Raw genomic sequence first — 72089 nt, 5'->3', positions numbered from 1 at the left:
GTGAACAGTTTTGTTATGAACAGTAAATAATTGTTTTGATATGTTTAAGCCCTGATTATGGTTGTCTTGGTAGCTTAATTGTGCCATGTTAAGTGCCATTAAAAGTGTGTATATATGTGCAAATGAGGGTGGCAAATGGCTTGGTAAATAGCCATTTTCTTGGCCACACGAGCAGAGACACAGTTGTGTGTCTTAGCCGTGTGAAGGGCTCGACCCCGGGACATGGGCATGTGACTTGGCCGTGCAACCCCAAATTGTGCGTGACGTCATAAACAGAGAGTGACACAGGCTGAGGACACAGGCATGTGTGACCACACTACCTACCCACACGGGCATGTCCCAAGCCACACAGGCGTGTGACCCCTATTTTGATAAAAAATTATCTGAGTTTTCCAATGTTTTTGGTTTAGTCCCAAACCACTTCCAATGCATGCTTTGGGCCTCGTGGGCCCGTATAAGGGACGATATGTATGTTTATGAATGGTTTTAAATTGAATGAAATTTTATGGCCCGATTTTGTATGATTGGTTATGTTTAAGTTCGGTAATGCCTTGTACCCTGCCTATCGTCGGACACGAGTAAAGGGTGTTACATGGATTAGTTGACTAAACACGTGGAACAACGAAAAAGTGCATGTGTACACAATCGCAACAAGTAATAAAGTGACAAGTAAATGTCGAGTTATCGTACCCACAGGGACTGTGAAAAGAATTATTTATGAATGCTATTTAAAACACTTTGGTGAAGAAAAAAATATTTTATTTGAAGAGGGTGATTAAAAACTAAGATTTTAAACTAAGTAAATAAATCTCAAATGCATGATTTCAAAATACGAGTTTAATCAAGATGACATAATTATGTTAGATTAATTACATGTCTTAACTTAGAATTGTTAAACTCATGTTTATATTGTTACGAATAAATTTACAGTAACTCGGTTGTACAGTCTGATTTATACCCTAGTCGGAATAGTGGTTTTGGGACCACAAATTCGAGTCAAAAAATATTTTAATATTATTTTCTGTGCTTATTATATGTGAATTAGTATGTGTGAAAATTTCGTATGAAAACTTTATCATTTGTGTGCATAATTTGATAAAAGGACCTAATCGCATAAAATGTAAAGTTGTGTTCTATTTGCTAAAGTGCCTATTTGTTATGTCTTTATAATTGAGAGGTCCTTATGTTGTTATTTGACCATTGAACATATGAGTGGACATTTATGGCCTTATATATTAAAGTTTTATATGTTATTAATTAAGGGCAAAATTGGTATTTAGTAATTAAAGTTTTATTAATAAAACAAAACACTAAAATAGCCTTTATGTTCATCATTTTGCCGAAAATTTGAAATAAAAAGAAGAAGAATAAGCAAGCTAGGGTTTCGGCACTTACATTGGCTATTTAGGTATGTGTTTTTGTCCGATTTTTGATAATTTCTACGTTTTTGTAATCGTTACTTAGTAACCTATCAAGCCCATGCTTCAATTTCTGAAATTGTTGATGATTTTGAGTTGAGCTATTGATGATATATGAACTTTATGAAGTTTGATGTTAGAAAATGAAAGATATTTGTTAGATTACTAAGTTTTGTCTTTGAATTTTTGATGAATTTGAGTAAAATGGACTAAATTATGAAATTTGTTAATTGAGGGACTAAAATGTGAAATAAATGAAATATATGGGCTTATATGAGCGCTATGAATATTCGGTTATGCTTGGGTATATGAAAATTATGTGTATTTTGTGATTTTGTGAAATAGGGACTAAAGTGATAAAATGTGAAAATGTGAGCGCTAGTTTGTAAAGTTCCTTAAATATGTATTTTTGGATTGATTTGAATGAGAGTGGAAGTGAATAAGTTAAATTTGAATTTATATCGATCAAGAACCAAAGGAAAAGGAATTAGATTGGGGAAAGTCGAAAGTCGTCGAGTAGTCGGTTCTGTTTATTCGAGTCCGTACGAGGTAAGTCGATATAAAAATAAATGTGTTTAAATTGATTTATTCATGTATATATGTCACTGTATTGTGATAAATGAAAATACGAAAGATGAATATGAGATATCCGAGAAAGTATCGACAAAGTTTCAACGTCTGAAAAGCCCCATACGAACCTTAGGAATAGTTAGGATACATATGTCATGACATAGGATCCGATATGTATTATCATGTAAGACCACGTCTGGGACATTGGCATCGTACTTGATTTCGTGTAAGACCCTATCTAGGACAGTGGCATTGATATTTGATTACATGTAAGACCACGTTTGGGACGTTGGCATTGTATGACCTTTCCTAGTTATCCGCTATCCTTATGATTCCGAACGATTCAACGGGCATTCCAAGAAATGAATGACTATGTGAATATGTATCTGATTTAGGTACATTTGAAATGTACATTATGTTTGAAAATAAGGTAAGTACAAAGTATATGTATATATGTGAACTTATAGAATAAGTATGAGGTATGTGGTATAAGTGAATTATGCATATATGAGCAAATGATTATGAGCCTTTGAGCTAAATGGGAAATATGAACTTATCATTATGATATGCCATGATTCATATTATTGAATTAGACTATAATTGTATTTTGTGATAAGTTTATCTGTATATGGCTTACTAAGCTTTTGAAAGCTTGCTTTGTATGTGTTTGCATTGATTTATAGATATCATAGCTATCGGGAGCTCGGGGATCATCAAGGATCGTCACCACACTATTGAACCTTACTTTGGTATCTTTTGAAAGTGTACATATTAAAGTATGTCATGTATAGGCTAGAAGTAATTAGATTATGTTTTGTGATATGTAAATATTTAGCCATGTGATATTGCTTGGTTTAGTTGATCTTATGTTTGATTTTCGTATACAATATGTGATGTGCTTATGAATGACCAAATTAAATTGTCAATTTTGGTAAGTTTTGATATATGTTTATTTGAGAAAATGGTAAGTTTGGTTATGAGATTGTATGATGTAAATTTGAAGTATTGAAAAATATGCTTTGGTATGACTTTGGTTTAGATTTGGTATGATTTGGTTGATGAATTAAGAATGGAATTTGTTGATAATGTATTGGTATGAATGGTATATGTTTTGGTTGAGAAATGGCTGAGAATTTGGCATAAAATTTTGTGTTTTTGATGATTGTAGGGAGTACCCTTAATGGGTGGCAAATTGGCCTTGTAAATGGCCTATTTTTGCCCACACGGGCGTGTGTCTCAGCCATGTTACTCGAGGTCTATTTCGAAATGAGCCTAGGCAGACCACACGGTCACACACACGGGCGCGTCTAGGCCATTTGGCCAAGTCAGTTTCAACCATGGGCTAGACATACGGGCATGTGACCCAAGTCAGTAACCTCCCTAATTTTCACACGGCCTGACACACAGGCGTGTCATGTGGTCGTGTGGACAAGTCAGTAAATATGCCCTGTTTTGACACGGCCTAGAGACACAGGTGTGTCTAAAGCCGTGTGAGGCACACGACCTGTTCAGACAGGCGTGTAACTTGTGAAACTTTGAAAAATTGTTTAATTTATGAAAAATTTTGTATGAGCTTAGTTTAGTCCCGACCCATTTCTAATGCATGTTTAAGGTCTCAATGACCTATATAAGGGATTCTATAATGATGTTTGACTATGTTTGATGATGATGTTATTGAATTGTTCGTAAAATATTCTATTTTGTCTAGTAATGCCTTTCACCCTAGTCCAGCGACGGATGCGGGTTAGGGGTGTTACATTGGTAATTTGCTAACTTATGAACATACTCAGCTACCAAAATCCATTCATCTCTTGGACATATCCCTATGTCAATTCAATCGATTAAACAAATCTTAATAGGCAAATATGTTATAGCACATACATACTTATTAAATTGAAATAATCTCTTAAACATATCCCTATATCAATTCAAACAATTAACTCGATTTAATAAGCACATAAAAGACTATGTGAGGTAACAAAGTATCCTTACCTTGAAACAGTTTAACCACAATAATCTTGCAAGTTATGCAAGGCAATTGTATCATCAGATACCATTGCTAATTTAACCCTTAGCTACCTTAGATGATTAAACTGCATGATTACGTACTGTGTCAATTAATTACAATTTCAATCCGTTTAAATAATTAACTCATTAGTTACCTAACAATTGTAATGCAAGAATAACTTAGTCATGATTTTACTTAATCAAGCATCTTATCAAGGCCTATAACAACATAAACAAAATTTTAACAATTTAAGCAAACAAAATGCAATCAACCTAACACGAATTAAATTCAAGCTAAATTGATTAAATTAACCATTCCAACAACATAAATATTCATAGATATGTTCATCATAACAACAACAAAAATTAAAAAGATGGGGAACAAGAATCAAATCCGGTGTTTCTCCGTAGCTTGACTAGTTTGCTCCGTTCTTCGTTCTCTGTTTGTCCTCATCGACCAAAGCTGCTATGAACACTTCAATGTTGCTCCAAAACAGCTGATGAACACCCCTTTTCCAAGGGAAGAAATCAGCAAGAGAGCAAGAGAATTTGGAATGGCAAAGAAAAGAGAAAGTGGAGAGAAGAGAGAAAAGATGCTAATAAATGAGATGTCTTTCAATTGATTAGCTTAAAGGGGTTTTTATAGCTGAAAAGGGCTGCTAAAATTAGCATCCAAAGAGCCCTCTCTTTTTCGGCCACACATGTGGCAAGTTTGATGATTTCAAACTTGCTAAATTAAGCTTGGGGCAAATTTAGAAAGCCACCATTTGTGGAAGGGTTTGAATTCTATTTGAAAAAGTTTTCAAGGGCCTATTTGCAAGCTAAATAATCAGCCAATAATCTGATTTGGGTCAGCACATGGGGCGATTTTGGGCTGTCCATTACTTGGTTGGTTCGGTTCACTCGGTTCGGCTCAACTGGACCACTTTTCATAATTTATTAATAATAAATTATTAACCCAAATTAAATTGGATATAAATTAAAATTATTTATATTATGAATTAATACACATAATTTTGGATTGTCTTAGGCTGAAAATTAATTCGCCTTGATACTTCAAATTGATTCTCGGTTTTGTGCTTCTAGCAGTGTCTGCCGAGCCATTTTTTTTCCCTTTGTGCAAATCTGTAGAAATTAACCAAAATTCATCAAAATTAATTATAAAATTAATTAAAATTCAACATGTTCATATTTTAAGTACACTTTAATTGAACATTAAAACATAACATAAAACATTTCAAATGCATAAGTTAAAAATGAATAATGAAATGCAAATTATATATCATCTATGCTAAAGTCACATATTTCGTTATACAATATAACTGATCTTACTGTATGAATACATAGCAATTCACTTCACATATCATTGCTTAATTCACTTCACTAATAAACATTCCATTTCACATTTTCCATTCATTTCATATTCAATTGCCTTTTCAATATCTATAGTATACATTCAAGGATCATATATATATATATAGATATATAGATATATATATTTCAATCCATTCATATACTTTAATTCTAACTCGCATTTTTATTTCCCTATTAATGTGAGTCAAACTCGAACAAATACGTAGATCCAACCAACACACCAAATTTGTCACCCAGTGCCTAACGGATAAATCCATAATAATGAGTTGCGCCCTGCGCTGGCCGGTAAAATCGACAAATAGATATGCCCAGCACTAGTCAGTATAATCGACAAATGGGTTGCCTAGCACTTCCCAACACGTAGCCGCATAACCTTGAACGCTTCCTATCCTATGGCATGCCAATTATATTTGATCATGCCCGAATAATTAATAGGGTAACATGTTTCTTGATTCAATTCATAAACCAATTCTGTAACAGCCCGTTTTTAGTGAAATCGGAACAGTGGTATTGAGGCCACAAATTCGAAGTCAAAAAATTTATTTTATGATTATTTTATTGTTTACAGTATGATAGCATTACCATAAAAACCGTTTACATGTTCAATTTGATAAAAAGAACTAAATCGCTTCAAGTGCAAAAGTCGAGTTCTATTAGCTAAAGGTATTAGATAGTTATAGAACTTTAAAGTTGAAGTCCTTGCATGGTAATTAGACCATTAGAGTTGATAGTGGATTTTAATGGTTTGTCATTATTGAAATGAATTTTTAAGGTTAATTTTAGAAATTAGTAATTAAAGTTATAATTAATTAAAACAAAACAAACCATTATTTTCCATTATCATCATCAACCGAATATGAAGAGAAAAATATATTCATGGAAGCTTGAGATTTCGGCTAAGCTATTTACCTTGATTAGGTATGTATTTTTGTCCCTTTTTTATGATTTCTATGTTTTTGGGATCATTGTAGCTTAATCTAACTATCCCGGGACTAATTTGAAAAACAATTAAACTATTACGGTTTTTCCATTGTTGAATACATATGAGTTTTGATGTTTGATATTAGAAACTGAATGGTTGTTGTTAGATAAACAACTTTTGTAAAGTAATTTTTGGTAAAAATGTCAAATAATGATTAAATTGAAAAATGTGATAAATTCATGGTATAATTTGTGAATTTATGAAATATATGGGATGCTATAAGTTTTTATAATAATTGGCTAGGTTTGGGTAGGGGTAAAATTGTATGAATTTCATTTTCCAAGTCTAAGGACTAAATTGCAAAGAATTTAAAAGTATAATGGCAAAATGGTAAATTTTCTAAAATATGTTTTGGATTAAATTGAATGAATTATATGTTGAATTGAGTTAAATTTATCCACATAGATCCAGTAAGACCTCGTACAGAGTTAGATTGGGGCAAAGAGAAAGTGTCGGATTAATTGCCACTGTATCTATGTATACTCATCGAGGTAAGTTTTTGTAATTAAATCATGCTTATATGTTTTAAATTGAAATATATGTATGTTATGAATTGTTATACATAATTACTAATTGTATATCCAATGACGTACGATAATTACTGAGCCCTGTTTGAACCATAGGAATCCATAGGATACAAATGACATGTCATTAGGGTTTCATGATTTGATTGAGATCCTGCATGTGTTGTAGATACTCCACAAGTCGTGAGAGGATACTAATTTATAGCTCGTGAGAGCATAACAATTTATAGCTCGTGAGAGCATACCGATTTATAGCTCGTGAGAGCATACCGATTCACAGCTAGTATGAGCATACATGTATATGAATTGACGGATTACAGTTAATGAGCTAGCACTGTAATAGCTCGATTTTGGGCCTAGTCAGAACAGTGGTTTTAGAACCACTATTCTGGGGCCAGGTAAATTATTTCTAAAGTTATTTTATGTGTTATAGCATGATTATATGAGTGCATGAAAATTTTGGTGAAATAATTTTAGCGATTCCATACTTAATTGCGAAAAAGGACTAAATCGTATAAAGGGAAAAAGTTTTGTTTTTCTAGCTAAATATGTTAAATAGCTAGAGAACCAAAATTTGGGATGTTTGAAGTGAAAATATACCCTAAAAAAGGTGCTTGGCCGGCCATAGAGAGAAAGAAAGTAGAAAAGTCAAAATTTGGTGTGGTTGGTGACTTAATTTTGACTAGAAATAGAATAAAATAAAACAAAAGGTATCATCTTTTTATCTTTCTTCTTCCCCACCGAAAATGGAAGCCAACAAGCGGGTTTTAAGAGCTTAAGCTTTCAGCCACTTAGTTCTCTTGCAAGTAAGTGATTTTGATGACTTTTCTTGATGATTTTTACACTTTTGGGACCCTTGTAGCATGAGCTAGCTAATGGGGGGGACTATTTTACAAAATGGTTGAAAGTATAGGGTTTTTCCATGAGAGCATTTATGTTGTTTGCTGAATTTTTATTGAAGAAAATGAGTCTTGGTTGTGTAATAAACAACTTTTGTGAAAGAAGTTTGCATGAAACACCTAAAAAGGGCATTTTGTAAAGTTGTAAAATAAGTTGTAAATGTGTAAAATAATTGAAATTGTGAGTTGCTATAGTTATAAAAAGAATTAGGCTAGGCTTGGTAAAGGATAAAATTCGATAAAAATTGATTTACGAGCCTAAGGGTAAAATCATAATTTTAGTAAAGTCTGAGGGAAAAACGGGCATTTTGCCAAATTCTGAATTATAGAATTTTTTAATTAATGTAATGATTAAATGAGTGAATTTCATCATGTTAGATCAAGAAAATCGAGATTTGGGCTTAAATCGAAAAGTACGAGGTTGTAGACTAAAATGGAGTAATTAGCCAAAATTGCATTGAGGTAAGTATGTGTGACTAAATAAGCATGTTATCCATATTATTGTTAATATACTTGAAATCTATTTTGTTATAATTGTATTGAATTATATGTTGATGGAGTTATGTATGAGAAAGTGATGCCAAAAGTTAATAACACTCATGTGATGATAGAATACATTATAAATTTGATGGAGTATGATATTACATTGAAACGAGTAAGTTGTACGTAAATAATGCAAATATAATGTTACCATGTATTGTACGATTAGTATGGCCTAAATTGTTGACTTGCGTTGTGAATGTAAATTATGAGAATTTACGTAGCAATAACTCCCAGTTGAACCTTAGGAATAGATTGTGATATTCATGCCATGATATTGGGTGATATGTGTGCTAGTGTAAGACATGTCTGGGACATGCATCGGCCACATTATGAGAGCCAATGTAAGACATGTCTGGGACATGCATCGGCCTCGAGATATACAAGCCGGTGTAAGACATGCCTGGGACATGCATCGGCATTGAGACGAGAGCTAGTGTAAGACATGTCTAGGACATGCATTGGCCTTGAGATATACAAGCTAGTGTAAAACCTGTCTGGGACATGGCGTCAGCTTGTTGTGTGTTAGTGTAAGACTTGTCTAGGACATGGCATCGACACCGATAGATGAGAGCCAGTGTAAGACCTGTCTGGGACACAGCATCGACCTCTATATATAAAAGCCACTCAGTGTAAGACCTGTCTGGGACATGGCATCGACTTTGATGTGCTAGCTAGTGTAAGACCATGTCTGGGACATGGCGTCGTGTAACAGCCCGATTTAGACCCTATTCGGAACAGTGGTTTCGGGACCACGAATTCGAGTCAAAAAATATTTAAATAATTATTTTATGTTTTTATTATGTGTAAAATTATATGTGTGAAATTTTTGTGATTTAATTTTGTTGTTTGAGTGCCCGATTTAATAAAAAGGACTTAATTGCGTAAAATGTAAAAGTGACTAGTTAATTGTGTAAGTGCTTATTTGAATTTGTCTTTATAATATGAATCATTTAAGATGAAATTTGACCATAATTATAAAGGATGGACGGTAGTAGGCTTAGTATATAAAGTTTACAAATTAAATAATAAAGGTTAAAATTGTAAATGAATAAATTAATGTAATAAAACAACATAAAACAAAAGCTACATGCATTCATCTTTTTGATAGCTGAATATTAAAGAATGAAAACAAAGAATAAAAGATTTGAAGTTCCGATCAAGGGTTAACTTGATTAAGGTATGTAATTAGCTCAGTTTTTGATAATTTTTACGTTTTTAAGATCGTTGAAGTGTAATGTACAAAGCCCATGCTTGAATTTTTTATTTTGATGAATATTTTGAGTTATGCCATTGATGAATATTTGAATTTTATGCTGTTAGTTGATGAATTATGAAATATATGTTTTGGATTGATATGTTTTGTATTGGAATTTTTTATGATTTTGAGTAATTAGGTCTAATTTGTAAAAATAATAAATTGAGGGACTAAAATGTGAAATAAATGAAATTTATGGACTTGTATGAACATAAGGAAGATTTAGCCTAAGCATGGTGTGTGCAAATTTTGCATGTTTTGTGTTTTGTGCGATTTGGACTAAATTATAAGAAGTATGAAATATCAGGGGTAAAATGGTAATTTTATTTTGGATTAAAATAAGCAAAAATATGTTTGAATGAGTTTAATTTGAATATGTTTAGATCAAGAACCAAAGAAATTGATTTTGGATCGGGGGAAAACTAAAGTTGTCGATAAGCCGTCCCGTTCCGATTTTCATCGTCCGAGGTAAGTTTATAAGCAAATAAATACTGTAAGTTTTGAATATATGTGAATGTAAAATGCTGATTTAAATTTTATGAGCTTGTATATATAATAGTTGAATGTGTATATGCTTGGGAATTAAGCTTACGAGTTCGATTCGACTGAGTTACGATGTCCGAAAGCCCCGTTTGAACCTTAGGAATAGCTAGGATAAATATGTCATGACATAGGATTCCGATATGTAATGTGCGAGTAAGACCATGGCTTCGATATATGTGTGCGAGTAAGACCATGTTTAATACGTTGGCATCGATATATGGCTTCAATATATGTGTATGAGTAAGACCACGTTTAATACGTTGACATCGATTTGTGATTCTGATATATGTGTACAAGTAAGACCCTGTCTGGGACAGTGGCATCGATATGTGATTACGAGTAAGACCCTGTCTGGGACAGTGGCATCAATATGTGATTACATGTAAAACTACGTCAGGGACATTGGCATTGTACGATATGTGTGATTATCCGAGTATCCTATTCAATTCCGAATGGTTCAACGGGCAATAATAAGTTAAGATCAAATGAAAAATCAAGTTAAAAGGCTCAGGTATGTATTTATACTATGTTATGAAATTATGGTAAGTTGAATGCTTGAATTGATGATATAAATGTTACATGATAATGTGAACTATATGTATGCATATGTAGAAGTATACTTTCGGTCTACTTATGTATTTATGATGTGAATGAAAGTACATATGTATATGAAGATGTATAATTGGCTAAAGGTAAAGTATATGTGACAATGCAAATGAAATGTATGTGCCTTCATATTTGAGAATTGGTGAAGTATATTCGCCAAATATTACTATTATATAAATATGTAATATTAAGGTTTGATTTATGAAGATATGTATATAAGAGATTAAATATTAGGTTATATATATATATATACATTGATATTATAAATTTGAAAGTGTATGTTATTTTGATAATAGATGCATGTATATACGATCAAGGTAAAATTTGTATATGTTATATATGAGGTTGTAAGCTTGAAAATAAATGTGATTCATGATAGCATAAATTAATTGTTTGAGTTAAGTTAATAATAACATTGAGCTGTTTATTTGCTTATGACTTACTAAGCTATGATAGCTTACTGTATGTGTTTATGTTTGCCTCTGTTTTATAGATATTGGAGTCAAGCTACGAGCTTGGGGATCGTCAGCAAAGTCTATCACACTATCGACTGTTTTGGTACTTTTATAAGTTAAATTTTGAACATATGGCATGTATAGGCTATACTATATACGGTTATGTTAGAAGGTATGTGTATATATTAAGCCATGCGAAAATGGCTAATTTGATACCTAAATATTTGCTATCTTGTTCATAGTTCTTATGTGTGCTAAGCTCGGCATATATGCTTTTACCAAATGACGATATGTTTGCTTTTGGTTTTAGTGATTCGATCATGATATACTTGAATATGTGGTTGGTATAATTTAGTAAACCTTAAGTTGATTATTATTAGTTGTTATGGTATGATATGTGTGGCATATTTAATACGATGCATATGATAAATAGCTATGGTTTGAGGTATTGGTAATTGGTTGTAATGAAATAGATATGGATAATGAAAGTGAGTTGTTCATGATCGGTACATATATGTGAACCTTGTTGTTATGCATGTTTTATGCGTGAGATATGCTTGAAGCTAATAATGAATGTATTAGGCAATTGACATAGAAATGGAATTTACCATATGACATGTGGCAATTGATATTTGATTTATCACAGAGATTTGATTTACCTAATAGATTACATGTAAAATGAGTTATTAATTATTGATTTAGTTTTATGTAATGATACATCCGTATAATTTGGTTTAGTAAATAAAGTGGACATTGAATAAATAAATATGATCTATTAGTTATGCGCATGAATATTTAGATGAATTTGTAAGTATACTTGTTCATGTCTTAATTATTTAAAAGCGTGTATAGCAATGCACATTAGGCCATTATTGATTTGATTAGACTTTGAATAATTATATATTTTATAATGTGGTACCGAATGGATAAAGTCCATAATGATATATATTTTTAAATATGTTTGCTTTGTATAATTTATGTTGGTAATAATTGATTGATTGATTTGTATTATTTTGAGATGCGCATATGTTATGTGGTAAAATATTATAATCGGTATTATTTGCTTATGAATTATGTATTTGGTTATATGTTTGAAAAATGTTAAGATATGATTAGTAAAGAAATTAAATTAGTTATATATGTTAATATTTGATTGATTTATGAGTTTGAGCTAGAATATGTATATGATTATTCTGAATTTATTTCTTGTCTGGTAATACCTCGTAACCCCATTCCGATGATGAATACGGGTTAGGGGTGTTACATGTCGGCATCTTATCCCATGTTTGGGGCTATTGAATATCCTATAATATTCCAAATGGTTCAACGGGAGATTTATGGTATATATCAAACTAAGAGAACTTATGACCATGTTGTGAGTGGTACAGGTACTTACATGAAATTGATGAGATGTGAATTCAATTCATGTTGTATGATTAATAAGGAATAAATATGAGTAAGTATATGAGCATGTTGAGTAACTCAGGTATGTATGCCAAACTCATGAGAAATGATTTCGGTTTATGATGAACACTTGGTGAGGATGTAAATAGGTAAGTCATGCCTATAAGAATGATTTTGTGATGACCTTGTGATTATAGGTCTATACTTATGATGTATAATCATGTATTTTTACCAATGTGGTGAAAATGAATTAATAAGGTGTGGTAAACTTAGTATCATAAATTAACACTAAAGCAGTTTTGGACAGCAGCAGCAGTCCCACTTTGAAAATCCACCAAAATTATGGAAATTGAGTTAACGACTGAATAAAATATGAAATTAAAGCTTAATGAGTCTAGTTTCACATAGAAGAAACGGTATAAGAAAAGGAGTTTCATACTATGAAATATTTAAATTGTTGTGAGACAAAGTCAGAATGATTTCTAAATCCCCTGTTCTGATTTGAGAAAATCATTGGAAATTTTACAAAAATATTTATGGGTTATAATTTATATGCTTATAATTATTACAGAAATAGATTCTAGAAGCTAACTAGAAGCTAAACTAAAAAAGGGTATCTTGAGCAATTGCAATAATCGGGTTCATTGATATTCTTGGTATAGTAGATGCTATCACACATACAATCATACTCAATTCAATGGAATTGTTTGATCTTAAATGGAATCTTCTATAATTTCGCAGGTGAAGGGTTATTTCTTGGTTTCGTCCAGTCATTAATAACTTGATTATTTTTAGATAATAGTAGATAGAAACAACGCTCGTAAGGAGTCCTATTGAAACCAAGAAATATAGGCCTGTCTGCCATCCACACCAGAATAAATGGAGTTTTCCGAAAAATCCTGCTAGTGGAGGAAGACCTCCTAGAGATAAGAGACATAGAGCGGATCTTAATTTGGAGTTCCGTAGCTCCAGATATAAATAAGTTAGTAACTATGATTCGAGAAAACAGCTTGACTGGAACATAAGTAAAAATGCAAATAGGGTTGTATTACCTTGAGAAGCAAGTTGATAAATTGCTTATTATTTTCATACAGTCTTACTAAGCTATAAAGCTTACCCTATCTTTTCCATTTTTTTAGTGTTGTCAGGTTAGCTCGGGGTTGGAGATCGTCGGAGGCAGCATCACACTATCAAGCCATCACTTTTGGAGTATTGACATATGTGTATTAAGCACCTTCAAGTGAGTGGCATGTATAGGGATTTAGTTTATATAATAGATGTTGTTATGATTAGCCAAATGTATTGGCTTATATTGATTCATTGTATATAGCCATGAGATGTAGCTTATAATGATTGTGGTTTGTAAGCCTAGTTATTCATGATAAGTTCTAATGCTTGCGATGCGATGATGTTTTTATGCTTCTGGGACATGCATGATTGGTGTTAAGACATGTGTGTATGATAAATGCTTTATGACCAATCAAAATGGTTATAGCCATGAAGTAATTGTATGGTATAGAAATAAGATGATGATGATTGAACATGAATGCTTAATGTTTAAATAAGGACACTTGACAAGGTCAATTAATATGGATTAATGTGTTTAGACTTGATATTATATGAGTATGTAAAACTTGTGAACAATAGCATGTTAAAATTAAGAATACGCCTTAGTGAAGTCTGCTAAATCATTAAAATGATGCCATGATGTATAACTTTGATATGTGTAAAGACGTGAGGGATTAATGGTAACAAAAGGCTTGGAAAATAGCCTAAGTGTTAGCCACACGGGTAGAGACACGGCTGTGTGTCTCAGCCGTATGGATGACACGGCCTAGCACACGGGTGTGTGGTTTGGCCGTGTGGTTAAATTTTGTTTACTGACGTCATTGTTAGAGAGTTGCACGGCATGAGGACACAGGAGTGTCCCTGTGTCCACACGAGCGTGTAACCCTGTTCCATGGAAAGAAATTTTTAAAGTTTTCTCAAAACTTTCTAAGGTTCTCGGTTTAGTCCTTAACTACTTTCAATGCATGTTTAAGGCATTGTAGGCCCGTGTATGGGAAATTATGCATGTGTATGAAAAGTTTTGAATTAAAAAGAAATTTTATGGCCCGATTTTTGCATGTATATGTATGTTTAAGTCCAGTAATGCCTCGTACCTTCTCCCGGCGTCGGACACCAGTAAAGGGTGTTACAAGCACACTATGTGTAAGCTATTTTGGGTATCCAACGGTATTTTGAACTGTTCAACGGGTAATGTTCTGATACAAAATGATATGATTTCAGTATGGACTATTACAAGTATACACATGAAATACACGGGAATGATGTTACATGATATATATAGATATATGAAATGGATGCTACATGTATATGTAATTTGATTAATTGTTGAGCTCATCCAAAATTATTGGTTCATATATATGTGTTTACATGGCTAATATGGTTGGTGTACATGTGCTTAGGCATTTGGCCGAAATGTGTTGGGATATGGTTTGTACTTGCCTATTTTTTAATTAAATAGTAAGTTAAATTCTAAGTTATACGAACTTACTAAGCTTAAATGCTTACTCTGTATTATTTTTCGTGTTTTATTGTGAATCGAAAGCTCGTTCGGGTTGGAAGCTTGTTGGAGCTATATCACACTATCCATCAGCTCTTTTGGTACTTTCAAATGTTTAATGTTGGTTATAATGGCATGTATAGGTATTTTGGCTAATGTTAGCCCATGTGTTTAATTGTTGAAATGGCCATTTGGTTTGGCTTGAGTTGTGGTATTTTGGTGTTTTAATGAACTTAGTTTTGGCATGTAAATAATAGCCTTGAAATGGTTGATGATTTGCTTAATATGTTTGAAAGGTGAAATGGTAGTTGAATGTACATATTGTATATGTTTTATAACTTGATGTGAATTGGTACTTTCCTATGCAAAACATATATGTATATTAAGGGTAGTAATTAAGTAGTATATGTGGTATCATTTGGTAAGTTAATTCAATGGTTTGTTTTGATGCAAATCTAGTTAGAAATTAGTTGATCATTTGATCAAAATGAGTTTATTATTATACATGTATATTTATTGTCACTAAGGTGTCTAAGGGCACATTGATTGTATGTGATTATACCATATATGTGATTACACGGCCATGTGATCCCTATAGTGTTGAAAATTTTCAATGTTTTCTAAAAGATTCTCTGAGTTTTCGATTAGTCCCGACTTGTTTCTAACGCACATTTAGGGCCTTGAGAGCTTGTATAAGGGACAATTTTTGTAACGCCCCAATTTGTGGCTTTTTTGTGTTTCTGTGATTTTTAAAATTTGTGTGTGTTCTGGCTGGTTAATATATATATTTTAGTAGGCTAGTGGGCCTTTGGAAGGCCCAAACTTAAGTTAAATCCGTGGTAGTCTTCAGAATTTTAATTTTATGAACAGGTGATGCAATTGGCGTTTGGGCTTTTAAGAGTAAAGGAGTAAAAGATGTCACAAAAAGGAGTATGGTGTAGTGGCAAGGTGGCGCCACTTAGGGGACAAAGAAGTGACGCCATAGAGGAAGCAAGAGGTCCAAGGTTCAAGTCTTAGCTCTTGCAATATATTTTGGTTTTTCTTTTCAATAAATCTGGAAGCAAGTAGGTGCGCTTTAAATTTTAATATGTTGGAATTATGACACAAATGAGTTGATGGCAAGTGGTGGTGGCGTGAGTTGGCATGTGAGAGGACTTTGGTTCGAATCCCTTGGCACGCAAAGGTTGATTATTTTGCTATGTTGGGATAGCAAGAGTTGGTCTTGGTTTTAAACTTTAGTGATGGAGGGATCCCATATCGGGAAGAAAACATAAGAGTAGATGGAGAGCTGGCTTTAAATAGAGCAAACCATGAGGAGAGTAGACATACCCTTCTTGGCTGATCCCTTTCGCTTTGTGATGTGTTCGTTTGGGATGGGCGTTAGCTAAGAGTGTTTGGAGCGCGGATTAACTGCAGTCTCCTAACAGGTGTGTATTCCTCATTACTCTAGCAGTAGGACGGCTATTTCGGGCCGCGATGGGCTGAAATGGGCCATGTGGTCCCAATGGGTCCGTAGGCCCAAGTGGATAAGTTGTAGAATTACCGAAATACCCCTGTAGGGTAGAATTATTGAAATACCCCTATAGGGTAGAATTACCGAAATACCCCTGTAGGATAGAATTACCGAAATACCCTCGTAGGGTAAAAATACCGAAATAACCCTGTAGGGTAGAATTACCGAGATACCCTTGTGGGGTAAAATTACCATTTTGCCTCTAGGGTGTTAAATGACTATTTTGCCCCTCGTGCGTAAATGACTAACTTGTGGGATGATTGGGTTAGTTGACGTGGATTTATGTTAGTTATTGTTAATTCGTAAGTCTAATGTGTTAGTGATCGATTGTAGGATTATTGCGTGGGAGATATCGTCATCAATCGTCATCAACAAGATGTAAACGACACCCTCCCTTAGATCGAATCGGTAAAAGCCAAATCTCAAAGCGTTGGTATTTTGTGAACTCATAAACATCTGGCTTCGTGAGACGATTGCTAATGAATATGGTGCATTTGGATTATTAGAGTGCAGTGTGCATTTTCGCACAACGGTATTTTTGGGCTTAATGGGTGAACGTGCCAATGGGCCAACGGCCCACTTTGGTAAAAAACGAGGTAAGTACTTACGATTACTTGGTAAACGTTAGAATGAGCATGAAACCTTAGCAATAGGTAATAATTCTTTGAAATACCCTTATGCATACAAAATTACGATTTTACCCTAGGGTTATTTTTTCGAAAAGCATGATGTTACTTTTACGTATCGTATGCCATGATATATTATTTCTGTTGCATGGGACATGGGTTTATATTGATGGAGGAAGCGTTCTGGTAGCCTCGCTGCAATCTGCTGGCCTCGCCACATAAATCTGTTCTAGTGACTTTGTCACAATATCTGGCAACCTCGCTGCAATCTGGTGGCTTCGCCACATATATATATCTGTTTTGGTGGCCTAGCCACAATATGTTTATCTGGTGACTTCGTCACAATATCCAGCAGCCTCGCTGCAATTTCTGTGGTGTGTAGCGGTTGGGTGGGTCGAGTAGTCTCCCCATATTGTGTAAGGCTGGTACGGGGGTGTTATGGATAGCTCGGGTTGGGATTTACGCATTCATGATATATTTGTTACAGATCTGCTATGGGCCTATGGGTTTCATTCTAATTTACATCTTGGGCCAAGGCCCGAATAAGTCTGACTCGAGGTTTGATCTGTTTTGGGCTATGGTTGGGTTATGTTACACATGAGTTTACGAACTCACCCTTTATTTTCATCTCTGCAGAAATCCCCAACCATAGTTGGCTTGGAGTATGTGGGATTGAATTGGCCACATCATCTGCAAAGTTGGTTTTCTAAGTTAGTTTATTTTATTATTTTATATTCGATTTAATTTTGGGTTTTAAGTTGTAATAAGGCCGCTATTTAAATTTTTTTTCGCTATAGTTTTATTTTCGATTATATTTATACTATGACGAAACTGCTAGTGTTAGGTTGCGCGGGTTTTCAAAATTAATGAACGTTTCTAAGACTCAACAAGCACAACAAATGGATAGCCTAAAGATTGATAAACCGGCTTTTCATTCAACCGCTGTTTTTACAAAGACCACCCCAATCACTTAAACCAATGAATGCATACTAAGTCGTAAGTCCATGTGACACGTCAGATCTAGCAATAACGTCTGGGCCGAGTTTGGGGTGTTACATTTAGTGGTATCAGAGTCAAGTTGCAACAACTCAGCTGTGGAACGAGTCTAAAAATGGGAGTTTGTAAAGAAACACTAAATAAAGGTTTTCGAAAATCATTTTTTTTTTGGAACTTGATTATAAATTGTTTTCGAGAATGTTTCCAATATTTTCTCTTTACAAATAGATGATTTTAAAGATTAAAATCAGTTTTCTAAAATTAGGTTTTTTTTTTAGAATGTGGCACACCGAATCTCCGGCCCAAGTCTGTAAGTTTTCTAAGCCTTTCTGATTGTTTCTGAAATATCTGTTATATGCTTGTACAAAACCTTATCATGGTACTTTAGTTAGGGTAACATTGGAACTATAGAAACTCTTATAAGTAGATTGAGACTGTAGCTAGGCTACCGCAAAAGGAAACAAACACAAACTCTGAATTACTGTTATTCATAAATATCTGTAATAAACACTGAAATATTAAACTGATTCATAAAATTCTTAATCAAATAATGCGAAATGAGTACACGAGCAGCTCGTGGAAGAGGCCGTGGACGTGGCCGAGGTAATGCTCAGGCTGAATCTTCATCTTCAGGACATGTGCCTGCAGCAGATGCACCGATACCACCGGCAACGAAGGTAGAGTCTCATGATCGAGGTGTCGGGGACGATGCTCTGTCCCAGGCAATGCTCCGAGTTTTGGAAAGGGTTGTTGGGGCAAGTACGGGAAGCGAAATTCGGGGGTCTATTTACGGCGGCTCGGGCCAATGGAGCGAGATATTTAAGGCGTGTCTGGTGTAGCTCGAATGTGGTGAGTATTGGTTAGAAGCCACGAGCGGATTATGGATGATCTGGATCGCTCTATGGAGCGGTGAAGGAGCCATATCGTTACTCAGGGATGAGGCTTATCAGTGGTGGCTCACGGTGAGAGATGGAACTCCTGCTGACAGTGTGACTTGGAAGCTGTTTAAGACAGCCTTTAAAGGAAAGTATGTCGGGGCTAGTTACGTGGACACTCATCGGAAAGAATTTCTGAACCTGGTCCAAGGGAGTAAGTCAGTGGCTGAGTATGAGTCTGAGTTTCTGAGACTGAGTCGGTATGCTTCTAGGATTGTCGCTACAGAGTATGAGCATAGCGTACGCTTCAAGGATGGTCTGAGAGATGAACTTAGGGTGCTGATTACGCTGCAGAGAGAGCGTAACTTTGCTGCTTTAGTGGAGAAAGCTAAGATAGCTGAAAAAGTGAAGCATACAGAAAGACAGAATCGTGAAAAAGATAGGAACCATTTTAGGAGAGATTCAGGACTTTCAGGTGGTATGAACAGGAATGTTAAGGGAGCAGGGGTAATGGAGCCAGATCGAGCAGCACCGATGAATGCTGTTAGACCGCAGGATTGTAGGAATTGTGGGAAGATGCATATGGGCGAGTGTCGGAAACGTTTTGGTGCTTGTTTCTGATGCGGATCTATGGAGCATAGGGTTAAGGATTGTCCTCAGGAACCAGATCAGGTTCAAGTTTTAGAGCGAGGGTCGCTCAACCGGTGAAGGGTGGACCACGCCGAGAGGGCGTGGGCAAGGCGAGGTGGTAATGGAAACGATCGAGGAAGAGGAGCGCTGGCGAAGTCTTTGGATTCTTGAGGCTCGTCGGTACCGGCATTGGTGTATCTGACTCGTCACCGAGAGGAGGGTGATGCACCTGACGTCATAACTGGTATGCTTCTGATTTCCAGTATGCCATACACTGCGTTGATAGATGTTGGATCTACCCATTCATATGTTGCATGTGCTATATCTGGGTCGCTGGGTGCGCGCTCTGAGGAGACCATAAGTGGGGTATCTGTACTAAGTCATTTGGGTCACTCGGTTAGGGTAAATAAACTGTATAGAGATGTGCCTATAGAAAATCAAGGAAAAGTTTTCTCTGGAGATCTGATGGAGCTACCTTTCGGAGAATTCGATCTCATTTTGGGAATGGATTGGCTTGTTAAGCATAGGGCTACTCTGGATTGTGCTGCTAAGTGAATAATGTTAAAGACCATAAAGGATGAGGAGGTTTTGATGATAGGCGAGCATAGGGATTATCTGTCTAATGTAGTGTCGGCATTGAGAGCCGAGAAGTGGATTTGAAAGGGATGTGAGGCTTATCTGGCATTTGTAAGCCAATCGAAAATTGAGGATTTAACAGTGGATAAAATTAGAACCGTCAAGGATTTTCAAGATATTTTTCCAGAGGAACTTTCGGGTTTGCCCCCGAACCGAGAGGTTGAGTTTGGAATCAACTTATTGCCTGGAACGGCACCGGTGTCCATTGCACCTTATAGGATGGCACCGAAGGAGTTGGTGGAGCTGAAAGCCCAAATTCAAGAGTTATTGGATAGAGGCTTCATTAGACCAAGTGTGTCTCTGTGGGGAGCACTAGTGTTCGTAAAGAAGAAAGATGGGTCAATGCGGATGTGCATCGATTATCGGCAGTTGAACAAACTGACGATTAAGAACAAGTACCCATTGCCGAGAATCGATGATTTATTCAACCAACTTAGAGGAGCTTTAGTATTTTTCAAGATTGACCTTCGATCTAGGTATCATCAGTTGAGGGTTAAGGAGGTGGATATTCATAAGACGGCATTCAGAACTCGGTATGGTCACTATGAGTTCTTGGTTATGCCATTTGGGTTGACGAACGCACCTGCGGCATTTATGGATCCGATGAATCGAGTGTTCCAACCATACTTGGATCGATTCGTGGTCATCTTTATAAATGATATTCTGGTTTATTCTGAAACTGAGGAGAAGCATGATGAGCATCTTCGTATTGTCTTTGCAAGTCTTTGAGGAGAATGAGCTTTATGGAAAATTCAGTAAGTGTGAGTTCTGGTTGAGAGAGGTAACTTTCTTGGGGCATGTTGTCTCTACTGAAGGGATCTAGGTGGACCCTCAAAAGATTGAAGCGATTCTGGAATGGAAACCACCGAGGTTAGTGTCAGAAATTCGAAGTTTTCTGGGTTTAGTTGGGTACTATAGAAGGTTTATGGAAGGATTTTCTGTTATGGCAGCACCTTTGACAAAGCTTATATGGAAGGGAGTACCGTTTGTTTGGACTGAGAAACAACAGGAATCTTTTGAGAAGCTGAAGAAAGTTCTGACCAAGGCACCTGTACTGATTCAGCCGGAGTCTAGAAAAGATTTTACCGTATGCAGTGATGCATCACATGTAGGGTTGGGCTATGTGCTGATGCAAGAGGGTAAAGTGGTTGCTTATGCATCGCATGACGACTTAAACCACATGAAGTTAACTATCCTACTCATGATCCGGGTTGGGCGGTAATCTTTGCACTTAAGATTTGGAGACATTACATGCGGAGAAAGGTGTATTAGATACACGATCATAAGAGTCTTAAGTACTTGCTAACTCGAAGCGGTGAACCTTAGGCGTGAGAGATGGATAGAGTTGCTTAAGGATTATGACTGCGAGATTGAGTATCACCCAGGCAAAGCTAATGTGGTGGTTGATGCCCTAAGTCGTAGAACTGTATCTGATCTGAGAGCCATGTTTACTCATTTAAGTCTGTATGACGATGGTAGTCTGTTAGCGAAGCGCAAGTTAGGCCGACACAGGTGGATGAGATTAAGGAAAAATAGTCGAGGATGAGTCCTTTGGTTTCTCAATTTGACAAGTTAAGAATGGGGATACTTGAGTTCGGGCCGAGCAGTGAGGGAGTTACGTGTTACCGAGGTAGAGTTTGTATTCAAGGACTCTAACTTGAGGCAAGCAATTACGAAAGAAGCTCATGGGGGTGCATGTGCTATGCATCTGGAGGGAGTAAAATGTATCGCGACTTAAAGGAGTTGTATTAGTGGCACGGATTGAAGCGAGAGGTAATGAAGTTGTGGGAAAATGTCGACTTGTCGCAAGTGAAAGCTGAACATCAATTACCTTCCGGACTTTTGCAACGGTGAAAGTACCACTTTGGAAGTGGGAGAGGGTAACTATGGATTTTGTGAGTGGGTTACCCTTGACACCGTCGAAGAAGGACCCGATTTGGGTAATTGTGGATAGGTTGACCAAATCGCTCATTTCATACATGCCTGCGACGATTATTCACTTGAAGTTAGCCAAATTGTATGTGACGGAAATAGTGCGACTTCACGGAGTGCCAGTGTCGATTATTTCTGATCGAGATCCTAGATTCACATCTCAGTTTTGGCAAAAGTTGCATGAGGCATTGGGTTCGCAGTTGAACTTTAGTACAGCTTTTCATCCTCAGACTGATGATCAGTCGAAAAAGGTTATTTAGATTCTGGAAGACATGTTGAAGGGATGTGTTGTCGACTTTTGAGGCAATTGGAAGGATTACTTACCGTTGGCAGAGTTTGCATACAACAACAGTTATCAGACAGGTATTCGAATGGCTCCTTATGAGGCACTGTATGGGTGAAGATGTCGTACACCTAGTTGTTGGACCGAGTTGGGTGAACGACATGTTCTTGGACCTGAATTGGTGGCAGATACTGAGGATAAGGTCAAGTTGATTAGAGACCGGTTGAAGGAAGCATCTGATAGACAGAAGTCATATGCAGATTTGAAGCGCAAGGAAATTGAGTACTCTGTGGGTGATATGGTCTTCTTGAAGGTTTTACCTTGGAAGAAAATATTAAGGTTTGGGAGGAAAGGCAAGCTAAGTCCGTGGTTCATTAGGCCTTATCGGATTCTTAAGCGAGTGGGTCCAGTGGCTTATCAGTTGGAGCTACCTCCAGAGTTGGATAGGATTTATGATGTCTTTCACGTCTCCATGTTAAGGCGGTATCGTTCTGACCCTACTCATGTTGTGCCAGTTACAGAGATCGAGGTTCAAACAGACTTGAGTTTTGAGGAAGAGCCTGTGTAGATTTTGGATTAAGATGTTAAGATTTTGAGGAGGAAATCAGTTTCGCTAGTAGAGGTGCTGTGGCGTAATCATGGCCGAGAGGAAGCTACTTGGGAGCCAGAAGTGGCGATGCATCAACAATATCCTCATCTGTTTGATTCAGGTAAAATTTCGAGGACGGAATTTCTTTAAGGAGGGTAGAGTTGTAACACCCCAATTTTCGGGTTTTCTGTGTTTCTGTGATTTTTAAAATTTGTGTGTGTTCTGGTTGGTTAATATATATATTTTAGTAGGTTAGTAGGCTTTTGGAAGGCCCAAACTTAAGTTAAATCCGTGGTAGTCTTTGGAATTTTAATTTTATGAACAGGTGATGCAATTGGCGTTTGGGCTTTTAAGAGTAAAGGGGTAAAAGATGACACAAAAAAGAGTGTGGTGTAGTGGCAAGGTGGCGCCACTTAGGGGACAAGGAAGTGGCGCCATAGAGGAAGCAAGGGGTCCAAGGTTCAAGTCTTGGCTCTTACAATATATTTTGGTTTTTCTTTTCAATAAATCTAGAAGCAAGTAGGTGCGCTTTAATGTTTAATATGTTGGATTTATGACACAAATGAGTTGATGGCCTAGTGGTGGTAGCGTGAGTTGGCATGTGAGAGGATTTTGGTTCGAATCCTTTGGCATGCAAAGGTTGATTATTTTGCTATGTTGGGACAACAAGAGTTGGTCTTGGTTTTAAACTCTGGTGATGGAGGGATCCCACATCGGGAAGCTAACATAAGAGTAGATGGAGAGCTGGCTTTAAATAGAGCAAACCATGAGGAGAGTAGGCATACCCTTCTTGGTGATCCTTTCGCTTTGTGGCGTGTTCGTTTGGGTTGGGCGTCGACTAAGAGTGTTTGGGCGCGGATTAACTGCAGTCTCCTAACAGTGTGTATTCCTCATTACTCTAGCAGTAGGACGACTATTTCGGGCCGCGATGGGCTGAAATGGGCCATGTGGTCCCAATGGGTCCGTAGGCCCAAGTGGATAAGTTGTAGAATTACCGAAATACCCCTGTAGGGTAGAATTATTGAAATACCCCTGTAGGGTAGAATTACCGAAATACGCTTGTAGGATAGAATTACCGAAATACCCTTGTAGGGTAGAAATATTGAAAACCCCTGTAGGGTAGAATTACCGAGATATCCTTGTGGGGTAAAATTACCATTTTGCCCTTCATGTGTAAATGACTAACTTGTGGGATGATTGGGTTAGTTGACGTGGATTTATGTTAGTTCTCATTAATTCATAAGTCTAATGTGTTAGTGATCGATTGTAGGATTATCGCGTGGGAGATATCGTCATCAATCGTCATCAACTAGGTGTGTAAACGACACCCTCCCTTAGACTGAATCGGTAAAAGCCGAAATACCGAAACGTTGGTATTTTGTGAACTCTTGAGCATGCGAGCGCTCGTGAGACAGTTGTTAATAAATATGGTGCATTTGGATGATTAGAGTGCAGAGTGTGCATTTTAGTACTGCAGTATTTTTGGGCTTAATGGGTTTGAAAATGGGCTAATGGGCCATGGGCCCACTTTGGTAAAAAACGAGGTAAGTACTTCTGATTACTTGGTAAACATTAGAATGAGCATGAAACCTTAGCAATAGGTAATAATTACTAAAATACCCTTATGCATGCAAAATTACGATTTTACCCTTAGGGTTATTTTTTTCTGAAAAGCATGATCGATGTGAGTCGGCCCGGGTAGATGAGTCGAATTCACGTAGTTGCCCGATCGTAGTTCGAGAGAGTCGTTCGTGCCTCGGATTTTAGTAATAAAAGTAAAATAATGGATTAGAATAAGCGAAAGGTTTCAAGAAGGGTAAGTTTAGTAATAGGTTCGGTTATGTGTAGCAAAGATGGGTGATGGATAAATGGGTCGGTTTGGTTACAAGAAGGAAAATTGAAAGATGGGGGATGGAAAAATAAACTCAACGTCAGGAATGATTCAACACTAAGAAGTGTCACCCCGGTTCCTATATTGTTAATGTGAAGTATAGATAGATGGATAGGTGAACGCCACACCAAGATTGGTGATAAGTTCAAGCAAGACGATTGACGCCACTAGCACAAGCCAGATAAGTCTTTCGAAACTTGTACGAGATATGAGAGGAAGCAACCTCACAAGAACAAATGTTCATTAACAATTTTGGCAAAAAGTCCCTTTACAATGAAATGTGCAAACTATTTATAGGCTAACAAGTAGTAGCCGAATGGACAAACTAATAGCTTTAAAGACTAAATAAATTCAGCTATGAATGCACTAGAATAATCTAGAACAAGTCTTTAATTAGCTAGGACTAAATTCGGCTAATGGGAACTCCATTGGACAGCTTCATGTGTAAGCAAAGCATCTTGGATGAATGTGATGTCTTGGGAACTCAATAGCTTGCCTAAATTCGTCCATGGGATGAATGAATCATTCAAAAAGTGTCTCTTGGCCGAATAGACACCTAGGGAAGTCAATTGGATAGCAAACAATTCATGTATTTCACCCATATACATTCGGCCATGCATGAACTAGAAGGGAGCTTGAATCTAGCCGTACATGAACATGTAATAAATGCCTTCATTCATGCATGTGTGCCGTCCAAAGTGAATGTATCTTCTTAATCCATATGCATGTAATTAACCTCCCATGTATATGAACTTAATTCCCTCAAGCATTGAACCGTAGTGCATGAATCTTCCCATTCATTGAACTTTCCGTTCATGCATCTCTTCATGAATGTACCTTCCACATTCGGCTAACCTACATGAATTAACACACAATTAATTAAAATATAACTATTCATAAAAATCATAATTAATAATTAAACAATTTAATGAAATTAACTAAATTCAAACATAATAATTATAAGTCAACTAATGAAGTAAATTCGGCTAGCTCAAAAATAGTCAAAACACTTAATGAGTTGAAATTAAGCTAGGGGTTTCGGCATGAGCTGTAGCAAACTTAATTATAAACTAAATTAAGACTTAGTTTATTGAAAGGAAGAAAGAAGGAGCTGAAAGTAAGCTCGGTGAGAGCTCAAGCAGTGAAACGAGCTCAAATGAGCCGAGTTGAGTGGGCCAGAGCTCGAGGAGGCGAAATGAGCTAGGATCGACTTGCCAACAATGCAAGGGTCCTTTGGATAGTTGCTTCAAGCTGATTTTGTGAGCATTGGCCCTTGTTTGAACCAAGGTTTTGCATTAGAAGCTAAAATAGCTTCTAGGAAATGTTTAGCATGAGCTTGAGTTATAGGTCCTTTAGGCAGCTCAATAGATCCTTGGTGTGCATTTGAGGATGCCCCGGGTGTGCTCACATCAATGATGTTTTGTTTCTGTATATGTATGCCATGACATATTATTTCTGTTGCATGGGGCATGGGTTTATATTGATGGAGGAAGCGTTACAGCGCCTCATTTGCAATCTGTGGCCTCGCCACATAAATCTGATACGGTGACTTCGTCACAATATCCGTAGCCTCGCTACAATCTGGTGGCTTCGCCACATATATATATATATATATATATATATATATATATATATATGTTCAGTGGCCTAGCCACAATATTCATATCTGGTGACTTCGTCACAATATCCGCGACCTCATTGCAATTTCTATAATGTGTAGCGGTTGGTTGGGTCGAGTAGTCTCCCCACATGGTGTAAGGCTGATGCAGGGGTGTTATGGATGGCTCTGGGTTGGGATTTCGCATTCATGATATATTTGTTCAGTATTTGCTATGGGCCTATGGGTTTCATTCGATTTACATCGGGCAAGGCCCGATAAGTCGACTCGAGGTTTGATCTGCTTTGGGCTATGGTTGGGTTATGTTACACTGAGTTTACCGAACTCACCTTTATTTTCATCTCTGCGAAATCCCCAATCGTAGTTGGCTTGGTGTATGGGATTCGGAGTGGCCACATCATCTGCAAAGTTGGTTTTTCTAAGTTAGTTTATTTTTATTATTTTTATATTCGATTTAATTTTGGGTTTTAAGTTGTAATAAGGCCGCTATTTAAATTTCTTTTTCCGCTATGGTTTTATTTTCTGATTATATTTATACTATGACGAAACTGCTGGTGTTAGGCTGCGCGGGTTTTCAAAATTAATGAACGTTTCCAAGACTCAACAAGCACAACAAATAGATAGCCTAAAATTGATAAACTGGCTTTTCATTCAACCGCTGTTTTTACAAAGACCACCCCAATCACTTATGTGACAGCCTTAAAACAACCCTAGTCGGAATGTGGTTTCGAGACCACAAAAACCGAGGCATAAAAATAATTTGATATTTATTTTGATGCCTATAATATGTGTTAACTCATGTGTGACATTTTTTATGCTTTAATTTAGAGTTATAAATGTGAATTTCACTAGAAAGGACCTAGTAGAAAACTTTGAAAGTATGATGGGGGAATGTGTGATGACTAATTAAAGCATGCATGCAAAACAATGGCCTTGCATGTCAAATACCCTCTTTTACAAGTGATGGCCGCCATGGCAAAGAAATATGGGCAAAACATGTCATAGACATGTTTTGTTGGTGAATCATGGGTGAAAAAAATAAATTAATGAGCATGGGTAATAAAGAAATGGAAAAAGAAAAAAATGGTCTCATGCATGCCCCATTGCCGTGTATTGAGGAAGAGAAAAGAAAAAATTTGTTCATCCATTTTCATTCTCTCTTGACCGAAAATACTAGAGGGAAGGAGGAATTTTGCTTCATGCTTGGTTTGGAAGAAGATTAGGAAGAGGTTTGGCTATACTTGCATCAAGATTAAGGTATGTTTGAGGTTGTGCCATGAGATTCATGCATGTTTTTAGTTGATAGCTTGATGCTCTTGTTAGCCCATGGTTCAAACCTTTGTTATATCATGGGGATGGTATTTGGCCAAGGTGGATTTTGTGTTAATGCCATTGCATGTTAAATATGAAGCTTGCTAATGATATATGTGATGGTGGATTGATGGCTCTTGGACTTTCTTTTTAGTATTTTTGAGTAAGACATTAAGTTCTTTGTTTAATCATGACCAAAATTATGGTGTTGTGATGTATTCGCCATGGTACATCCAAAAGTGTGATTTATGCTCATTGCATGGAAAGTAAGATTTGTGTTTTGAAATTATGTTCATGGTTAGTTACAATCAACTTGAGATTCGGCTCTAGCATATATATATGTATATATGTTTGTACATGATGTATTGGTATGACATATATACTATTTCAAGGTGTATATTTGCTTGTGATGATGTTTGGTTATGAAGTAAATGAGAGATGTGTATTGAGCTACGATATGTAATCGTTAGTTAGTAAAATGTATGCTATTTTTGTGTGGTATTAAGTGTATAATTGGCCTCAACATGGACATGCATATTCGCCACATGAGGGAAATTGGTGTGCATGCATTCGGTTAGAGGAAGCATATTGATGCCTATTCTTGGCTTAGAAAATTCGGCTAAGAGGAATATTAACTAATATGTTGAGTTTGATTCATGATTTCGTACACATGCGACTTTGATGCCTAATGAGTATATATATTGGCTAAGTACCTTGTATTCCTCTTCGATGCTCAAATGATTAAATCGATTTATTTGTTAAATTAAGCTCAAGAGCAAAGGGAACTAGATCCGACAAAGGGAAGGAAAAAGTGGTCGAATAGCCATTGAAATCGTTCGACGACATCCTAGGTAAGTTCTTGAGTAATAGAGCTTAAATTCGAATTGATTAGATCATGTTTAAAGCAAATTAAAATCATGCTCTTTGTGTGTGGCTATTGAGCCGAAATTGCAAGTGTGAAAAGTGCCTTGTGTTTGAGTTTTGCTAATGAAAATGAAATACTGAATGTGTCATAATTTATTGATAATTGTGCTCGGTTATTGAATGATGTCGAGCTAAGTCCGAAGGCTTTGTGCTAAGTGACTATATCCGGACTAGGATCCGAAGGCATTCGTGCGAGTTAATAAATCCGGGCTAAGCCGAAGGCATTTGTGCAAGTTACTAAACCGGGTTAAGTCCGAAGGCATTCGTGCGAGTCACTATAACCTAAGCCGTCCGAAGGCATTTGAGCGAGTCGTTATATCCGGTTAAATTCGAAGGTGCGTGATTCGAGAATGAGTGATCTTGCTGTAAAATTTTCAGATTAATACGCTTGAAAAATTCCAGCAATGAGGTATGTTCGTATGTGCTTGAATTAGTTGATTCCTTGAATAATATTCGCTCGATCGAGTAATGAGTTTCGGTTTTGGCTAAGATGATCCCTTATGTATGAACATAGGGGTTGGAATGTGAAATGAGTAGGATATTGAGAATTTGTGCATATGAAATTATCCGTTAGCTTTATGAATGCTATGCTTTTATGGTGCTGGAATTTCTTGCTCAAACTTACTAAGCATAAATTGCTTATTCCGTTTTCTCTGTTTCTTTGTTTATAGATTTTGACTCGTCACTATCGGACTCGGGATTTTTGGAAGTCGAAGTCTCCACACTATCAAAGCCCCCATTTTGGTACAATTTTGGTTGAACTTTGAAATGGCATGTATAGGACTACCCTTTTGTTGAAGGTCATGTACCTTTCGGTTTGTGTAAACTTGGATAGCCATGCGAAAATGGCTTATATCGTTTTAGCATAGTACCATAATCGTTTGTATGTTGATCATTATGAGGTATGGAATTGTTTTGAAACGATTAGCCATTGGAATGGTTAATCATGATCACACTTTGTGCTATGTATGCAAAAAGGGCCAATTGAATCATGGAAATCATGAAATAGGTAAAGCCTACCTTAAAGGCAGATGCTGACAGCAGCAGTGATGTGGATGTGAAAAATCACTAAAAATAGTAGGAATGGTATTAAATAGTGAATAAATTATGTAAATGAACTTTAATGAATCTACTTTCATATGGAAGAAACGAAACGGTCATATGAGTTATATGTTAAGAGATATTAAAGTTCTCGTGAAACAGTGCCAGAACGGTTTCTGGATCCCCTGTTCCGACTTTGGAAATTCATTGTAAATTAACCAGAGATAATTAGGAGTCATGCCATATATTTATAGATTCCTCTCTGAGTCTAGTTTCTATAGAAACAAACGGCATCAGTATTAAAGCCCTGTACAAGGAGATATTCAATTCGTAACGCACGAAGGTCAGTGTAGTCGAACCCTGGAATAGGGGAGACTTTAACTAATAAACTGTACTAATTGGCTCGACCAAAAATTCTAGAAAAAAATCTGTAGATGGACATATGAGTCTAGTTTCAGGGAAAAATTACGAAACAAATTTTCGAGCTTTGAAACTCAAGATATGATTTTTAAGGCGACAGTGATGCAGTGACCAGCTAGTCTGGAAATTCCTAAATGGACTGTGAAAATAGTTAAGTCTGTGTGCACCTTGTGTCCGATTCCGGTAACGGACTCGGGTACGGGGTGTTACAACTTAAACCAACGAATGCATACTAAGTCATAAGTTCATATGACACGTCAGATCTAGCAATAACGTCTGGGTCGGGTTTGGGGTGTTACAATTTTTATGATTTGACTTGGCTTTAATATGTTTATGGATATGCTATGAAATGTTTGAAATTTTTGTTTGTTTGAATTGTAAACTCTAGTAATGCTCCGTAACCCTATTCCGATGACAGATACGGGTTAGGGGTGTTACAAATTTCTCAATTTCAAATCTCAATTTCATCAATCCATTATCATACACTTATCAACATTACTCATCTCCATATCACAACATATAAATCATTATACATTATTTTCATAACTATCCAATTAAGTCCTTTATCACAACCACTCAATCAATCAATTTCATTCAACCCAATTCATCAATTCAAAACATTTTTTCTCAACTAACTCACCTTGATAACTTACCATGTGAAGTAACGTGAATGCAACAATTGAGATAGTTCAGATTGTAGAAACACAAACCGTGAACTCTGAGCTATTCGTCGACAACTTATCTTTTCCTTTCTTTAACAACGGATCTAGGTCGACGTTAGCAATTGAAGCTTGGAAACCTTGAAATCCTTAGCTGAATGTTTTTCTCTTTTCTTCACTTTGGTTTCAGTTTGATGAAAGGAAGAAGACAACCTTCTCTTCCATCCAATTATCACATTTTGTTACATATGTTTTTATTTTATTTTGTTTTTATTATTTTAATAAAAATTATAACATTTTAACCATATAAATCCATGTTGCCATCCACTATGTTCTAATAATGGTTTAATTGCCTCAAGATTTGCTTAACTAAGTTATATATAGTGATTTACTAATAAGTTAACTTTTGACACTTTTATGATTTTGTCCCTGTACCCTAATTAAGCACCAATTCAATGAAATTACCTAACCAAAATTCAATTCACCCCAAACATCACTCCATAAATATTTAACAAAAACATTTATGAACCTGATTTACAAAAATGGGGTTACAAAATCACACTTTCTGACACCATTAACTTTCGGGTCATTCTAGAGTTAGAGGGAGAAGGAATTGCAGCAGGGACTATAGCAATAGGGGCCACATCGCCAGATGTTACAACACGACCTTTTCCTTTCTTTCGGCAAAGCTCCCTTATAGGGCTACCCTCGTCTTCGCTACTCAGAATATTGGCAATCCCAATAGCAGTTTTCCTCTTCTTCTTACTCTTGCTTCTGCAGCAGAAGTACCAAAGGGACCGCCTCGAATATTTTGCATGAATGATTGAACATCTATATATTCGTCAATTTCCCTAGACAAACTTGTTGATTCCTCTAAGTTCTCTTCAACAACGTGAACTGTGCTTGCATCACCAAGAAGTCTATTATTAGTACCAGTTATCATAATGAGGTTCGCATCACTCTTTAACTCCCCTACAAGTTTAAAGAACCACGAACGAGGCTTTAATTTACAAAAGCTATAAAAATAATTTTTTGGGTTCCTCTTTCTTCCCTAAGAGTATAAGCCCCAAATCATCAGTGACTCTATGTGGCCATACGAACTATGTAGGAAATACCCTTATGCTGTCCACACCATTACCATCCTCAATAGGCCACCATCCATTAGGACTTAGATTTAAGAGGTAATGTTGAAACACATTCCTAACAATTAGCACTTCCTCCAAATCTAGTACGCAACCCTTGTGAAGTTTATAATACTGACCCCACCCAACTTCAGACATAATCTCTCATTTTTTCAGGTACATACTCTTACTAGGTATCAATTAGTTGGAAAATCAAAACCACATTTAAGCTTGTACTTAACCTGTATGTACTTACAGTGGTTTAGGCGAAGGTTTGAAGACCAATTTGCGATGATTGATTCTACATCTTCACGAAGAGAGAAATAAAACAAACCCACCAAACCTCCTTAATTGCATGCTTTTAGTTGGTACAAATTCTTGAAAACGACATCAATGGCACTTCCTCCTGCCAACTACATTCAATGAAATATGCCATTATGACCCACCACGAAAAGCCATATAACTTTCCCGGAGCTATCTTGTATTCATCAAGAATATGGTAGAAGGGGTGGAGTGGTAAATGGAAACATGCCTCTATCACATGTAATGGAAGTACGAAACTCTTGTCGGCAGTGTCTTTTAATCGGCTTAATCTTTTGGTGATTGAGAAGTCGTAAGTGAAGTTGGGTAGTTGAATTCCTCAAGCAACCAAAATGCGACTCATTTCCTCCTCTTTGGTGGTTCAAACATAAACTTTTACCTCCACTGAGTAGTCACTTCACGGCTTTGTGAAAAGATGCCTTGAATAACATGACCGCTTCCTCTTGTCCTAACCATTATGTTCTAATAAACCTAGAAAAAATCACAAGAACGATGGAGATATTAAGAAAATTACCTTTGAAGTTGTTCTTCTCAACAACAGCTTATTCTCTGAAATCTTGAATTCTCTTATTCTTTGAAATCTTGAATTCGAACAATTTAATTTTTAAGGCTCAGGCAACCTTTTGTTAAAAGGGTTTTGTACTTTAACGATTCATGTATCTGAGAATAAGGGCACAATCAGTTGTGTATAGCTATACCACTGCTTAACACGTAGCGAAATGTAAATTACAAGTTAAAACACAAGGTCTATGTAATAAGCTTCTCCTCATGTAACCTTTCATATTGTAAAATCAGGTTCTAAGAAGAGTCACTTTATAACTTTTCTTTGAACCAAGCGGGGGACAAATTGTTATGATACTCACTATTACCTACCCGAGTACTCAATTGGGTCTTGACCCATACTCTATGAGGCACATTTTAGGTTCGCATGTAAGGTGTTTGCAGGCTTCTATGATGAGACCGCATATGTGAGTTCGCACCATCATAAATGTGAACCTACATCATGCAAACACGTGTAACCCTAGACTAGGGTAAGTGTCGACATGCATGGGAATCTGCCTACTATATCACATCCATGAATAATAACCATATCATATAAATATACAATTTAACCCATCTGAAGAGGACACACTCTAAAAACTACTCAGCACCCACACAATCCTAAAGCCAACAACCAATGAAAACAAATCAAGTAGTAAAAAAAATCGGTGTTGAAGAAGCCCCAAACAAAAACTTGAACGGAGAGACGAAAGCTTAACCTGAGCATGAGGAGTGAGGCATTGATGAATAGAGTAATATATCAACAAACGGCGGTCAATTAACAACGAAGAACGAAGATCCGTTTGAGGGAAGCTCAAAAGTTTTTTTGTTTCTTTTAAGGATTTTGGTTTTGGATCTTAGAAAACAAATGAGAGGTCCAAGATTAGGAAGGAGAAACTTTTTGATGTATTTCTTTAGCTGAAGAAAGACCGAAGAACAACAAAACGTGGTGGTTGAATAATGACAATGGCTAGGGTTTGTTAGAAAAAAAAAGAGAGAATAAAAAATGAAAAGAGAGAAAATAAACTTGCGGAAGAGAAAAAGAAAAATGTAAATGTTTTTAAAAAATTTAAAGATTTGGCATTCTCGTCACCATCACACTCCTCACATTTACAAATCAATAAAGTTTATGTGAAATGGTAACAATTTAAATATTGATGACCAAAAAGTCAATTTAACTAAACATAAATAATTATTTTTATAGTTTAGCCAACAAAGAAGAGAAAATAATAAAGAATTATATAATTTACGGCTCGGGTCCTCGTTCATTTAACTTTCCTTCAAGATTACCCTAAAAAAGAAGAGAGGAAAACTTCCCTTCAAGAAAGAGGAGCGAAAACGGAAAAGACTTTTAGTTGAATTTAATTTTTTCTTTTCCTCTTTCGCTTCATCTAAGACTGAGACACCAACCATGTCGTTTCCTCCGGGGATCCGCCGCCGTTTTGTGGTGTCTTTTCCTTTATTGTTGCTCGTGACTTTGTCTTTTGCTGTTGTTGCCACCGCCGACGGTGCTTCCCAGGACGAAGGCCCTGAGTTACCTGCTTGCAACAACCCTTTCAAATTGGTAATTTCATTTCATTTCATGTTTTTTTCTTATGTCATTAGTATTTATGACATTTGTATTTGATAAAAAAGTTTTTTTTTTTCTATTTTAATTGGTTAATTTTGGATCTAAATCCAAAATGATTTGGAATAGTTTCAAATTCTATTAGCTCCATTAGTTATTCTTTAGGGTTTGAGAGAAAGAGATTGAGAGAGAAATAGGAATAGGAAAAAGAGCAAATTGTCTTTTCTTCCTTCAATTTGAGAAAACAACGGAAAGAATTGTTGCTCTGGTTAGTTTGAGGTTTGATTTCTGTAGGGATTTTCTCTGACAATGGAATTTATACTGGGAACCACAGTTGCAGCCAACTAGCATGCGGCTTGTGAGTTCCATGGGCAAATAATTACAAACAAGATCCTGGAAAAGGAATTCGAATGATCTGCTTGATCTGGATTGTTACAAGCTAGGAGTCCAAAAATTGGGTTCTTTATAATTTGCATTTCTATAGGAAAATGTTTAGGATTTAAAAAAAGCGGAAGGGTTTTGAAAATCATTTAGTAATTTAGAAGAAGGAATGAATCTGGTTACTAATTTTTTGAAACCAGCAAGTGCCGAAGGGTGCAAAAATGTAAAGAAGAGAGTTTTAACTGGAACATTATGCTGCTGCATAATAAGCTGTTATAGGACAATTTTACTACAGTACAAAGTACTGAATGATCGACCTTGAAAACTTGAGTTCTGGGGATACATCAAATTTTTGTGGGTTTTTTGAAGAATATATGCAAAACCAAAAGTTCTTTCGAATAAAATAATGTTGTACACCTGTTATGTCGGTGATACAAAATTACTTTTGTGATTTTGCTTATTATCTGAAGGCTTTTACAGTTATTTTACAGAGTTCCACAATACCATGAAATAGACCAATTATTTTATTGGTTGGTGTTCAAACTTTATATTGGGAAATATCAATAACAGAGAAGTAGCATGTGAGATTTTGATATGGTAGGCTAGTCCGAGTTTCATATCTTAGAGTAATAGAGTGATAAAGGGTACTAGTATATGTTTATCCTAATTTCTTAACAACTAAGTTAAAATCTTCTAGGTCAAGGTGAAGATCTGGGTTGATGGTGTTGAAGGTGAAGATTTGTCTGGTATAACTGCAAGCTTTGGAGCATCATTGCCCGAGGAAGCCAACAAAAGTTCTAAATTGCCTGCTGTTTTCTCAAATCCCCTAAATGGCTGTTCTAATTCTTCTTCAAAGGTTCTGTCTCAATTTATCATTACTCACAAATTTGTTGGTGAACTTTCAATGCCAGGAATTGTTTTTTTTTAGTTGGAGTACATTCGCTTAAGTTAAATATGGTGAAATTTGTAAGCCATCTATGCTATTTACATTTTATTGAATTTGGTGTTATGAGTTAAGTGACACCAGTTTAATAAATGAAAGTACCATGAAACCAACTAAACCAGAATATAAAAAATAAAATACAGAAATTTTGTCTTCAGTTATTCTATCGAGAGATGTATTTTTAGAAAACTACACTTTTCTTCCTAGAAAAACTATCCACTTTTTCTTTAAAAAGCTTCCAATAAGTGATTTCTTCTCTTTGAAAACTGTTTCTACGTCTAACTTTTTCTTTCATCCATATAGTGGGTATGTGGTGTATGTATGACTGAACTACTAAAATAAGTACTCATGTAACTTCTTTTATCAGAGGGGGGGGGGGAGAAACCACCTAGGGGTGTACTAAATTCTATTTCTCTTAAACTTCTCTTAGCTCTGGGAGGACCATGTAAGCCAATGAAGTTTGGGGATGATACTTTATAGAAGTTTTGAATAAAATTTATGGTTTCATAAGCACTATAATCTGACTCATCATTGTTGGGATTTTATGATTACAGCTAACTGGTTCTGTAGCCTTGTCCATACGTGGTGATTGTGACTTTGTAACTAAGGCAAAAGTTGCACAGTCAGGAGGTGCTTCAGCCTTGCTGGTGATAAATGACAATGAAGGTTATATATATATATATATATATTTTTCTTTTTTGCTGGTATATGCTATTGGTATTTTAAACTTCATTTTGAAGTTCAATTTGATGATTGGTTATTGTTAATATATCCAGAACTTTACAAGATGGTTTGTTCTGAGAATGATACATCTTTAAATATTTCAATACCTGTTGTGATGATTCCGAAATCAGCTGGAGATGCAATTAACAAATCCATGGAAGAGAAACATGGTAAACACTTGATCTCATATAATGTCTTTCTTTCTTTTTCTTTTTGTTTTTCAGATGCAAATGAGCTATTTCTAGATTGTTAGAAACCAGGATATCTTGTTCTGAAAATGGTATGATGATGTTGGACAGAATGCACTTAAGCCTCTAGATCTGATTTAAAATTGCTAAATAAACTAGCTTTTGGTTAAAGCTTAGTCAATTCAGCGTACAAATGTGTCTAAACTATTGTTTGACTTAGCTATAAGAAATTGGATTCAGGAAACACTTCATCACCTTTTTGTTAGCGGTTCAAGTCTAAATGAAAAGATTACTTAATGCCATTAATATAAGGTTTGTCGTTTTGATGTTATAAATATGTCTTCTGCAATGTGCAGGTTTTCTGTGTTTGTACATTCCTGTATGATTATGGATCAGTGTAACTAAACCTTAAGCTTTAAAGAAGATAAGAATAATTGTTATGGTACTAAACAAAACCTTTAATGTCATTTCCCTTGTCTATATTTTTAATATAAGAACTCATGGCTATCTGCTTTTCTTGAATGCAAACCTCAGGGTGATCTTTACTATACTGGCACTAAAATTTTATTTTTCATGTGTGCAAAATTTCAAGCACACAATAACATCATTGGATATCTAAGATTAGAATGCTTAATAATATAGAGAATTTGGGTCTGAGTTGAGAGTGTTACATTTTCCAGTAGAAGCTTTGAAGGGTTGAAATTTTATGCTGACTGAGAAGTACGCCAGAGAAACTTAAGAAAAGAAAGAATATTATGCCTGTAATAGCAGCTGCAGTGGCTGTTCAATCTGCTTCAGTTTCCACCATCTGTCCCAAACAATGTTCATTATTTTCATGTCTGTATTTTTTTTTTTTTTATCTTTTTCAGTTTTCTCTCTAATCCCAACTTAAGTGTAATTACTTAAGACTGAAGCTTCTCCTGCTATAATGGCTGAGTTCAACCTTGGTTGCTATTATAACCTTGATCATTAGTGTCATTCGATTTCCAATTTTATCGGCTGTAAGCACAAGTTTTGAAGAAATCAGATTCAGTACAATATTAGCATTTTACCATTTTGGTTTGTGTGCTATTCTGTACCAATCTTATCAGCTTGTTCAAGTCAATTGATGCAAGATTTTGGTTTTTCTAAAAATCATTTTTCACTTGGTTGATTTTTTAATCAACTAATAAAGACTTCTTTTTAATAATTTCATTCAAAGACATGTTCTTTAAATTAAGCTATTGCATCTGATTTACAATAATTACTATATTTTCTAATATTTTTATTTAAAAATTTGGATATTAAACATTTATAATTTTGAAAATTCAAACAAATAAACATATAGATGTGTATGATGGGGGCATAGTTACGTATGTATGTAATATATATTATGTTCAATGTTGTCAAGGCCACCAAGCGCACTCAAGGCGCTAGGACCTTTATAGAGCTTGAGGAGCAAAAAAGACGCTCGCCTGAGTAAACCAAGGTGCAAGCATATAAATAAATATAAATAGATATGTAAAATATATAAAAAAACATATGTAACTAATACATATAATTAATAAGTATTAATTAATTAGTAAAAGAAAGTTAAATTTTAATATAGTTCAATTTATAAATTCAAAACATTGTTCAATTGTTTTAGTTTAATAATTTACTTAATGTATTGTAAAATAAAGCACCATTAGTACGAAATTAGATATCATCATCAGAAACTAGCACTAAATTTTCTTTATCTTCTCTTGAAAAGTTTTAACTTTTAGGAGTTAACTAGGTTTTTATATAATAAAATTAGGTCAATAATTAATTAAAAAAGTCATTTATTATATTTTATTATAGTTTTCTTTTAAAAGCCACAATAATATATAGAAACAGGAGAATGGAGCGGCTCTTTAGTGAAGTGTGCTTTTTTGCGCCTGGCTTTGCTACAAAGGCGCCGAAATTGCACCAGCTGCTCACCTGATTGAAGTCGCCTCGCCTTGAGGTGACTGAGGCAGTAATGGCCATTTGCGCTATGCCTTAGCGCCTAGGTGCTCGCCTTGACATCATTGATTTTATTAGAGAACTTGAAAATAAGTTATATGTGAACAAAAGTTATTTTAAACATACTGATGAAAATCCGAAATGGTACATTGAAACACATTGGTAAATGGATGTTACTTTTACTTTTGGTGTATATACATGTACCTCTTGGATGCATACATTCTTTCTGATCTTTTAAGTTTGTTCTCATATAATGATTCATATAAACTAAATCATTTTAGTTTTCCAATGCAGTGGAATTTTTATTATATGCACCAACTCGTCCGATTGTGGATTTCTCGGTGATATTTTTGTGGGCAATGGCTGTTGGCACGATTGTTACTGCTTCACTTTGGCAAGAGTTTGGCACTTCTGAGAATTCTGACGAACGCTATAATGAATTATCTAAGGTTTACCATAATCTATCTCTGTTAATTGTTATGAAGATTATAGCTGAGGTCTTTGTTTATGCGTGTCTTATATATATTTGTTGATACCTATAATATTGGGAGTAATTGGTTCTGATGAAAAGCATATTGTCTAGGTTTTCCTAAAATTTTGAGTACCTATTAGTATTTTCATATAAATGACATTCATGGCAATTGAATTTTCAAGACATTTGATGATTGGTGCTTCTAATCAGTTTGTATTGTTCACATGGTTATTTTTGTTACTTTCTTTTCAAAGTTTATGGTGGGTCTGGTTGGTTGGCAGTATACAATTAAGTTTTTTGTTTTTCTTTCTAGATATTTTTCTATTATCTTATCAGCTGGTAGATGATTAGCGTCCATATTGTTTGTCATATATCTAAAAGTCCAGTTTGATGGGTAGTGTGGTGTTTGCTTCATTTTTCAATAAAATTCTTATGTTGGCACATTGCATCTAAGTGAGTTAGTGTCCTTTGCAAGGAATTAGGAAAATGCATATGGGATTGTTCCTGCATCATCAGCAGACAACTATTTTATACTGCTTTGATTTGTCATGCGAAGAAATCATACCAATTTCCATTTATATCTCTCCCTTTTCATAGTGTATCTGTATTCTTGCTTTTCTTTCTAATTCCGTCATTATAGCATCTTATTCTTGAAAGGAAATTTAAGTGATGTTTTTTCTGCTGCTGTTGACTAGGAATCTCCTAATGCTGGAACAGGCGATGATGATGACAAGGAAATCCTTGATATTAGTGTAAAGGGTGCTGTGGTTTTTGTTATAACGGCATCCACTTTTCTGGTGCTACTCTACTTTTTCATGTCTGCTTGGTTTGTTTGGTTGCTGATTGTACTCTTCTGCATTGGTGGTGTTCAGGTAACACAGTTACTTTTGTGTTTGAATTTTATGCGTTATTTATTATGTATATTTGGATGTATGCTCAAATCTGCCAATGGTTAGACAGAGCATGTCAAAAACAGCCTACACATTTAATGTTATTATCTGTGTTCCATTTTTTCTTAACATTTTTATAGCCGGTGGTTTGCAAAATGGAAATGTGATATAGAAAATATTAGCACCTCCTAATATATTACAATGGATATTAAAAGTATGCAAGTAATGATTAGAAATGTGTAACTGGGTTGCTGTTCACTGCTGTACTTCTGAATATGTTATGTTGAAACACCAGTTTCTGTGATGTACAGAGTGTTGAAGAAGCTATTCCCCCCCCCCTTTTTCTTTTGTCATTTTTAAACTTTCTTTTTTGTCGTAGTGATGTATTCCCTTATGGAAATCTTTTGTATATCTGTTGAGGGTTTTTCTTTTTCCAGGGAATGCATACTTGCATTATGACGCCTATAGTGAGGTATGCTCGAAATTTGCTTGTCTTTGCTATAAACCTGTCACGTAGCTGTTTTACAAGATTATCTTTTTGTTCTTGTTTCTGATTTAAGTGTGCTAGCAGAAAATGCAGAAATTGTCCGCAGAAGACACTGAATTTGCCCCTCTTTGGGGAGGTTTCAATTGTCTCATTTGTGGTTGCATTGTGCTGTTTGATTTTTGCTGTTGTCTGGGCTGTCAATCGGCGAGAATCATATTCATGGGTGGGCCAAGATATTCTTGTAATTCTCCACATCGCCACTTTGCATTCCAGTAATGGATGTTTTGGGAATTGATCATACTTTCTAAGATACAAATATTTAGCACTCTCTCTAGTGTAATATCTTTGCTTAATAATATGTTGAATATGTGGATGCCAATTTCAGGACAAGAAAGATGGCTTTATCAACTTGGCAATTAACTGATTCTATTGCAGGGAAACAAGTAGGGTTTTGAGATTTAAATTTTATGGTGAATGATGTTAAGAGTATTGGAAATTAGAAATGTATTACAAGGTTTGGAATAGGATTGAGAATCAGGTCATAAAATCAGAGTTAGAAGGATGTTTAGAATCAGATCTAAACGGTACTGGAATGCAGTGGACTTTAAATTACTGACTTAGGTAGGTAGACAAAATCTGGTTTAAAGGAAATGTTATCTAGTATCTCATATTTGAATTCCAATGATATCCATTTTTCACCTACTTATTTCTCTGTTGTTTTGAGTAGCTTGAGGTTAGTATTAACTTTTCCAACATTGTTGTGATGCCTTTTTCTTTGCATTTGTTGATGACCTTGATATATATTTTGTTTGAAAGGGGATCTGTTTGATGATAACAGTCTTACAGTTGGCTCGACTACCTAATATCAAGGTAGAATGGTTTCTTTATCATGTATTTATAAAATATATTTTACTCCATGGCCTAATAGTTCTTCATGAACCAGGTTGCTACAGTGCTTCTCTGTTGTGCATTTGTTTATGACATCTTCTGGGTCTTCCTATCGCCACTTATATTCCATCAGAGTGTGATGATTGTAGTAAGCCTTTACCCTTTTGGTTGTTGAACTGAAATTAATATGCTTTGTGTTAATTGTTGTAAAGTAATTGACTAATCTTTTGCTTTGACTCCATTGAAAGTATTGAATCTTTGCATCTAATGGAGCAGCAGCACCTTTCTCATTACTCAATTCAATACCATCTTTCGTAAAAATTTGTTTATATGGAAAAGCATGGTCCCTTGATTTCCTTGTGATTAGCCAGTGCAGTAATTCTTATGGACATAAATAATAATTACACAATCAAATATATTCTGATGGAACGAAGGATGATTCCTTGGTTTGGTTGAATCTATGATTTTTCTCATGCTTCTTACGTTGACTTAAAAGAAATGATTTCTAGATTACAAAATATGCACGGTTCTTACTCTTAAGATTACTTTTTAGGGCGCCTTATTGGAGTTACAAAATTGATTTTATTGTATTTTTCTTTTAACCTGGTAATAACCTCTTCCTTTTTTGGTGATTATGTTCTCTGGTTTCTTTCTGTTTTGTGTAATGGAGAACATCTCTCATCAGAAATCATGTTGTCAATCATAGATTTGTCTCAATCTTTCCTGTCAAATAACTAGCTAGCCTATGTTATTTGGTTTAGGGCTGAGAATAAGTTTTTAAACTCAAACATCCTTGTGAATAAGTCCAATAAAATGTAAGTCAATCTGGTCCGTCACGTGCTTGTATTGAATTTGTTTATTATTTTAAACTCTAAACCACTAGTTCAAAGAGGCTTTGATACCGCATAAAGGAATCAGTAGCATTTTAGATGCCAATGTTTTTGAGGAGTTACTTCTTATGTAAACTGATTTGGTTAGTTGGTCAATCCAGCCGTGTATTTATATGCTTGCATAAATATTCACACACATATATGTATATATACTACACACCACACTAGTTTATACTTACTGTAAAATCTTACTTCTTACCTGCAATTCCACTTCAATAGAAGTGGTTTTGGCATATGGCAAGCACCCATAAACCCAGGTGGCCCTACATCTGGTCAAACTAAAAACAAGGTGACTGTTCAAGGATGAGCTTTTGATCTCTGACATTTTGCTCCTGTTAATAGGTTGCTCGAGGTGACAATAGTGGTGGAGAATCAATTCCCATGCTTTTGAGAGTTCCGAGAGCTTTTGATCCATGGGGTGGTTATGATATGATTGGATTCGGTGACATTCTCTTTCCTGGTTTGCTCGTTGCATTTGCTTTTAGGTACTCTTTTCCTTTATTTTGTTAGCTTTCATCACTGATACCAAGATGCAAATAAGTGGTTTGATAGCGGTCACTGAACAAGGTGTTGTCAAGCTGTTTCAGTCAGCATTTGAACTGTTTTTAGTGTCAATTTTGAGTTTTAATGTTAATATTGCATACTGGTCCTTTGACTTAAGCCATTGTTTATTAAGAGTGTGTTTGGATGAAGAATTTTAAAATCTTTGAGATTTTTAAAATGCTAGCATTTTGGAATTTATCAATTCAAAATGCTAGGATTTGTAATTGCTTGTTTGGATAAAAATCGATTTTTAAAAAGAAAATTAGGTTATTGGAATTTTACAAATTAAAAATAATTATAAAAGAAGAATAATTATATTAAAATAAATAATATAAAAATTTAATATGGATATCATTATATTAATAAAATTTATAAATAGTTTTAATAAAATAAACTTTAAAAAGTACGTATTATAATTAATAAAAGCAATAATTTTGAAGTTTAAGCTTTTTATCTTATAATGGAACAATGTGTATTAAATCAAACAAAATTATTAGAATTTCGAAAAACCACCTATTCAGGTGGAATTTGATGAAAGAATTTGAGCTATAATTTCCTCTTGAAATTAATTACAAAATTTGAAATTCCTTGATATATTTACCCAAACAAGTAAATTCATTCTTAGAATTCTGAAAACCTTGATACAAATGGAATCCCTCTTACAAATTCCTCACCCAAATGCACCCTAAGGGTTTTAATCTTTTCATTGTTTATGGGTTTATGATTATTTTCCCTGTTTGGTTGTCTCAGATACGATAAAGCATGCAAGAAGCATCTTGCCAATGGATACTTTCTGTGGTTGATAATTGGCTATGGATTTGGTGAGTGTTCATGCATCATAATTTTGTTAATACATACGCTATTTATATATGCGTACTATGTTACTCTAACATGGATGTGAGAGTTAGATACAAGTATGTTAAATCTTTTCCAAGGTTTTCGATGTGTTCGGAGGGTCTTTGGAGGGCCATATCCCAACACCCATGTCCAAATATTATTGGATATGGGAACTTCAAGCAAAAGGAACAGTTGGATTGACATAGTATATATAGTTATATTCTTTTCCTAACTGTGTCATAAGACTTGGGGTGTGTTTGGTTGGATGAAAAAGTGGAGATATGGGAGGGAGTTGAAAAGTGGAAAGAAAATAAATTTGGAGTGTGCATAATAGAAAAGATAAGTGAGGAAAGAAAATAGGAGGGATGATCATTTTCTATCCTAATGTATAAAAATCGATCCTTCCAAATTAAAATGCTGAGAGGAGAGAAAATGAGAGATAGGTGTATGTTAGTTCAAAATTTCAAATGTTTTTTTTCCCTTTATTTTTCAACTCTACCAAGTAATGGATGGAAAGAAAATTATATTTTCCATCCTTCCTACCAAACACACCTATGCAAAGAAAAATTATATTTTCCTTTTTTCTATCTTTCTATCCTTTCAATTTTTCATCTTTCCAATTTTCCTTTCCTCTCTATCAAACAAAGCTATATTTACCCACCTAGTGAGGATAACGTATTGTCTATGAAATATAACTGTTTTCATCAGGCTTACTATGTGACTTCAGTTGATTGATGTTTCTATCTTTGCAATTTTTGTTCCTAGTCTAACTCCCCTACAAATGTTTATTTAACTCAGGAATGATTTTGAAGATGTTTTACCTGAGATTTAAGTTCTTTGATCTCAAATAATCTGTTTTACCTTTGTCTGTTTCAAATTGGCACTGAACTGAGACCCGGACTTGAATCTCCTATGGAATCACCTGCTTTATTCTTTGAGGTTGATATTACAGGAATAAGTAAGATCTTTGCTGTTGAAATTTCCTCTTGAAGGGAAATGAGTCTATCATCGTTAACCCCCCCCCCCCCCCCCACACACACACACTTGTAATATTGCCTTTCGGTTCTAGATTTTAAAATACCGTTCTTCATCTTGAGAAACAAATTGAATATTGAATTGTTTTACATGCTGTCTAGGTTTTTGAGCATAATATGTTTGATTGCATGTAAGTACCAAAACCTTGATATTTGATTTGTAAAAATGAATGATGATCTGAGGTTTTTTTCTCGTATTAGTTTGGTTGAGACTCCACTAAAAGCCAAGTTGGAAAGCAGTGAAATAACTATTATGAAGCTGTAGTGAAAGATATTTAATTGTTTCAATTTCCACATATTGCAGGCCTCTTGTTTACATACCTAGGGTTATATCTAATGAATGGACAGGGTCAACCGGCACTCCTCTATCTTGTTCCTTGTACACTAGGTAACAAAGCTTTTGATTCCACCTGGACGGTCCGGACAGTAAAAGGATTTCATATGCTTTCTCAATTTGAGTCATTTTCCCCTTTCTCCATTGCTCATGCTTTCTTCTCTGGTTTTGCAGGTGTTACGGTTATATTAGGTTTGGTGAGAGGAGAGCTGAAAGAGCTTTGGAATTACAGCCCTGAGTCGTCATCTGCCACGACAAATCTCACCGGAGAGGCTTGAAGCAGGTAATTTTTCATAAAAATCGGATTGCTGATCATTATAAGCTAATTAGTGTATAAAATGATAGATCTGGCATGATCCTTGCAAGGAAATATATTTGGAGTTTTCGGAGGGCGAATTGCCAATGAAATTTATCGCGCGATCAAGGTTCGATTCTTACCCCCAAATTGCAGCAAATGTAATATTCTGCAATATTATGCACGGATTGTCAATTTTCATTTTGTGCAAAATTTGTGAGCAGGTATATATATCTATATACTCAACTTTGAACTTAAGCTAATTTGTGAACTATTTCCGTATTTTATTTTAGAAAAATCTCATTTTACTGATGGCATGTTGTACAAAGTTGTAAGAACAAAGAGAGCTACAATTGAAGTTATTTTCTGTTCTTTTTCTTCAGTTAATATATAGATGCACCGTAATAATATTATATTTCCAAGGGTAATGTAAGATTTTTTCTTTTTAATAATCTACAATTAGAGGTTGATTTGGATGAAAAGTCTGGTTTACTATTCAAAGTAATTTTAAAAATTTTTATAATTAAATTTAAATAAAAATAAAACTAATACTAAGATGTGAATTCGGTGGGGACTGGGTTGGCATAAATTTATGAAACCGGCTTATCTGGTATGGGTTATGTTTACCAGTATGGACATGTAAAAATGTCTAAGAACAAAACGTAACACTTGTATATCTGATCAACTTTAGTCAATGTTTTCGTGTTATGTTTTGTTGAACATAACTTTTTTTCATATTTTTGAGTTAAAAAAGAGAATGAAAATTAACATTATTTGTATTTACTTTAAAAAGACATTTGTATTTTGTTGTAAAATGGATGTCTATATAGCTCTCATAACCTTTAAGAATTTATTTTATTGTGACTTATAAACCCTAAAAATTTTAAGGTACTTTAATTTTATTTATTAGAGTTTTGTAACATATGGTGGTTGAGGCTTTATAAATAGAAGGCGTGTATAGGTTTTTTAGATATCCCAAGAAAAGTAGAATTAGCTTTGCTTTTGTGTCTATTCTTTTCTCTTCTTCTTGTTATATTTCTTTTAGTTTTATAATACGTCATTGACACGATTTTATTCAAGAGTGATAGGTTCTTAGTTTGCGTCAAAATTTTGTTGGACTTTAAAGCATTGAAATTTAATTGTTTGGATAAAAAATTATGAGTGGCTACTTAAGATTTGCTTGGGGATGATTACTTTTTCTTTACTACAAAGAATGCTTAGCCTCTACTTCTCATCCACAATTGTCTAATCAATTTTTTTTTTTAAAATTTAAGTCGATTTCTATTAAGAAGTTAAATTTATATAATTTTTTATTTGCATCTCTATGGATTTATCAATCTCTTTTTGAGTTTAATTGTTGGGTTTTCTATGTAGAGGTATATGTTTTTTCTTTTGTTATTTTTATAGAATTGATTGATTAAGCTTTAATTTTGAGTGAAATGTATAATTGTAAGCTTTAATTTTGATTGAAATGTATAATTGTTCTTACATCTTATCTATTGTAAATGTGTATTATATGCAATGATTAGTTTGGAGTTCAAAGGATAAACTATCAAAATAGTCACTTTTTTTTTTAAGTTACATTTTAGTTATTTATGTTTGAAATGTTACGTTTTAGTCACTTACGTTATTATGTTGTAACATTTTAGTTATTGAGTCGTTAATTGTCGTTAACGGTGTAACGATAAACTGACATGGCACCTTAAATTATAATTTCAAGTAAAAAATTTAGGTTAAACTATACATTTAGTTCTTATATTTTTTTCATTTTAAGCAATTTAATTTTTTTCTTTTATGTTCTTTTTAACTATTTATTTTATTTTCCATTTTCTTTTACTTTTTTTGTTTTACTCCCTTCTCCATCTCTTATGTTTTTTTTTTCTTTTATGTTCCTTTATCCCTTTCTCATATTCCAATGGGGGTTTCAAGAGTTGCCTCAAATGATTTTCGTGCAACCAGGCCCTTAAATTCATCATACGGTTAAATGCTACACGTTAAAAAGTAACCTTTAATTGACTGTTTGACTTAATTTGCAAATGGCTCATGTTCGAAATCTCAATTTTTTGAATTAATTATTAGATCATTCAAGCAAAAACAACTTTGCAGATGTTCCATGTTTGAAATCACATTTCTTTGAATTAATTATGTAGAAAATAAAAATGGAGAAGGGAGGAGAGAACAAAGGAGAAGTAGAATGAAATGAAAAATAAAGATAAAAAAAGAAAGTTAAGAAAAAACATAAAAGAAAAAATTTAAATTGCTTAAAACGAAAAAATATGAGGATTAATTATTTAATTTAATTTAAAATTTTTGTTTGAAATGATGATTTAACGTGTTATATCAGCTTACCGTTATACCATTAATGGCAATTAAACGACTTAGTGACTAAAATGTTACAACACATTAACGTAAGTGGCTAAAACGTAACATTTCAAACTGTAACACCTCAAACCCATCCCAGAAGTTTAAGTTGAATCTGAATGAATTACACCAACGTAATAAAAACGTACTTCTTTTCAAAGTTTTAACTTTGAAAATTAGGAATTCATTTTAGTCGATTTAGATGATTTTGTAGTTTCGTTTTAGACTTAGCAGATATTGGCGAGATTATAAAAAGAAAAATAAGACAAGTCCAAAATAGATTACAAATCTAAAGGATCAAATTGTAATTATCTTAGTGCAAAACAATCTAAGCTTTCGCAGGTGTCCGATCCTAAATCAAATGTCTTCTTGACAGATAAAAGTAAGAAAAGGGTAAGTCACCAAGCACATGTATAACCAAACTCAAATACAAATAAATAGAACGTAATATATAAATTATAGTAACACTAACAATTGTATAACCAGTACCGAACAGATCTAAAGTATCATGAGGTTTCAACAGAGGTAGTACAGTAGAACAAAGAAAAACAGAACAGAAACAAATAGAGCAGAACAAAACAAGATGGAACAGAGCAGAGCAATACTGAACAGAACGGAACAGAGCAGAACATAACAAAACGGAGCATAGCAGAACAGAACATGTATGTTTATGCAGATGCAGTGTTTTCAAACAGATCAAAATGCAAATTTATCAGAAACAATCGTCCCAAACTCCAATATAGACTAAAATAGAGTTCTCCCCCGAACTCATCCATCCAAAATACACCAATAAAGTCATCCTGGGTTGCCCAACAACGATGACCCGCCACCCTAGGTTTGCCTGGCAACGATGGCTTATCAATATACAGTTAAACTACCAATTAAATATATGTTGTCAAGCCACTATAGTACAGTCGAACTGTCGGAACAGAAGTATGGATAAACCACCAAATCGTGCAAATCATTAAACTACAGAAACTTCCTCCTTTTACTTCAACCCAAGTTCCATGCAATGTGTTAGAGCATGCTAATGCAGAATCAGAGTAATGAGCATGTAAGTCATGCTATCTCTTAATAACATAATTATTAAATATTGTGGTCCATTTTTTTAAAAACAAACTTATCAAACCTTAACGAACCATATGTGATTTGCCATGAAGTCATATGCATGGTTATAAATCAGAACCAGTAACAATCAGTCTAACATGTTCATATATCACATATTCTTCATCAACACAGCAACGCAGAGGCGTACCAACAAACTTAACAGAATATAGGTCGTACCTGATAATTTGCACACATAGGTAATAGAACATTACGTTTTGATGGATCCTACTCACTTAGGTTCAAACATAACATATATACGTACAAATCACAAGTTGTTCATCATTAATCTAACAAGTTCAGATATTGCATATATCGTCCATATATCAGTCTTAGAGCATCAGATAGTTCTCTTACAATCAAATTGAGATCATAAATATGTTGTGGAGGTTAGTGCTCATGTTGAGCAACACTCACGGCCTCAAAAATAAGATTTGGATCCTATTCATATGCCACATAGCCTGGACACATGCCCATGTCCTTGCCTGTGTGGCTCACATAGCCTGGGTACATGCCTATGTTCCTGGTCGTGTGGTTCTAATGTGTAAACAGTGAGTTATACGGCCTGGACACATGCCCATGTCCTTGCTTTTGTGGCTCACATGGCCTGGGCACACGTCCATGTCCCTAGTTGTGTTGCGTCGACAGTCCCATTTTTTGACAATTGAAAATGCAAAAAAAGAGGGTTTCGGCACCTATTTGACACGGACTCGATACAAGAGCAACAAGGATGAATTATCATCTCTAAGACAAGCAATTGCCCAACAAAATGATTAATTCGCAGTCAAATCACTAAAAACTAACATTCCAAAATTGCAATTATGTTGAAGAACTTTTGACACCAGAAATTTAAATCAAACTTACCGGCCAACGAATTGAACTAAAATGGAGAAATTAGACCCCGTACAGAATCAATAAAACGTAACATGACACAAAAAGAAAGGAACTTGAAACGATGAAATCGAATCAATAAAGAAGAAAGCAAAAGCGTAACGTTAGAAAAAAATAAAACAATGTGAAACAAAAAGGGAGTTTTTGTTTTGGTAAATTCTAATTAACTAAAACTACCCCACAAGACAGTTCAATAAAAACATCTCCCTAGCTTTTGTCGAGACTTGAAGCCAAGACCGAAGAGTATGCAAAACGCTTAACCATTGAACCAGTAGGCTTATTCTTATCATTAGTTTATCAAAAATAGAACTTATGCTAGGTGATCAAGAGTAAGGGTTTGATAAAAATAACAAAATTTCAAGGAATAGAGTTTGAACCCAAAACTTCTCACACATGACTAGAACACCTAACTACTGAACAAGATCAATTTCCTTGTCATTAAATTCCAAAATTTAAACTCAATATCGAAGAATGACCATACTTGGTTTTCAAAACCCTATTTCTTCTAACTTAGTTTTTGGGGTGTTACACAAACATAAGTGACTAAAATGTAACCTAAGATAAGCAAAAATGTCCATTTTAGTAGTTTACCTGAGTTCAAATTTATACATGCTTGAGTACTATCTAATGATATTAATCATGAGTTTTTTACTATAGCCTCACTAAGAAAGCATGTAAAAGATTCTTTAAAACTATGAATTAGTTTTGAAAGAAAATTATGATAATGGAAAAAAATTATGATTAGATATGTTGTGCTCCTTGAAGTGAATGTAGCGTTACATGATCAATCTTAAAAAGGATAAAGTTATAACTATGGTTATGAGCATGGTTTTTGATGGCTAGTATGAGTATAATAATCACTATAACTATAATGATTATAATATTTTTTCTCTCCTATAAAGTGGAATGATAAATTTAAATAAGAGAATCACTAAATTTTTCCAAATAGTCCTTCAAAGAGAATAAAAATATTTATGTGATACTCAAATATTATTTGACACATTTGATTTATCACTTTTGATCATTGAAGTCAATTTGGAAAATTTGACATATTTCCTAAAGTGAATATTGTACATAATTTTATAGAAATTATATTTCTTTTGTTGAGTTAATGACATTATAAACATCTCTTTGGTTTAGGCACTTTCAAAAGTAAATGTAATAGTGGATATAAAATAAAAGGAATGATAATGAAACTATCAATTGTTACAATTTATATTGACATACTAGTTGTTGAAAAGCATAAGGCTAAAAAAAAGAAAAAGATGATGCTAATAAACATTATGATTAATATGAATGCATCATGTATGTGCTTGTAGTATGTCTAAAACATTAAAATTTCAAAATATTATAAAAAAATTACTCCATAATGCCCGATAATAAAATTTGAATTGAAATTTTGCTATAAGAGGAAGAGGATAGAAAATTATAATTTTAAACCATTATAGTGCAACTTTAATATTTGATTATGACTTTATATTATTTTGTATTTTATTGCGTTATGGTATATAAAAATTATCTAACTGCATGTTTGGTAAAGTGATTGAGTAGTAACATGAATTTATTCTTTGTTATGTTTATCATAAATTTTATTTATACTTATTCTTTATACAAGTATACATTTTTATATATGAATAAATAAAGTTTTAAGGATCCAAAATTTTTATCATCCATGTTGAAAAGAATTGTAAAATTGCATATTATTTAAAACAAGTTATGTATTCATTAAGGTATTACATCAAATTGTAAATCTCTTGAATAGCTAATGTCGCACCTCCTTGTGATGCAAAATATTGTAGAACATAGTATTATTATTTTAGATTGAGAATATATATATTGAAGGAAATATTTAAATGTTTTACATATAAATCATGTACAAAAATGAAAAAAGATACTCATGTATTGGTATTATAAATATTCCTCAAAAAAATACATTACTTTTATATGATGGACACATGAAATGGTGACAAAACGTTCTGTAACGCCCAAAATTTTGAGTAATAGTTTGATAAACTTTGTCAATAATTGAGTCTCTGCATCTGTGGTTAAGTGTTCTGTTTATGTGTTTGAGATTGGGGGTTTGAGTCTTCTCTCTTGTAATTTTTTTTGTTTATTTTTATTTAACCCTACCCTTAGTGATGCATGTTCGTAATTGTGAGTTTGATTACAATAAACTAGTTTTCCTGATTGTTTAATTCTGTATCATCTCGATTTAGCATTTAAGGTAAAATTGTGAATAATGGAAACTTGGTAGATGAAAATGACTAAAAGTAGGTTCGATGGATAACTTGTACGAATCAAACACTTAGAAATGAACCAACAATATGAGAGATCGTGACCATATTTCTATAAAGTGAAATAACAAACAAGTCTTTGAAGAAGAAGACGTAAACTCTGACCCACTATTTAGCAAAATAGGAACCAACATTATATTAGAATGCCACACTTCAGAACAAAGAAAGAAAGGAAGTGATAAGTTCAAAAGAAAAAAAAATGCTTGACGCCACAAGGAGAACCTTGATAAGTCCAAGTTATTTCAAGAACAATGAGATAGAATTCGAGCAATAACTAAAAAATACATTCATCATAGTCTTCCAAACAATGTCCTCTTATAAACTATTTATAAGTAATATTGTGACTATTCCAATGCCTATGTGAGACCTTTCATCTTTAGCAATTAAGTAAGGTTATTACAAGTATTAATTTCATTTTTAAACTCATGTAGGGAAGCCAATGAGTCATGTCTCTTCATTGGAATCTGGTGTAGTTGAAAAGGCATGCCAAATCTCCTTAGTGAAGACTTAATGTATCCTTAATGTGTTTAATTGATGTCCCTTCAGCTCCCTTGAAACCAAATTATAAAAGCTTGTATAACATCCTCTTAAATGGCATCATGATGAAGGTTAAGACTCCAAAAACGTTCTAACTTGAAGAGTCTCCTTTGGTCCATTAAACAGCCCCCATAATGTTCTTTAAAAAGCTTTGAAACTGTTCAACTTGAAGAGTCTTTAATCAAATGAAAAGTCACCTATGAAATAGATATTTAAGCATTAAACAATAACTTAAAACATTCATAAAAACAACATATTTAATAAAATTCATGCACACGAATTAAATGAACATGCAACTTAAATCATACTTTATTAACACCATATTTATAAATGATAATTATCATACTATGCATTAAAAGTAACAACCAAATTAAACACATTTCACACACTTAAACTAAATGAACAAATGAGTTACTTAATGCATGACTTGATTTAATGATGCAAACTTTAACTAACACGAGAGCTACATAATGCATGGCTTTATTTAATGCAAAACACATAATGCATGTCATAATGAAAAGATGCAAACACTTACTGATCAAGACATAATTAAAAACGGTAGAATTAATTAAACTAAACAAACAACCACATGCAAAACATTGCATGGGATTGGAACGTTATTTTGGGTCCAATAAGGGTTAGACATCTTATGCTCAGCCAAAACTTGCTGAATTAGGCCCATTATCGCCTCTTTAAGCTTCTTGGATCTAGCACACGTTATAGGCCTGATGGGAATTTCAATTGGATCCTCTCTTTAAACGGGTAGCTTGGAGTTTGGTCCACTTAATGTGCTGGAGTGCACTTCAATCGTTCTCGTGCATGTATCATCCCCTTGCTTTTCAAAATGAACTGTCCTCAAATCGGGCCATTTGTTTGTAAAAAACCTTTCAAGATCACAAACCCCTTTATTTATGAACTTGATAAAGTCGCTTCCAAAAACTTGAGAATCACACATGGTTCGAAAAGAAACAAGGTTTATTTGCATACCCTCCCTTCTTATGAGGGTACCATTTCAAATTGTCACATACACGAGAATGAAACTAATTAGTGATACTGTGAATTATAAGCACAAAATAACTTTCTGGAATCCTATTAAAAAATGGAACACATAAACTAATGCTGGGATCAAAAATATAAGTTGGTCTTACCTTTTCAGAATGTATCAAAAGTTTCATCGATGGCAACAAAGCAGAATCACAAAGCATTCAAAAGTTATAATCTTGGAAATCAAAATTCCAACTCGAATCCCCTGAACATATAGATTCACAATCTCTGGGATTGAAAGTTTGATTTTGCATTTGCAACTCATCACAGTTCAAATACTTTGTTTTCATATTTAAAGATAAAACATCAAACAAGCAAAAATTGTTCACACATTTATTCAAATAAAAATTATGATGCTTGATTTCTCTTAATAATGATTCAAAATAACAAGCTCCATGTTTAAACACACGATTTTGATCACTCGCTTCAAAATGCAGCAAATGTTTTTTTTTCACCAATAATTCACGCATGCTAAACAAAGAGAATTTAAGCATACACACATTCAAACAACCAAACCTCTCAAATTTCATCCGAATAGGCATGCACTTACATGAAGATTTCGCACAAAGATTTAAAGAATTCACATAACCATCACAATCAAACAAATTAAGCTTTTTACATGAAAATTCTTTATCACACACGATCAAATTTTGTATACATCAATTTAATCCAATGACATAAATAGACTTATGAACACAATACACATCATGAGAAAAAACTCTTCATGACACTACTTGAGACAAAATCATCAACAACAATCAAAGAATGACGATCAAAGAATGACAATTAACTGAAACAATGTGCAGAGATCTTTTCAAAACTAAGTTACAGATAATTTTATCAACAACATTCAAATTAGATTGTCATGATTCAATTGCTAAAGATTCCTAACCTTGCTTACCTTTAAGCACTTGTGGATTAATGTCATTTTTTATCTTACCTTTATTGATCAGTTGAAACTCGTCAAATGGATTTTTAGAAACCTGAAATGAAGAAACAATACAATGACAACTCACATGTTGGTTAGTAAAAACACTCCTCTCTTTTTCACTCATTTCCTTTTTAATTTCTATTTCTTTTCCAACAACGTCACTCGATCCACTCACACTTTCATTTATTTCTTCAATCTTAATCTCTCTTTCATATTTAATTTCTTGCTCATGATCCTTTTCAATCTCAATCTCTGTTTTCTTTCTTTCACCCTCTTTTTCTTTTTCAATTTTTTTCTCTCATTTCTATTTTTCTTCTCTCAAATTCTTTTAGTTTTCTCTCATTATCAACTCTTGTTTTTCTTTTCTCGCAATTTCCTTTGGCCTCATACTTTCTTTACAAGATGGGGTTGAAATGAAAGAATCAAAATGAGTAGAGTTTCTTTGGTCACAAGCGAAATGTTTTACACATGAAACACGATCTTCTCTTCGTGATTGAAACTCCATGGATGAATACGTTGATGCACTTGAAGAGATACTCATATCTTCATGTTTGTTACCTCGAAAAACTTCAATCTTGCGATTCTAGTTATTTCGACTTGAATTTCTTGGAGAATAGGAATCAAGACATGACTTTCTCCTAAATGAATCTTTTCAGTTTTTTTGCACAAAAGACTCCTTTGATGATCTTCCTTCCACAAGATCAATTTTTTTTATGCAATTGTTCAAATTCAGATAGCATGATTCTACGCATTTCTTTTATAAAATCTTGAAGTTTAGAATCTGAATGCTCTTCTTAAAACATGATTTATTGAAAAGATGTTCAGAATCTGAAAACTCTTCTTGAAACATGATTTATTGAAAAGATGTTCAGAATCTGAAAGCTCTTCTTGAAACATGATTTATTGAAAAGATTGAAAAACAAAAGAATTTAAAATAGAAGATGAATACCTTACCAATATGAACCTCACGAATTTCTCTCACAAAGAAAAATTGTTTTTGTTCACTCCACTCATGTTTGCACTCAATTTGGCTTTTTCTCACTCTTTTAATCTCACCACTCGTGCCATTTTCCTCTCAATTTCTGGATTAAACTAGTTCGGACTTGAACAAAGAACACTTGCAATAGTCGGTTAGCAACAAAAGGTTGATATGTGGTAGTATAGGTCCAAAAAGGAAAGGAAAAGGTTAAAAAAAATTTTGATCAAAAGATTTCTTTTAATCGAAAGATTTCATTTGTGTGACAACTTGTCGAAAAATATATTATATACTCCAAGATATGAATCAGTTTTTTTTTCTTCATTTTTTTTTCAACTTCAATTTTTCTAATGAAATTTCTCTTCATATTTTTTTTCAAATTTTTTTAATATTTCAATTTTTTTTAAATATTTCGAAACTTCTAATACAATACATGGATTAGATTATCGTAACTTTGAGACCAAATGATGCATGCTCGTAACCATGAGTTTGATTACAATATGCTAGTTTTCCTGATTGTCTAATTCTGTATCGTCTCGATTTAGCATTCAAGGTGAAATTGTGAATAGTGGAAACTTGGTAGATGAAAATGACTAAAAGTAGGTTGGATGGATGACTTTTACGAATCAAACACTTAAAAATGAAGCAACGATATGAGAGATCGTGACCTGATTTCTATAAATTGAAATAACAAACAAGTCTTTGAAGAAGAAGAAGAAAATTGTGACCTGCTATTCAGAAAATAGGAACCAACAGTATATTAGAACGCCATACTTTAGAACAAAGAAATAAAAGAAGTGATAAGTTCAAAAGAAAAAAAAAAGGTTTGACACCATAAGGAGAACCTTGATAAGTCCAAGTAAGTTCTTTCAAGAACAATGAGATAGAATTCGAGCAATAACTAAAAAAATTCATTCATCGTAGTCTTCCAAACAATGTCCTCTTACAAGCTATTTATAGTAGTATTGTGACTATTCCAATGCCTATGCGAGACCTTTCATCTTCAGCAATTAAGTAAGGTTATTACAAGTATTAGTTTCATTTTAAACTCATGTAGGGAAGCCAATGAGTCATGTCTCTTCATTAGAATCTGGTGTAGTTGAAAAGGCATGCCAAATCTCCTTAATAAAGATTTAATGTATCCTTAATGTGTTTAATTGATGTCCCTTCAGCTCCCTTGAAACCAAATTATAAAAGCTTGTGTAACATCCTCTTACATGGCATCATGATGATGGTTTAGGACTCCAAAAACATTCTAATTTGAAGAGTCTCCTTTGGTCCATTAAATAGCCTCTTTAATGTTCTTTAAAAAGCTTTGAAACCGTCCAACTTGAAGAGTCTTTAATCGAATGAAAAGTCACCTGAAAAATAGATATTTAAGCATTAAAAAATAACTTAAAACACTCATAAAAACAACATATTTAATAAAATTCATGCACCCGAATTAAACGAACATGTAACTTAAATCATACTTTATTAACACCATATTTATAATGATAATTATCATATTATGCATTAAAAGTAATAGCCAAATTAAACATATTTCACACACTTACAAACTCATGCTTAAATTAAATAAACAAATGAGTTACTTAATGCATGACTTAATTTAATGATGCAAACTTTAACTAACTTGATAGTTACATAAAACATGTCATAATTTATGATGTAAACTTAACAAACATGAGAGTTACATAATGCATGGTTTTATTTAATGCAAAACACATAATGCATGTCATAATTGAAAGATGCAAACACTTAATGATCAAGACATAATTAAAAATTGTAGAATTAATTAAACTAAACAAACAGCCACATGCAAAACATTGCACGGACTTGGAACGTTATTTGGGTCCAATAAGGGTTGGACATCTCATGTTCAACCCAAACTTGCTGAGTCAGGCCCATCTGTTACACTCCTTACCCGTACCCGAGACTTGGACAAGGTGCGAGGCGTTACCAAATCTACTTCAACCGATATGCCCTTAGGCACGGCCATACATAACATAGAAATCACACTTGGAAGGGTGGACAATTAGCTAGAGCAGCGAGTCTTTGTTGCTGAAACCGATTGCAAAGGAGGAAATCGGCCACATTAAAATTACCTTCAGGAGGTCCATTTGATATCCAAAACTGCTCAAACAACAGTCGGACAGGTGGGGAATGTTGGAGTGAACCAGAAAAGTTTGGGTAGAGCCGGATCTAAATGTTGGCTAGGTAACATAAACATGAACAATTCGAAAATACGGGTTATAAAATTTTGTTCCAATTTAAAAGTAATTGAATAAAATCATAATGTTCCTGTTATGGACCTACAAGGTCCAAAACATACATTAAAATCGATCCGGGACTAAATTGAGAACTAAAGAAAATTTTAGTAAAATTCCTAGGGTTATGCCTCACACGCCCGTGTGGAGGCAAAGCACACGCCCGTGTGCTTGGGACACGCCCGTGTCCTTTCCTCGTGTTGAATTATTGGAATTTATTTTTCATTTCGAACCTACAGGGGTTTTCACATGGCCAAGCACACGCCCATGTCCCTGGCTCGTGTCCCTCACACGGCCTAGACACGCCCGTGTCCAAAACCTGAACATTCTGTTTATGATGTCATCACTCATTTAGGGGCACATGGCCAAGACACACGCCCGTCTGTTAGGTCGTGTCCTCCAAATGGTTGAGACACACGGCCGTGTCTCTGGCCGTATGCATACTGACCTAAAAATTTTAGGTGTAGGGGACACACAACCATACAACACGCTCGTGGGGCTGACAGTGTGTCACACATAGCCTAGACACATGCCCGTCTGTCTACCCATATGGACTATTTTGAGACTATCTACCAAGCCTTTGGTCACCCTCATATATCCATACATGCTTATAAGCTTTAATGGTACTTAACATGGCATAAATATATTCTTAAACTATCTTGGCAAAGCCTATTGCATGTCAACCTCATCTTATTGGTTAGCACATGCTAGGTTATCCTTTTTATTAAGGATTATCATATTTCTCATTTTATCGCTTAAGCCATGTTATAACCATGTACCATTTTATGCCATATCCACTCTGTAATGCCCCAAATTTTGTGCTTAGAAGAATTGGGTCTTAGGTTTGGAGCGCCTAAAATTCTTGAGAGCAAGAAAATGACACAATTGCATGTTAGTCCTGTTAGGTTAGTGATTTTGGATGTTGGGGGGGTCTCTTTGAAGTCTCGAGTTCAAGACTTGGCATAGGAAAAAAATTGGTTTTTAGCATTAAGGGAACCCTGACGCTAGGTTGAATGCTTCTTAAATTTTGAATGGTAAAATTTGACTAAAGAAGCATGGTGGTTTAGGTGGTAAGTGACGCCTCATAAAGGAGTGAGGACTGGGGTTTGAGGCTTGGAAGGAGCACTGGATGTTTTATTTTTCTTGAAGGACGTGTAAGTGGTAGAGTTTGATCAAAAATCTACAAGATAAATGTTGAATGAGTCTTAGAGGGATATGAGGAGGAAGTGAAGGGATAGAGTTGATTGTTGGAGGAAATCAAGGAGGATTTGAATTAGGAGGAAGCCTAGCTGAATAGGGACTTTGAATTACACAAGAATTCGGCAAGGGGGGATTTGGTTCATTTTTGGCATTTGGGGTATTGTTTTGGTATAGCTGAATCTTTCTAGAAGAATTCTTGGTGTTTTCTTTTGTTTTGTTCACTTGTTTTGATACCTTTGCCTTTTGTTTTCAAGACTCTCTGACTCTGGGTTATCTGCTGTTTTATTTTAGCGGAAAGCACATTACCATTTAGGCCATCTGTTAGCCAATTTCTTCCCCATTTCTCATCTTCTAGTCCTCTCCCTTCTTTTCTAATCCTTTGGCTTGAGTCGAATGCTAACCCTCTTCCTTTTCTAAACTGTGGCCTTTCTCTTCTATTTTCCCTCTAGTCTCTCATAGCCGAAATCCCTCTTCTCTCAACCATATTCTTGTGAGCCGGATTCCCTTGCCGCAACACTATTTTCTTTGATCTTAAGGTATGTAAAGTCGAATACTCCCTACTCTCTCTCTATCAGCTATTGCTGAATCTCTCCTTTTTATTCTCTTATCATAAGGCTGCGTTCTTCTCCTCTTTTGCCTGGATCAAGTGTAAGTCGTGGTGACTCATTTTCTTTATTTTGGTTTTCAATGTTGGTTTTCTTCTTTTCCCTGTTGCCGAATCTTCCCCATCTCTCTTAGTCTGATGTTGGTTGGTACCTAGGTTCACTCGAGGGTTGATAGTGGGGCAAGTGATGTGAAGCAATCGATATCCCACTTCTAGTTTTGATCAAGTAAGTGTTTTTGCCAAGTGTGGATTTAACCACATGTTTTAACAATCCCTTTTAACAAGGCTTTTGTAAACGCAGATCTATCTAGGGGTGTGAACTTTAATATTGAATAGGGAGATTAGCAAGGCATTATCATTTAAGGTTCGTTGCTAGAGGATTCGTAGCATGTTTTGTTAACCAGGTGTGTACATACACCACCTTAACTCTAGATAAACAAATCCCGAAATGCTGAAAAGCTGAAAGAATGGCAACGGTTACTACACGAGCGCGTGAATGCACGTGTGGAAAATCTAATGTGATAGTAGAGGCCACTATGAGCGAACTCATGGGCTGTGGCCGTAACGGGCCATGTTGGGTCGAGTTGGGCCGTACGAGCCCAATGGGCCCGTAGGCCCTAGATGTGTAAAACTCACCAATAGGTGGGAAAAGTTAAACCGACCGTGTCACTCACATGGCTTGGACCAAATTCGGGCTTGGTGGGCCAATGGGTGTGTGGGCCTATAGGCCTACTTAAATGGGCTTTGGGCCCAATCACACTGTTTGTTTGCTAAAGGTTGCAGGGGTCGCGTGAGACGACTGTGAACCTACTGATGGGTCAGTAAGTGTACTTAGACCCTAATTTTTGAAATGACCATTATGCCCTCGAAGGGAAAAATGACTAAAATGCCCCTACATGTTATATGATTGTTATTGTATGCCATTTGTGATATGTTTGCATTCATGTGATATTATGCTACATGGGGGACGAGATCATTGATCTGGAGGAAGTATATGATTTGTTAGGGTCGCATGGTCGCTTGAGGACTGTGGATCCACCGACAGCTGAAAGCCATTATGTGATTGGCAGCTCTGCTACGAAATTGGTTTGTCCCGCAACCGATGCTACATCCGGAGTGTAAGGATGGGTGGGTTGATTAAATCCCCACAGGAGTGTAGGGTTGGATGGGATATGGAGTACAGGGTTGGTTGGGTGTTTGTGCATTGCATAATTTGATTCTGATTGTGACATGGGCTCAGGCCCCACTGAGGCTACTATGAGCTAAGGCCCAAGTGCCATTGTTATTGTAATGGGCTTATGTGACAGCCCTAATGTGACCCTAGTCGGGAAGTGGTTTTGGGGCCACAAAATCGAGTCATAAAAATAATTAGCTGTCATATTTGATGCTTATTAAATGTATATATGCATGTGTGAAAATTTTATATTTGAATTTTGTGTAATTGTAGGTGAATTTTAGTAAATAGGACTTATGTGAGAAAATTTAGAAATGTGCTAGGCAAATGTAAAGTGGCCTATTAATGCATGTTATAGAAATGGTGGGTTTGCATGTCAAATTGCCCAATATTTGAGCTAGTGGCCGGCCATGCTATGGGGCATAGCATATTTTAAGCATGGTGTGCTAATGTGGTATGTAGGAAACAATAAAATAAAAAGCTAGTAATAAAGAAATGGAAAAAGGAAAATGATGAAAACAAAGAAAAAAAATGTCCATCCTTTTCATTCTTCTTGACCAAATTCAAAAGGAAAGAAAGGAGGAAATGTTAAAGAGATTCGCCATGCTTGTAGCTAGGTTAAGGTAAGTTTGATGTTGTTCCATGAGATTCATGCATATTTTTATGTTAGTTTGAGTTCTACCTAGCCCATGGTTTAAATCTTGCTATGTGATGAAGATGATACTTGGCCATGGGCGTTGTTTTCTTGGTTGGTGTTTGTTTCATGCTAAATCTAGATGAACAATGGGGGTTGTCATTTAGGTTAAGATCAAAGAAATTAATCTTGTTAAAACTTTGAACTAATAATGCCCATATGTGTGATAGCCGAACATATACTTTGTTTAAAGTCTTGGTCAAAGGCCGGTTAAGTGTTTTGGAAATGATTAAGCTAGGTGTTTGATCTTTTGGTTCGGCATAGTACATAAAATGTTGCTAGATGGAGAAAAAATTGCCAGACAAGAGGTGTGCTAAGGCCGAATATAATTTTGTATATTAATGAGTAATGCATGTGTTGAATTGATGGAATGGAGAGGATGTTTTAATAGTGCATATATGTGTATTAGCCAAGTTTTGAACTTGAAACAAAATGGTATTTGGTCAATACAAGTGACCATACTTGTAGAATGTATTAAGTATGCAATCGGCCTCAACATAGACATGCATGTTCGGCCACATGAATGAATGCATAGATTGATGTTGTACATTTGGCTATAGGTAAGCATAATGATGATCCTATCTTGACTTAGACAATCGGCTCAAGGAGAATTTGTTAAGTGCTTAGTTAATTGATATTAGGTTAATGATGTGTGTATTTGGTCATAAAGGTGCACATGAGGAAATGTTTGATTAATTGTACTAAATTGCTCAATGTGATTAAAAATGCCTATGACCATTTTGTATTTGAGCTAAAGGTGGCCATATGACCTATCAAACTCCTTGTCATATTCAGCCATAAGCAAGCATAATGAGACTTTAATAAGTTAAATTTGTTTGGATTAGCTCAAGAGCTTAGAGGACCACAGTTGGATAAGGAAAGGAAAAAGTGATCGAATAGTCACTTGAAATTGTTCGACCACCTCAGAGGTTAGTTTTCGAGTAATGGAACTTAGATTATGATTCGATTAGATTATGTCACAAGCAAATCAAAATCATGCTCTTTGTATGTGGCTATTAAGCCGAAATTTGTAAGTGTGATAAGTGTCTTGTGTTTGAGCTTTGGTAATGAAAATGAAATATGGATGTGTCATGATTTATTGATATATGTGCATGGTTATTCGAATGATATCCTGGGCTAAGTCCCAAGGCTTTTGTGCTAAGTGACTATATCCGGACTAAGATCCGAAGGCATTTGTGCGAAGTTACTATATCCAGCCAAAACCCGAAGGCATTTGTGCTAGCGACTATATCCAGAGCTAAGTCCCAAGGCATTTATGCTAGTGACCATATCCGGCTAAGACCAAGGCCTTGTGCGAGTGGTTATATCCGGCTAAATCCCGAAGATACTTGGGTTGGGAATGAGCGATCTTGCTGTAATAATTTCAATTAATACGCTCGTAAAATCCCAACAATGAGGTATGTTTTGTACATGCATTGGATTAATTGATTCCTTTTAAGTAGTATTCGCTCAATCGATTAATGAACTTCCGGCCTTTGGCTAAGTTGATCTTTTGTGTGTGAATATAAGGGTTGGTAATGCGAAGTAAGTATGATATTGAGAATTTGTGCATATGAAATTATCCGTTTAGCCATATGAATGCTACATTTTAGTTGTGTCTAATTTTATAGCTCAAAACTTACTAAGCATTAAATGCTTACTCCGCTTCTTTGAATCTCTGTTTTATAGATTTTGGTTCATCAGCTATCGGACTTAGGATTATTGAAGTCGAAGTCGCCCACACTATCAAAGCCCCTTTTGGTACACTTTTGGTTGAACTTTGTAATGGCATGTATAGGACTACACGTTTTGTTGTTGGTCATGGACCCTTTGGTTTTGTATAAATTTGGATAGCCATGCGAAAATGGCTTATATACACTTTGAGCTTAGTATTATAATCGTCTTGTATGATGTTCATTAAGAGGTATGGAAATGTTTGGGAACAATTAGCCATTGGAATGGTTAATCATGATCATATTTTGTGCTATATATGCTAAAGGGCTAGTTGAATCATGGAAACTATGTAATAGGTAAAGTCTACCTTAATAATAGATGCTGATAGCAGCAGTGACGTGAATGTGAAAAATCACTAAAAATAGTAGGAATGGAATTAAATAGTGAATAAATTATATAATCGAACCTTGATGAATCTATTTTTATAGGAAAGTAACAAAACGATCATATGAACAGTATATTATGAGATATTTAAGTTTTTGCGAAACAGGGCCAGAACGGTTTCTGGATTCCCTGTTCCGATTTTTGGAAATTCATTAAAAATTAACAAGAGATAATTAGAAGTCATGCCATATATGTATAGTTTCCTTTTCGAGTCTAGTTTCTATAAAAACAAATGGAATCACTATTGAATCCCTGTACATGGAGATATCCAAGTCGTAATGCGCAAAGGTCAGTGTAGTCGAACCCTGAAACAGGGGAGACTTTAACTAATAAACTGTTGTAATTGGCTCGACCAAAAATTCTAGAAAACAATTTGTAGATTGATATATGAGTCTAGTTTCAGGAAAAATTGACGAAACTGATTTTCGAGTTTTGAAACTCAAGATATGATTTTTAAGGCGACAGTGACGCAGTAACCCGTTTGTCTGGAAATTTTTAAATGGACTGTGGAAATAAATGTATTATGTCTGTTAGTATCTCGTGTTCGACTCCGGTAACGGGCTCGGGTACGGGGTGTTACAATTTTATTGGTATCAGAGCTACGGTTTAGTCGATTCTAGGACTACCGTACTACGTTTGGGTCTAGCTATACATGCCATTATGTGATTATTTGATAGTGTGGTGATTTCTGACATTTGCAAATGTGTGTATTTATAGTAATGGCGGTAGCTGATGATCTCGAGAGTGTAGCGCCTGCTCCCACACAAGGGACAGCGCCGGCGGACTCTCAACCTAATGCTAGTAATCTGAATGATGAAGCTAGACAAGCTTTTTATAGCGTGATGAATGATTGGTTCAACCAATACATTCGAACTAATACGGCTGTTCCACAACCTCCATTCCCGACAAATACCACCTCAAGACCTACCATACCTCCCAGAATCGACCAAATAAGGTCAAATAAGCCCCAGTTGATGTAATCCAAAACACGGGCTCTTGAATTTAAAGCTACGGACAGCGATGATGCCGAGCAAGCTGAATTTTGGTTGGACAACACTATCCGGGTACTCTATGAGCTATCTTGCACACCCGATGAGTGCCTAAAGTGTACTATCTCCTTGCTACGTGATTCTGCCTACTATTGGTGAAATACGTTGACTTCTGTTGTGCCTAGAGAGCAAGTAACTTGGGAGTTCTTCCAAACTGAGTTTTGAAAGAAGTATATCAGTCAGAGATTCATTGACCAAAAACGAAAGGAATTTCTTGAACTCAAACAAGGTTCCATGTCGGTTACCGACTATGAACGAAAATTTGTGAGGCTTAGCCGATACGCGCAAGAATGCATTTCTTTAGAGGCCGTGATGTGTAAACGTTTCGAGGATGGACTGAATGATGATATAAAGCTGTGTGTTGGCATTTTAGAAATCCGAGAATTTGTGGTACTCGTCGAGCGAGCTTGCAAAGCTGAGGAGCTCAGTATGGAGAAAAGAAAAGCTGATATGGGAGCAAAGGAGTTTCGTAAGAGGTCTTCAGGGAGGCCCTTTCAACAGTCATCGAAGAAAGTTAGAGATGATTTAGGCCGATCTAGAAACACTTCGGGCTTTTCTAGACGAGATTGCGATTGACCCCCTGTGAGTGCACGAGTCACTTCGGTCGCCAGTGTTGGAACTGATCGTCGAGGCAGAGCGGAGTGCCAGTATTGTGGTAAATGGCATTCGGGAAGTTGTAGATTCCATGACCGCTCCTATTACAAGTGCGGGTCAGTTGACCACTTTATTAAAGATTGCCCGAGGTTGTCTGAACAGAATGTAAATCAGAGTGGGAAACCGGGTGCTACCACTGCTCGAGGTAGACCATCTAGAAGTACGGGCAATGCTAGTGGTGGTCAAAGAGGATCTAGAGATGCAACGACCAAATCTGAGGCTCGTGCTCCTGCTAGAGCTTATGCTATACGCGCACGCGAGGATGCTTCCTCGCCAGACGTTATTACCGGTACTTTTACACTCTTTGATTCTAATGTGATTGCTTTGATTGACCCCGGTTCTACTCATTCTTATATATGTGAAACCTTAGCATCCAGTAAGACTTTACCTATTAAGTCTACTGAGTTCGTAATTCGGGTGTCAAATCCCTTGGGTCGTTACGTGCTTGTCGACAAAGTGTGTAAGAAATGTCCCTAGTAATTTGAGGTTCCCTGCTTTCCGCGGACTTGATGCTTTTGCCGCTTGATGAATTTGATGTTATCCTCGGTTTAGATTGGTTGACCGTGCATGATGCGGTTGTGAATTGCAAAAGCAAGATATTGATTTGAGGTGCGCAAATAACGAGATAATCCGAGTTGAGTCTACGGACTTAAAGGGTTGCCAATGTAATATCATCAATGTTGGCCCGAAATATGTAAGAAAGGGGTGCGAAGCATACCTTGCGTATGTACTGATGACAAAGAGTTAGAAAAGAAACCCGAATCTGTCTTTGGTGGTTTGTGAATACCGGATGTTTTGGTTTACCACTGTTCGGAGGTAGAGTTTGGTATTGAGCTTGTACACGGACTACGCCGATTTCGATAGCTCCGTATCGTATGGCACCAACCGAGTTAAAAGAGTTGAAAGCTCGGTTGCAAGAATTGACGGATAGAGGTTTCGCCGACCAAGTTTCTCACCTTGGGGTGCACCAAGATTGTTTGTGAAAAGAAGGACGGAACCATGAGGTTGTGCATCGATTATCGTCACCGAATAAGGTGACAATAAAGAATAAATATCCGATGCCACGTATTGACGATTTGTTTGATCAACTAAAGGGAGCCTCGGTGTTTTCAAAGATAGACTTGAGATCGGGTTATTACGATTCTGAATTCGAGATTCGGATATACCCAAAACCGCTTTCGAGCGAGATACGGCCACTCGAGTTCTTAGTGATGCCGTTTGGGCTCACTAATGCCCTCATGGTATTTATGGATTTGATGAATCGGATCTTTAGACAGATTTGGACCGGTTCGTAGTTGTGTTTATTGATGACATCTTGGTCTATTCAAGAGATGAGACCGAACATCTTTGAGCACCGAGATTAGTGTTGCAAATTTTACGGATAAGCGGTTATATGCTAAGTTCAAGAAGTGTGAGTTCTAGTTAAGAGAGGTTAGCTTCTTGGGTCATGTGGTATCCGCGATCGGTATTCGAGTTGACCCGAGCAAAATTTCAGCCATACTTAACTGGAAGCCTCAGAAATATTACTGAGGTTCGAGCTTTTGGGACTTGCTTTACTACCGACGGTTTGTAAAGGTTTCTCGATGATAGCCACACCAATGACGAAGCTACTTCAAAAAGATGTTAAGTTCGAATGGACGGAAAAATGTCAGAAAAGTTTTGATCAACTGAAAACTTATTTGACTGAAGCTCCAATTCTAGTGCAAACGAATCGTGCAAAGAGTTTGTCATTTATAGTGATGCCTCCCTACTTGGGTTGGGTTACGTATTGATGCAAGAAGGTCAAGTTGTGGCCTATGCGTCGAGACAATTAAAGCCACATGAGAAAAATTATCCGACCCATGATCTCGAACTAGCCGCCATTGTATTTGCTTTGAAAATATGGCGACATTATTTATTTGGCGAGAAGTGCCATGTGTATTCGGATCACAAAAGTCTCAAATATTTGATGTCTCAAAGAGACTTAAATCTGCGACAAAGACGTTGGCTCGAGTTGTTGAAAGATTATGAGCTTGTCATTGACTATCACCCGGGAAAGGCTAATGTGGTTGCGGATTCCTTAAGTCGTAAATCACTGTTTGCTTTACGAACGATGAATGTACACTTGTCCGTTCTATCCGACAATGTGTTAGTGGCAGAATTAAAGGCCAAACCATTGTTGATTCATCAAATTCGTGAAGCTCAGAAAGTCGATGATGATTTGGTTGCAAAATAGGCTGAATGTATTTCGAATATGGAATCAGAATTTCAAGTTGATGATGACGATTGTTTGAGGTTCAGAAGTCGTTTGTGTGTTCCAAGAAATTCAGAACTCATTTCGATGATTCTGAACGAAGCTCATTGTAGCCGAATGTCAATTCACCCGAGGAGTACGAAAATGTACAACGATCTGAGACGTCAGTTTTGGTGGCATGGTATGAAACGAGACATTTTCGATTTTGTTTCGAAGTGCTTAGTATGTCAGCAAGTGAAGGCGGAACATCAAGTGCCTATGGGTTTACTTCAGCCGATCATGATACCTGAATGGAAATGGGATCGAGTCACGATGGATTTTGTATCTGGGTTGCCAGTGTCGGCAAGTAAGAAGGATGCGATTTGGGTTGTTATTGATAGACTGACTAAGTCGGCTCACTTTATCCCCGTACGTGCGGATTTTTCATTGGATAAACTAGCTGAATTGTATGTTTCTCAGATTGTGAGATTACAAGGGGTACCGATTTCTATTGTGTCGGATAGAGATCCGAGATTCACCTCGCGATTTTGGAAGAAATTGCAAGAAGCTTTGGGTACCAAGCTGCATTTTAGCACCGCTTTTCATCCACAAACCGATTGTCAATCCGAGCGGATAATTCAGATACTTGAGGACATGTTGAGATGTTGCATCCTCGAGTTTAGTGGTTCATGGGAACGGTATTAACCTTTGATGGAATTCGCTTACAACAATAGTTTTCAGTGAAGTATTAAGATGGTACCGTACGAGGCTTTGTACGGTCGAAAATGCCGTACACCATTGTTTTGGACCGAGCTCGGTGAAAGTAAAATTTTCGGAGTTGATTTGATTAAAGATGCTGAACAGAAAGTAAAAGTAATCCGTGAAAGTCTGAAGGCAGCCACAGATCGCCAGAAGTCGTACGCGGATTTGAAACGAAAAGACATTGAGTATCAGGTGGGAGACAAAGTGTTTCTTAAAGTTTCACCTTGGAAAAAGATACTCAGATTTGGCCGTAAGGGCAAATTGAGTCCGAGATTCATTGGGCCGTATGAAATCTCTGAACGAGTTGGTCCAGTTGCGTATAGATTGATTTTGCCCCCTGAACTTGAAAAGATTCATGACGTCTTTCATGTTTCGATGCTTCGACGTTATAGATCTGATCCATCGCACATAATTAATCCATTAGAGGTTGAAATTCAACCTGATATGAGTTATGAAGAAGAACCGATTCGTATCCTGGCTCGTGAAGTGAAAGAGTTACGAAACAAAAGGGTTCCTTTAGTAAAAGTGATAAGGCTCAAACACGGAATGGAAGAAGCTACTTGGGAGACCGAGAACTCTATGAAAGAACGATACCCAAACCTATTTACCGGTAAGATTTTCGGGGACGAAAATTTCTTAAGTGGGGGAGAATTGTGACAGCCCTAATGTGACCCTAGTCGGGAAGTGGTTTCGGGGCCACAAAACCGAGTCATAAAAATAATTAGCTATCATATTTGATGCTTATTAAATGTATATATGCATGTGTGAAAATTTTATATTTGAATTTTGTTTAATTGTAGGTGAATTTTAGTAAATAGGACTTATGTGAGAAAATTTAGAAATGTGCTAGGCAAATGTAAAGTGGCCTATTAATGCATGTTATAGAAATGGTGGGTTTGCATGTCAAATTGCCCAATATTTGAGCTAGTGGCCGGCCATGCTATAGGGCATAGCATATTTTAAGCATGGTGTGCTAATGTGGTATGTAGGAAACAATAAAATAAAAAGCTAGTAATAAAGAAATGGAAAAGGAAAATGATGAAAACAAAGAAAAAAATGTCCATCCTTTTTCATTCTTCTTGACCAAAAATTCAAAAGGAAAGAAAGGAGGAAATGTTGAAGAGATTCGGCCATGCTTGTAGCTAGGTTAAGGTAAGTTTGATGTTGTTCCACGAGATTCATGCATATTTTTGATGTTAGTTTGAGTTCTACCTAGCCCATGGTTTAAATCTTGCTATGTGATGAAGATGATACTCGCCATGGGTGTTGTTTTCTTGGTTGGTGTTTGTTTCATGCTAAATCTAGATGAACAATGGGGTTGTCATTTAGGTTAAGATCAAAGAAATTAATCTTGTTAAAACTTTGAACTAATAATGCCCATATGTGTGATAGCGAACATAGACTTTGTTTAAAGTCTTGGTCAAAGGCCGATTAAGTGTTTTGGAAATGATTAAGCTAGGTGTTTGATCTTTTGGTTCGGCATAGTACATAAAATGTTGCTAGATGGAGAAAAAATTCGCCAGACAAGAGGTGTGCTAAGGCGAATATAATTTTGTATATTAATGAGTAATGCATGTGTTGAATTGATGGAATGGAGAGGATGTTTTAATAGTGCATATATGTGTATTAGCCAAGTTTTGAACTTGAAACAAAATGGTATTTGGTCAATACAAGTGACCATACTTGTAGAATGTATTAAGTATGCAATCGGCCTCAACATAGACATGCATGTTCAGCCACACGAATGAATGCATAGATTGATGTTGTACATTCGGCTATAGGTAAGCATAATGATGATCCTATCTTGACTTAGACAATCGACTCAAGGAGAATTTGTTAAGTGCTTAGTTAATTGATATTAGGTGAATGATGTGTGTATTTGGTCATAAAGGTGCACATGAGGAAATATTTGATTAATTGTACTAAATTGCTCAATGTGATTAAAAATGCCTATGACCATTTTGTATTTGAGCTAAAGGTGGCCATATGACCTATCAAACTCCTTGTCATATTCGGCCATAAGCAAGCATAATGAGACTTTAATAAGTTAAATTTGTTTGGATTAGCTCAAGAGCTTAGAGGACCACAGTTGGATAAGGGAAAGGAAAAAGTGATCGAATAGCCACTAAATTGTTCGACCACCTCCGAGGTAAGTTTTTGAGTAATGGAACTTAGATTATGATTCGATTAGATTATGTCACAAGCAAATCAAAATCATGCTCTTTGTATGTGGCTATTAAGCCGAAATTTGTAAGTGTGATAAGTGTCTTGTGTTTGAGCTTTGGTAATGAAAATGAAATATGGATGTGTCATGATTTATTGATATATGTGCATGGTTATTGAATGATATCCGGCTAAGTCCCAAGGCTTTTGTGCTCGATGACTATATCCGGACTAAGATCCGAAGGCATTTGTGCGAGTTACTATATCCGGCCAAAACCCAAGGTATTTGTGCTAGCGACTATATCCGGCTAAGTCCCAAGGCATTTATGCTAGTGACCATATCCGGCTAAGACCAAGGCCTTGTGCGAGTGGTTATATCCGCTAAATCCGAAGATACTTGGGTTGGGAATGAACGATCTTGCTGTAATAATTTCAATTAATACGTAAAATCCCAACAATGAGGTATGTTTTGTACATGCATTGGATTAATTGATTCCTTTTAAGTAGTATTCGCTCGATCGATTAATGAACTTCGGCCTTTGGCTAAGTTGATCTTTTGTGTGTGAATATAAGGGTTGGTAATGCGAAGTAAGTATGATATTGAGAATTTGTGCATATGAAATTATCCGTTTAGCCATATGAATGCTACATTTTAGTTGTGTCTAATTTAATGGCTCAAAACTTACTAAGCATTAAATGCTTACTCCGCTTCTTTGAATCTCTTTTATAGATTTTGGTTAAATCACTATCGGACTCGGGATTATTGAAGTCGAAGTTGCCCACACTATCAAAGCCCCTTTTGGTACACTTTTGGTTGAACTTTGTAATGGCATGTATAGGACTACCCGTTTTGTTGTTGGTCATGGACCCTTTGGTTTTGTATAAATTTGGATAGCCATGCGAAAATGGCTTATATACACTTTGAGCTTAGTATTATAATCGTCTTGTATGATTTTCATTAAGAGGTATGGAAATGTTTGGGAACGATTAGCCATTGGAATGGTTAATCATGATCATATTTTGTGCTATATATGCTAAAGGGATAGTTGAATCATGGAAACTATGTAATAGGTAAAGTCTACCTTAAAAATAGATGCTGATAGCAGCAGTGACGTGAATGTGAAAAATCACTAAAAATAGTAGAAATGGAATTAAATAGTGAATAAATTATTTAATCGAACCTTGATGAATCTATTTTCATAAGAAAGTAACGAAATGATCATATGAACAGCATATTATGAGATATTTAAGTTTTCGGGAAACAGGGCCAGAACGGTTTCTGGATTCCCTGTTCCGACTTTGGAAATTCATTACAAATTAACCAGAGATAATTAGAAGTCATGACATATATGTATAGTTTCCTTTTCGAGTCTAGTTTCTATAGAAACAAATGGCATCAGTATTGAATCCCTGTACATGGAGATATCCAAGTCGTAATGCGCAAAGGTCAGTGTAGTCGAACCCTGAAACAGGGGAGACTTTAACTAATAAACTGTACTAATTGGGTTGACCAAAAATTCTAGAAAAAAAATTGTAGATTGATAT

At 35.4% G+C, this 72089-nt stretch overlaps 1 protein-coding gene across 1 annotated transcript; it reads left to right on the top strand.

The window, feature by feature from the left end:
* The first annotated feature begins 34242 nt into the window (after positions 1–34242).
* On the top strand, positions 34243–45896 carry LOC108473698 (signal peptide peptidase-like 3). Its single transcript, XM_053025722.1, has 15 exons — positions 34243–34636; positions 35718–35876; positions 36518–36629; positions 36740–36856; positions 39134–39288; positions 40007–40183; positions 40639–40673; positions 40773–40929; positions 41505–41558; positions 41632–41724; positions 42809–42951; positions 43760–43830; positions 45185–45268; positions 45389–45497; positions 45581–45896. The coding sequence occupies exons 1-14, from the start codon at positions 34484–34486 to the stop codon at positions 45490–45492; spliced, it is 1614 nt and encodes a 537-aa protein (XP_052881682.1). The 5' UTR covers positions 34243–34483; the 3' UTR covers positions 45493–45497; positions 45581–45896.
* Positions 45897–72089: the final 26193 nt, after the last annotated feature.

This window comes from Gossypium arboreum, chromosome 3 (genome assembly GCF_025698485.1).
Source record: "Gossypium arboreum isolate Shixiya-1 chromosome 3, ASM2569848v2, whole genome shotgun sequence".
NCBI classification, from domain to species: Eukaryota; Viridiplantae; Streptophyta; class Magnoliopsida; order Malvales; family Malvaceae; genus Gossypium; species Gossypium arboreum.
Note: the sequence above shows the minus strand (reverse complement) of the source record. Positions and strands in the feature narration are given on the sequence as shown.

What these genes read in the sequence shown, in the direction of transcription:
- LOC108473698 (XM_053025722.1), top strand. Translation starts at nt 34,484, where the DNA reads ATGTCGTTTCCTCCGGGGATCCGCCGCCGTTTTGTGGTGTCTTTTCCT. An exon ending in GGTGATAAATGACAATGAAG is followed by an intron (nt 36,630 to 36,739) that starts GTTATATATATA and finishes TAATATATCCAG; the next exon opens with AACTTTACAAGATGGTTTGT. An exon ending in GATAATTGGCTATGGATTTG is followed by an intron (nt 43,831 to 45,184) that starts GTGAGTGTTCAT and finishes CACATATTGCAG; the next exon opens with GCCTCTTGTTTACATACCTA.